The 72,089-nt window shown below is 43.3% G+C and overlaps 1 protein-coding gene across 1 annotated transcript; it reads right to left on the minus strand.

The window, feature by feature from the left end:
• Nucleotides 1–11,635: 11,635 nt before the first annotated feature.
• On the minus strand, nt 11,636–52,644 carry LOC126284730 (phospholipase A2-like). Its single transcript, XM_049983865.1, has 4 exons — nt 52,509–52,644; nt 28,925–29,084; nt 22,422–22,574; nt 11,636–11,753 (listed from the first exon to the last, which is right to left on the minus strand). Exons 1-4 carry the CDS (start codon nt 52,618–52,620, stop codon nt 11,669–11,671), a joined length of 510 nt encoding a protein of 169 aa, XP_049839822.1. The 5' UTR covers nt 52,621–52,644; the 3' UTR covers nt 11,636–11,668.
• Between the last annotated feature and the right edge of the window lie 19,445 nt (nt 52,645–72,089).

Raw genomic sequence — 72,089 nt, forward strand, 5'->3', positions numbered from 1 at the left:
CAAGTATTCCTACGACTACCAATGAAAGAATTGTTACTGTTTTACGCTTGAATTGTTTTGTTGTTAGAAGCACAGCTAGTAACTAGCATAATAGTGTCTTACCATAAGTTCATTTAGGAAAATAAACTTTCTTTATTCAGCGTACTGTAAACAAGAGTGTAATTTCTGCATTTTCTGGCATTAATGGGTTACTGAATGAGCTTGAAATTGATCATGAGCGTTGAAAACGTCATCTCCGCATTGATTCGTCGAAATATAGCCTTAAATCTATTTAACCTCACAATGTAAGCCAAAAACCGTACATTTCAGTTATTCACTCAGTTTCAGTCAAAGAGACCTATAATGGTGTGATGATTTGGTGACAGTTTTAAACGGAGTAAACTATGTCAAAAATGGCAAATACGTGCGAATTTGAAGCTTATAGCTATATTAGTTGGTCTGCACAGGGGTTACACAAAGTAGTTCGATTTGTTATGCTTATTGGACAGTATAGATACGGAGCAACATTTTTTAAGGGAGGCTTCCCCAAAGAGAATCAAGCCTGGCGAAAGCAATTTATCTCACACGCGCTTGGCTGATCCCAGGAACGTACTTACTTCCTCATCCCCTTCAGATAAACTATGACTGATTAAAAACTTTGTGAGTTACGGGCGATATATATGCAATACATGATATATGTGCCTGAACTTTTCCTCATACTCAGTGAAGCTAAATTGAAGAAGAAGTTTTCACTGGGACAGAAAAGTGATAAGTGACACGGAATTAAATGGGAGTTAGCCAGATGTAAAGAACATGTTGAATATAAAGCGACTGTGAAAGTAGTGAATGGCTCTCTTAGCCAACATACGGATAAAAATTACAAATGTCCTATTGAAACCCACAGGGTGCAGAATGTCCCTAAAACTACAATCCTTCCATATGTAACAGGGCTATTATTTCTGAGAAAACGTAGGTCACGTTACTGACGAACAAGGTGAAATGCTTTACCTACACAGTATAACAACTGAAACCGGATACCACCACCTGTAAGACTGAGCTATAAATGTAAATGTCGTGTGACCTGGGCCTCCCGTCGGGTAGACCATTCTTTCGATTTGACCCTACTTCTGCGACTTGCGCGTCGATGGGGATGAAATTATGATGATTAGGGCATCACAACACCCAGTCCCGCAGCGGAGTAAATATCCGACCCAGCAGGGAATCCAACCAGGGCCCTCAGGACTGACATTCTGTCGCGCTGACCATTCAGCTACCGGGGGCGGACAGACTGAGCTATGAAAGGGGATTACTGCTGCTTAGCACCATGTAAGAGAAAGAAATGAAGAACTGTTTTGCAACATAAAGGTATTTATAATTTTGTAATAGCTTTTTTTCAATGCTTTGGATTAATTAAGAATATTTACTACTTCGGTCTTTCTAAAAAAAAATTTTTTGCCGGGATGCTTCCTTTGAAAGGGCACCGCCGACTTCCTTCCCCGTCTTTCCCTAATCCGTTGAGACCGATGACCACGCTGTTTGATCTCTTCCCCCGAACAACCAACCTTAAAAATTTTGTTTTTTTTTCAGAATGTTTTCAGCAATTCTCAAAACACTCAAATTTACGCGAAACTGAAATCTGTACGTATTAAATAAGTTTATGGCTCATATTTATATTTAACAAGGCAAAAACGTAGGAAATAATTTGGTGTAGGTGTCAGAAAAATATTTTTTTCTGTAGACTAGTGTTAATACTGTCATTATGATTATATAATGGTCATCTAGAAATGTACCAATTGTAATACTGACTCAGTAATGATGCCTGGTCGGAAGTAAGAGGACCTGAAGGCTATAGTCTTGCCAGGTGAAATAAATGCATAAACATATAAATAAACAGATACTGATTCAAGTAAGGAATTGAATTTTGTCATTTTGAGTCAGCTGAAGGGCGAGCTGTTCAACTGTTAAAAACCATTCAACAGCCAAGATCGCATAAAACATTATTCTTTTATTTAAGAACAACCTGTTACAACAGATTATGCTGTCAGCTTCAGGTCGTAAAATTTTTACTGTAAAACGCACAAGATATGAAGTTGATAAAAAAAGCACATTATGAAAGGTTTGCCATCACTAAACTAATTTAAAAAAACATAACGCACCTTGTGCAACTAGTTATGTTCATATACATATTGCTAACAGTTGCTTGTTGCATCATACAAACACGATACATAAAAGCACAACTGTTTGTAACAATGACAAACCTTTCATAATGTGCTATTTTTATCCCACTGACATAATGTGCATGAGGTCAGAGTAAAATGAACAAGTCTTACAACAGAAAGATTTTGAGACTTGACGATGACAGCATAGTCTGTTGACACCGGTGGTATTCAATTAAAAGAAAGATGTGATCTTGGCTGTTTAATGGTTTTTAAAAGGTTTGGAAGTACAGAAAATGCTCGACTGAAAATTTTACATATGTGTCAGCAAATTATATCAAACGAAAATGGAGAGATTACCGATATACTGGCAGGAGAGGAAACGACGGGGAGGAGGACTGTAATTTACCCTAATCTTACGACGGTAATGACTGTGTCTACATACGGCATTTGTAGAACTACAGGAACACCCACAGGCCATTACCAGCACCTACTATGCACTTGGATGTAGAGATATTGACGTTGATATTTATAACCGAATATGTCTGGCTGGTATGCGTGGCTGTTAGTTACGTTGTTATTTTTTGTGATTTCCTATGTATTCATAGGTCTTTTATAGATCTAACCTCAGATAACTGAACTTAGTCACTCCACTGTAAACATCTGACGATGGTGATAGTGTAAACACGCAGCAGAACAGCAGCAGTACTTGTGTGATAAACTGTAAATTGGTTCAAATGGCTCTGAGCACTATGGGACTTAACATCTATGGTCATCAGTCCCCTAGAACGTAGAACTACTTAAACCTAAGTAACCTAAGGACATCACACAACACCCAGCCATCACGAGGCAGAGAAAATCCCTGACGCCGCCGGGAATCGAACCGGGAACCCGGGCGTGGGAAGCGAGAACGCTACCACACGACCACGAGATGCGGGCAACTGTAAATCAATTTAGTCTTATTTTTCACGCGCTTCTGCAAAGAAGTACGTACGTATATGTTATACTGTGTGTACTAGTGGTTAGAAACTTAATCGTAGTTTTTGTTGTCCCATGAGTCTTGTGATTATCCTTGTGTAGGGAGCCTTCGTAGTGTATATTTTCCCGTCGCCAGAAACTCCGTCACGCCATTAAGTATTAATTTTGTGCTAGTAGGCAACACACAATTTATATCAGTGCATTCTAGTTTGAATATTTGTCTCGTGCAGTTAGTATTCGGCTACCAGGGTTTGTAATAACAGGTATCTCTAAAGTGGAGGAATCTATTTCTGTTTAATAGCTTGTGGTCTCAAGAGCAGTGAGAAGTCTGCATTAGCCGTGAGTGGCTCATGTTCCCGCCGTCATGTCTTTTACATCCTTTTTCTAGTGTACTTGTACCTCACTACGTTAATTTAAATTACTACTGTCACTGAGTTGCTGCTTTGTCTGACCGTGACCGGCGCTAGCAGCGCGTATCGATATATCCCCTCTCGTAGTATCTTTGCTGGGCTGCTATTACTCCCCGGTCGTTGTCTGTCGTAAGGGAGTTTGGGTGGCGAGTTCGGTTTGCCAGTAAGTTGGAACGCGTCTGGAGCGCAGTCCGGACCTGCCAGTCGGGGAGTTGCAATGCGGCACTGGTGCAATCGGGTTCGAGCATTGAGGTCTGCGTCGACATGGGTCGCCCAACCATTGCCGCCACGCTTCACTTGAGCCAGGCCACGGTCGTGGTCGATCGTCGGTCGGTCGTCGTACCGGACGACGCGTTTTGGCTCGCTGATCCTTCATGCGTTGGCTGTGTGTGTGTGCATCGACTCCCGGTTTGTCTTCATGTGTGCTTACAAGGAATCTCATCGCACCCCCCTTAGATTTAGTTATAAGTTGGCACATTGGATAAGCCTCGAAAAACTGAACACAGGTCAATCTAGAAAATAGGAAGAAGTTGTGTGAAACTATGAAAAAAATAAGTAAAATATACAAACTGAGTAGTCCGTGTGCAACATATGCAACATCAAGGACAGTGTGAACTCAGGAACGCTGTGGTCCCGTGGTTAGCGTGAGCATCTGCAGAACGAAAGGTCTTTGGTTCAAGTCTTCTCTCGAGTGAAAAGTTTAATTTCTTTTATTTTCAGACAATTATTATCTGTCCGTCCGATGCGAGGTAACTGCGCCGTAGTATGAGGACGCTACACCTAAACAAACATCGAAACACACGACGTCAGTCGACTACAGAGCACAGAAGAGAGATTATTCCTGCTAACGAGGCTCCCTGGCTGGCAGTTGACTGTTCGCTACTTTGGACGACAGTGAATTTAATACGTGAGATGTATTCCGTGGGCAATATGAATCCAGCTTGCGACTTCAATAACAAGGTCAGTGAATATTTTCCGAACTGGAAGTTTGCGGTGCGGTCGCAAAACACACACAGTAAACTTACTACAGTGAACAGAGACGTCAATGACCGAACGGACACGTAATAATTGTCTGAAAATAAAAAATCAAACTTTTAACTCTAGGGAAGACTTGAACCAAGGACCTCTCGTTTCGCAGGTGCTCACGCTACCCACGGGACCACGGCGCTCCTGCGCTGTAACTATCCTTAAGTTGCCTATCTTGCACATGGACTACTCAGTATGTATATTGTGCTTGTTTTTTTCATAGTTCTACACAACTTCTTCCTGTTTTCTCGGTTGATCTGTCTTCAGTTTTTCAAGGCCTACCCACTGTGCCAACTTATAACTAAATCTGAGGGAGGTGCGATGGGGAGGTGCCCTTGTTAGTTACTGTGGGGTATCGTTCAGGTCTTCGTGGAAGTGTTTGTCAGGTTCTGTGTGTAGTTTGCGTTATGTCCACTGACGACTATTTTAGATGTTGTCGGCATTGTACGGGTAGTGGGTCGGTTGCTTCGGACGAGGGAAGTTATCTCCACGCGGTGCAGTCGGCTGGGTCCGCTGGCGGTCCCTGCGCAGTGTCGGAGCTTGTGTGGAGCTGTCCGATCGTTACGAGCTCCGTCGTTCACCGACCCAGGACGTCAAAGTTGAGTAGTGGTTTCAAGTACCCAAGCCTCGTCCATTCATGTTGTGTCGTTCGTTTCAGTGGTTCGCTGTTGAGGAGGCTTTGCTGTGACCAACACCAAGTGTTTGTATTGCTGAAATTTAGTCGCCATGCGGTGGAATTAACTATACTGATTGACTACAATACAAGAGCACCAGCGGAATTTTCTGCCTTATAGCCATTAGTGTTCCGGCTACCTGCCCTGGCCACTAACGTGATTTATGGCAGTATCCTCTCCTCACCTGTTGTCACTGTCCAACACGGTGTGTAGTTTTGACAGCTCAATACATATACATATCTGATTGTGGATAAACACGCCCATAAATTTTGTGTTTGAATTCTCATGTACCGATTGGTGATAAGCGTTTGTCGATGGCTGTCCCTTGGTTGGGTTCCGACGAATCAAGCGTGGTTGGGCTGACCACCTGTCTCACCTAAGTGAACGAGGGCAGAGCGAACCCCTGGAGGCTTTTGAGGCTGTTTCCTTTACTATCTTTCTCATCTGACCGTTCCGTCCTCATTCCAGAGTGGTGGGTTCGCATGTCACTGGGCAGGAGGCGAAAGATGGAGCAGGCCGAGCGGGTGCCTCCCTACTTCATAGAAACAGGTACGAGGTGCTACCCACTGTTGATGATAACTTTGAGCCAGCACGGGATGCCTCTCCTGTTGGGGCGGCGGTCGATTTTCCTGCCGAGTCTGGACAAGTTCAGAGGATGTGTGTGCTAGTCATGGGGAGCTCCAACGTTACGCGGTTGATATAGAGCCTCAGGGAGATAGCAGGAAAGTCGAGAAAGAATTCCAGTGTGCGTTCGGTATGTCTGGAGGGACGTCTCATCCGTGATGTGGAGCTGGCCCTGCCGACGGCTGTCGAGCGCACTGGGTGCAACGGACTGCATGTAGTGGCGTATGTTCGGCACGAATGACGCCTGCCGCTTGGGTTCTGAGGCCATCGTCGGCGCCTTTCGGAGGCTGGCTGATTTGGTGAAGGCAACTAGTAACGCACGCCGGGTGCAGGCTACGCTATTTGTAGCATCGTACCCAGGGTTAATCGCGGTCATCTGATTCGGAGCAGACTGGAAGGTCTAAATCAGAGGCTCAGACGACTCTGCGACGGTATCATATGTGAATTTCTCGAACACCGCTTTCGGATGCAGAATTACAGTGTTCCCCTTAAGAGGGCAGGCGTGCACTACACGCAGGAAACGGCTACTAGGGTAGCGGAGTACGTGTGGCGTGCAAATGGGGCTTTTTTAGGTTAACGAACTCCTCCCTTTGGAGCAAAGACGATTTGCCTGTTAAATCAGCCATACTGACCTCAGAGAAACGTGGTTCTTGCAGATCAGAGATAGAAAAGATTAATATGATTTTCGTAAACTGCAGGAACATCCAGTTAAACGTCTCGGAATTAGTATCGCTTATGGAGGTTGTAATGCACAGATAGTATTGGAAACAGAAAGCTGGTTGATACCAAAAGTCAATGACAACGAAAGCCTAAGTTCAGATAGGGATGTTTATCGCAAGAATAGGTTAGACGCCATTGCAGTATAAAATTCAATTAAATATAGCTAGTTTACCACGGATTCCGAATGTGAACCAATTTGGGTGAGATTGAGTATCAAAGAACGGTCAAAAATGATGATCGGATGCTTTTATAGACCACCTGGGCCAGGATCTGTACTTGTAGAGCGTTTCTGATAGAACTTTCAGAATACCATTAGTAATTTTCCTGATCAGTCCGTTGTAATAGGGGTGACTTCAACTTACCAGGTATAGATTGGGAGTGTTATGCTATCAAAACTGGTGCCGCAGACGGGAAATCGTGTGGCATTGTTCTGGATGTCTTGTCCGAAAATTAAGTTGATCAGATAGTTACAGAGCCAACTCGAGAGGGTAACGTCTTAATCCTCCTGGCAACAAACAGACCTGAATTTATCGAAGCAGTTAACGTAGAGGAAAGTACCTATGATCATAAGGCTGTGACAGCATCTATGACGCCGGGTCCGACAAAGAATGTTAAGAAAGGTGCGAAGGTATATTTTCTCAGCAGGAGTGATAGGATACAAATTTCAGAATATCTCAGCTGTCAGCATCAAATATTCGATGTTGAGGACGAAGATGTGGAGAACAAATGGAAAAAAATTCAAAGGTATCGTTCAATATGCCCAATACCAGTGTGTTCCGTGCAAGGTTTTAAGGTATAGGAGAGCTCCACGATTGTTTAATAGCCATGTTAGAAAAGTGCTACGTAAACAAAGAGCGCTTCATCTCAAATTCAAGAGAAGTAAAAACATAGCTGACAAACAAAAGTTGAACGAAGCGAAAATGAACGTAAGTGAAGCGTAAAATGATTTTGAAAGTAAGACGATGTCAGCCTACCTGAATAGAAACCCTAAGAGATTTTGGTCGTGTGTAAAATCAATAAGTGGGTCAAACTCATTTATTCTCATCTAATCATTCTCTCAGCGACCACACCGGCATCGAAACGGAAGATAACAGAGAGCAGGCCGAAATACCGAATTCGGTCTTCCAAAGTTGTTTCAGCGCGGAAGATCGTAATACTGTCCCTCCTTTCAATTATCGTACGAACATCGAAATGGCAGATATTGAGATAACCGATCGCGGAACTGAAAATCAGCTACAGTCGCTTAGTAGTGGAAAGTCTTCAGGACCAGATGAGATACCTATGATACTATATAAAGGTTATGCGAAAGGACTTGCTCCCCTTCCAGCAGTAATTTATTGTAGATAGCTTGAGCAACGAAAAGTACCTAACTACTGGAAAAAAGTGCAGGTTACTCCCGTTTGTAAGAAAGGTCGCAAGACAGTTCCACACAATCACAGATCTATATCGTTAACGTCAATCTGTTGTAGAATTATGAAACATGTTTTATGCTAAAGAATTATGACGTTTTTGGAAATTGAACATCTCCTCTATTAAAATCAACACGGATTCCTCAGAGATCCTGCGAAACTCAGCTCGCTCTGTTCCTCCATGAGATCCACAGGACAGTAGACAAAGGCGCTCAGGTTGATGCCCTGTTCCTTGATTTCAGTAAGGCATTGGACAGCGACCTGCACTGCCGTTTAAGGAAAAAAAGTACGAGCTTACGGAGTATCAGAGCAGATCTGCGATTGGATTCAAGGCTTCCTCGCTGGTAGAACTCAATATTTCGCTCTTAACGGAACTAAATCGACAGATTTAAAGGTAATATCCGGAGTACCAAAGGGAAGTGTGATAGAGCCCTTGCTGTTTGCATTATATATAAATGATCTAGTAGAAAGCGTCGGATGCTCTTTAAGGCTATTCGAAATTATGCAGTTGTCTACACCAAGGCAACAACGCCAGATGATGGTAAAAATTTGCAGAACGACCTTCAAAAAATTGATGAATGGTGCAAGCTCTGGCAATTGACCCTCAACGTAAATAAATGAAACGTATTGCGCATTCATAGGAATGGATATCCGCTACTGTACAGCTACACTATCGATGACAAACAGCCGGAGACAGCGTCTGCCGTAAAATATCTTGGCGTAACTATCCAGAACGACCTTAAGTGGAATGACCATACAAAACAGATAAAGGGAAAAATAGACGTAAGACTCGAGATTCATCGGAAGAATCTTAAGGAAATGTAGCTCATCCACTAAGTAAGTGACTTATAAGGTGCTTATTCGCCCGATTCATGAGTATTGTTCATCCATCTGGGATCCCTATCAAATAGGACTGATAGAGGAGATAGAGAAGATCCAACGAGGAGCGGCGCGATTCGTCACGGGATCGTTTAGCTGGCGAGAGAGCGTTACTGAGATGCTAAATAAACTCCACTGGCAGACATTACAAGAGAGGCGTTGTGCATCGCGGAGAGATCAGCATATTACTTCCCTCCACATTCATCTCGTGTATTGACTATGAGGGGAAACTTCGAGAAATTAGAGTCAATACAGAGGCTTACCGACAATCACTCTTCCCATGCACTATTCCAGAGTGGAACAGGGTTGAAGGGATCAGTTAGTGGTACCGAAAGTACCCTCCACCACACAACATTAGGTGGCTATCGGAGTATGATGTAGATGTAAAGTGTCACCACATGATCGAGGACTGATGCACAGGATGTAAAAAGCGGTCCTAACAGACTTAATGGAGCAGTAGAAAGTGCCTTGAAGTACAAACTTACATTTTCTGTACAAGAGGATGCCCAACGATCGGCGACCTCCCCTTTAACATGTACGGCCCATAGCGTCACTAGATGACGTTTCTGGACATGGGGTCTTGTCCGCAGCTTGTTGTTCAAGACACTCTCTCTGTCGTCACGTAGTTCGTCTAACCTTTCATTAGAATCTGTATATCATGACAGAGCCTTACACGAAAAAATCAAACACCTGTAGCAGGAAAGTCTTATAGAACTTCTTCTAGCGTACAGGGTGGACAAAGTGAAACTGTCCAGCAAGTATTTAGAGTAACACGGACGCAATACTGGTCCTTCATAACGAACCCCACGGTATGTGCTGGAAGTGGCAACCGGTGGCGTCGACGCAGCATTGTGTTGGATTTATGAAACAGTTGAGACACACGTAGCAGCTCTGTCTGACGAATAGCAGCAGCAGCGTTTTCCATGTTGTGCTGTAGCCCTTTCAGTGTGTGAGATTTATTTGAGTACGCTGACCCTTCTATTTTTCCCACAGCTGAAAATTACAGAGGAGAGATCAGGAGATCGAGGTGGCCGGGAGAGTGTACTGCCCCTCCTCGTTGTTCTTTCCTTACAGAACACCCTATCGTTCACTCGTGACGAGTCTGTAACGTCGGTGAGTGCTGTTGCTCCGTCTTACTGAAAATATGTGTACAGCCGTTCAACTTTCATGAGTTGATCCATCTACGGATTAAACAGTTTCTGCACGTACGTCTTTCCACAGATGGTTGCGGGACTTCGGCTGCTCAGCACAGAAGTCACGTCAAACAGCCTTCAGCAGTCTGTTTCTAAATTGTTATTTTGTTGGGCTCCCAATTACGGAGATATATCACGCCATCTTGAGGACCCCTGTACGTACAGGACAATTCCCACCTAGGTCCACTCAAAATAGGGGCCAGTATTCAATGGCTGCTATCCGTATATTTTTGACACAGCGATCATTTCTGTGATAGCCGTCTCAAAAATCTACAGATAACAGTCATGAATAATAACGCCATATTTTCAATCAAAGTTAAACACCGGAAAATTGTTTTTCTTTCTGCTCGTGTATGATACATATGAACAGAACCAATAACCGATGGCATTTTTAAGCAGTTTTCATTTGAAATCAGAAATATGCCTAGCTTCTTTGCTTCTGTGCTTGCAGTGCAAACGGCAAGCACGACCTGGAAAATAAATTCGGTAACTGCTTATGTTACAATTTCGCACACATACTCTCTTGATTTCAAATCAATTGCAAAATGCCTTCACGAAACATGGTGGATAAGAGTTCAGCTCTGCAGAGGCGCTAAATAACGTACTACAGCCTCTTTATGTTTGTTCTGTCTCTTTCGTGGACAGGATATTTGAGCAGTTTGTTATACTGTAGACAAGTATGTAGTGAAGATGGAAAGATGCCGCCACTTAAACGATTCATAACGCATGATGAAAATCGCATGACAATCTCTAATGACTTCGATGTCAACGGGACGTTAGACCCTAATCCTCCCCTATTCATGTTAGTCCTAGAGTACATTAGAGTTTCTCAATCTGAGGCCAGAATTGTCTAAGGTGGATCATCAGTATCGCAGAGACTACGGTGGATCCACAGGCATATCCCACCGAGCAGGACGACCACATGTTTTTGACGTCACGCCGCCCCCGCAGAGACATACGGGACGATGAAGCGTCTGCTGTGAGCTACACACCTCCAGTTTGAATGTGGGGCCTTAGTAAGCCTTTCCTAACGGGACCTTATGGACATAAACATAGCGCACCCGCCACTAACTTCAGACCCAGCGCCTTCCAATGTCTTTTGGCTATTCGTGTACAACGGAACCACGGAGACATAATTACTTCTCTAACAACCACAGGAGACAAAAAGTTAGTCACCCACAGACAGGGGAAATCGTCGTAACATCCCTAATATCCATTCTGGAAACGTCCCCCAGGCTGTGGCTAAGCCATGTCTCCGCAATATCCTTTCTTTCAGGAGTGCTAGATCTGCAAGGTTCGCAGGAGAGCTTCTGTAAAGTTTGGAAGGTAGGTGACGAGGTACTGGCAGAAGTAAAGCTGTGAGTACCGGGCGTGAGTCGTGCTTCGGTAGCTCAGATAGTAGAGCACTTGCCCGCGAAAGGCAAAGGTCCCAAGTTCGAGTCTCGGTCGGGCACACAGTTTTAATCTGCCAGGAAGTTTCATCCCTAATATCGCCTCTATCTCTGATAACCGTTTCATTTCGGAGGAAGAGTGTCCACGAACATTATGTATATGTAGAAAACGTACAGGAAAAAGAAACTCAGTAAACAGATATTTTGGTACTGATTTTATTACCCATCTTCAGTACAAAGGTACGTCGAACCATTGATACTTAGGCATCGCAGACTCATCCAGCTGATATTCCAGACACCTGGAGCGGATTATTCTAGAAACAGAGAAACAGTTGTATTAGATTAAATTAAAATAATATCAACTCCTAACTTTTCAGATTACAAGAACAAAGACCATACCTAAAAACAGTTTTACACATTTAATATAAAATATTACAGTGTTACCTAATATTGCATTAAAAGGCATACAGAGAAATATCAGCGTACGGTTTTCATAGTCAATTTTGTCAAATTCTCAATAAAAAGAATTAGCGGTAAGATTTACGTCTCGAATCGGATACCTACGTTTATATAGATTCTTCTTTCAAATTTATAGGGGAAGATGAGTTAGAATGGAGTAGCTGAGAAGAAATCTAGATAACATTTACAATTTTCACTGTTGGGACTTCATATTTATTGCGGTGAAAGATAACCAAGGCAAGAAAAACATATATGAAATATGAGGACATATTTTTGATAGTTAAATTTATATTTAATATAACTTAGCACTGTGAAGTGTGCGGTTATTGGCTCTGAGCACTATGGGACTTAACAGCTGAGGTCATCAGTCCCCTAGAACTTAGAACTACTTAAACCTAACTAACTTAAGGACATCACACACGTCCATGCACGAGGCAGGATTCGAACCTGCGACCGTAGAGGTAGCGGTTCTAGACTGAAGCGCCTACAACCGCTCGGCCACTCCGACAGACTGTGCGGTTATTCCCCATACCTTGGGGCAAAAGCAGTTATTCTGATGGCTACAATCGGGCAATGCCATATTTCCCGTCTGATGAGTGCGACACACCGAACTCACGTGGGTCATCTTAAATCCACCCGTACAGTCCTCATGGTCCTACTTCTCACACTTTAAATACTTTAGACAATCATTCGATTTGCTTGTTAATCAGCAGGTCTCTTTACAAAGAAGACAAGGCGTTTCATTCTTTTCTTCGGAAGATCTGTTTGCCTGTCACGACTTCCGACTCTTCTGGCTCTTTTTCGTGTTCTACATCCGGAGTCCTTCAACAACTTTTTAAACTTCTGAGAAGATGCTTTTGTTGCAGTGAGTTCATTTTTGTAGCGAGACTCCGCGATCACAGCACATTTTCCTCTTCACCTGGCTGATGATGGCATCTCCTAATGAGGAACTGGCGTTAAACTCTGCTGTGATACAGTGAATGAAGACCGTCAGCACACCAGTCAATGGACCAGGATGTGGAAGGAAAGAAATAACTGACTCTGTTGTGTTATGGGAATGTGGAATCATTCTTTCTGTTGTAGCTGACGATCAGCAATTTTGCATTATTGCTGTTCTAGCACATGCAAGTCCGAACAGTTGAGATATTTGGTTCTGGTCGGCCACTTATCTCGGATAGCTGTTAAGCCACGTCTTAATTTGCTGGCCGTATCTACATCTACATCTACGTGATTACACTGCTATTCACAATAAAGGGCCTGGCAGAGGATTGAACGAACCACCTTCAAGCTGCCTCTCTACCGTTCCACTCTCGAACGACGCGTTGGAAAAACGAGCACTTATATTTTTCTGTGCTAGCCCTGATTTCTTTTATTTTATCGTGATGATCATTTCTCCCTATGTAGGTGGGTGCCAGAGGAATATTTTTGAAATCGACGGAAAAAACTGGTGATTGAAATTTCATGAGAAGATCCCGTCGTAACGAAAGACGCCTTTGTTTTAATGACTGCCACTCCAATTCACGTACCATCTCTGTCGCACTATCTCCCATATTTCGCGATAATACAAAAAGAGCTGCAAATCATTGTACTTTTTCGATGTCATCCGTCAGTCCCACTTGATGCGAGTCCCACACAGCACAACAGTACCCCCCAGAAAAGGGTGGACTAGCGTGGTGTAAGCACCCTCTTTAGTACACCTGCTGCACCTTCTACCAATGGATCGCGGTCTTTCGTTTGCCCTACCCACAACATTATATATGTAATAGTTACAATTTAGATTATTTGAAATTTTAATCTTGAAGAATTTAGGTGAATGTACATCCTTCAGATTTGTGTCACTTATCGCGTAATCGAAATTTGCCTGATTTCTTTTAGTATTCACATACCTTCACACTTTTCTTTATGCAGGATCAATTGCCACTATTCGCACCATACAGAAATCTTATCTAAATGATTTTACAAACCGGTTTGATCACCTGATGTCTTTTCAAGATGGTAAATGACAGCATCATCCGCAAATAATCTAAGAGAGCTACTCAAATTGTCTCCTATGTCGTTAATATGGATCAGGAACCATAGAGGGACTATAACGCTTCCTTGTGGAACGCCGGATGTTACTTCTGTTTTGCTCGATGACTTTCCCTCTATTACTGCGAACTGTGACCTTCATGGCAGGAAATCACAAATCCAGTGGTACGAGTGTGGCGAAATTCCATAGGCACGCAGTTTGGTTAGAAGACGCTTATGAGGAGCGGGGTCGAAAAGCTCCTGGAAATCTAAAAATATGGAATCAATTTGACGTCCCCTGTCGACAGCGTTCAATACTTCACGAGTATAAAGAGCAGTTGTGTTTCACAAGAACGATAGTTTTTGAATCCGTGCTGACTACGTGTCAATAAATCGTTTTCTTCGAGGTAATTCATGATGTTCGAACACAGCATATGTTCCAAAATCTTACTGCAAATCGCCGTTAATGATATGGGCCTGTAATTCAGCGTATTACTCCTATTTCCATCTCAGGGTCTCGATGTGACTTAAACAACTTCCAGTCCTTAGGTGCGGATCTTTCTGCGAGAGAGCGGTTGTATATAATTGCTAAATATGGATCTATTGTATCAGCATACTCTGAAGGGAACCTGACTGGTATACAGTCTGGACCGGAGGCCTTGCCTTTATAAAGTTTATATAATTTTAATATTGTACATGTGTTTGATTACAATTGCAGACCTACACTTTATCCTCACTCGTGCGGAACCATTTAGTTGCGCAATCCGCGCAGAGGTATTTTGGCTACCATTTAGTGCGGTATAGGTTCATCAATTTACAGGCCAAAAATCATTTAAATCGCGTCTTGGATATTTATTTTTGTTTGTTGATAAATATTTGAATGAAATAATAAAGTCTTGCAGGGAAAAATGGTGAAAATGAGGATAAAATAAGGCTCCGAGACAGAACCAACTCTTACCTTCTTTGACTAATCTTCCTTTAGATAGTAAAACGACTGAAAATCTCTCTGTAATATGAAAGCAGGCTAGAGTTATTTTTCTACGTAAAAAGCCATATATACATCAGTTATGATCGAAATTCCTCCATACCAAAGGAGTTATTGAGGTGTCCTATTTTCAAAGTACACTCCTGGAAAATGAAATAAGAACACCGTGAATTCATGGTCCCAGGAAGGGGAAACTTTATTGGCACATTCCTGGGGTCAGATACATCACATGATCACACTGACGGAACCACAGGCACATAGACACAGGCAACAGAGCATGCACAATGTCGGCACTAGTAGAATGTATATCCACCTTTCGCAGCAATGCAGGCTGCTATTCTCCCATGGAGACGATCGTAGAGATGCTGGATGTAGTCCTGTGGAACGGCTTGCCATGTCATTTCCACCTGGCGCCTCAGTTGGACCAGCGTCCGTGCTGGAAGTGCAGACCGCGTGAGACGACGCTTCATCCAGTCCCAAACATGCTCAATGGGGGACAGATCCGGAGATCTTGCTGGCCAGGGTAGTTGACTTACACCTTTTAGAGCACGTTGGGTGGCACGGGATACATGCGGACGTGCATTGTCCTGTTGGAACAGCAAGTTTCCTTGCCGGTCTAGGAATGGTAGAACGATGGGTTCGATGACGGTTTGGATGTACCGTGCACTATTCAGTGTCCCCTCGATGATCACCAGAGGTGTACGGCCAGTGTAGGAGATCGCTCCCCACACCATGATGCCGGGTGTTGGCCCTGTGTGCCTCGGTCGTATGCAGTCCTGATTGTGGCGCTCATCTGCACGGCGCCAAACATGCATACGACCATTATTGGCACCAAGGCACAAGCGACTCTCATCGCTGAAGACGACACGTCTCCATTCGTCCCTCCATTCACGCCTGTCGCGACACCACTGGAGGCGGGCTGCACGATGTTGGGGCGTGAGCGGAATACGGCCTAACGGTGTGCGGGACCGTATCCCAGCTTCATGGAGACGGTTGCGAATGGTCCTCGCCGATACCCCAGGAGCAACAGTGTCCCTAATTTGCTGGGAAGTGGCGGTGCGGTCCCCTACGGCACTGCGTAGGATCCTACGGTGTTGGCGTGCATCCGTGCGTCGCTGCGGTCCGGTCCCAGGTCGACGGGCACGTGCACCTTCCGCCGACCACTGGCGACAACATCGATGTACTGTGGAGACCTCACGCCCCACGTGTTGAGCAATTCGGCGGTACGTCCACCCGGCCTCCCGCATGCCCACTATACGCCCTCGCTCAAAGGCGGTCAACTACACATACGGTTCACGTCCACGCTGTCGCGGCATGCTACCAGTGTTAAAGACTGCGATGGAGCTCCGTATGTCACGGCAAACTGGCTGACACTGACGGCGGCGGTGCACAAATGCTGCGCAGCTAGCGCCATTCGACGGCCAACACCGCGGTTCCTGGTGTGTCCGCTGTGCCGTGCGTGTGATCATTGCTTGTACAGCCCTCTCGCAGTGTCCGGAACAAGTATGGTGGGTCTGACACACCAGTGTCAATGTGTTCTTTTTTCCATTTCCAGGAGTGTATTACTACTGTCAAATGTGTTCCAGAATCCACAGAATTGGACAGGATAGGAAAATGTGGAGAACACAAATGAGAACATAGGAATGTTACTAGATGCAGACACAGAAGACGAAAATTGTAGACGCTGCGTATTTCTCAGTAAACAGTTTACTTTCTGTCTTACACACATCATGGAGAGCAGTATCACAATTACTTTTACATATTTGTATTGTGGTTCTATATCCCATAATGGATTATGTATATGCTGTATCAAGTAGGAACGAAATATGTCGGAGATATAATAAACAGATCCTAGATGAGGTTTGCCCGTATTTTTCCTCATCAACATCGTCCAGTAACATGTTATTGGAAGAAATATGTACGTTGATTACCACTGATGGACCAATTACTCATCTCTTCAGTAGCTGAACAAAACACAGCAACTTATCCAACGAGATAAAAATCTGGACAAGGACACGGGTATTTGGTAAAACTTCCTTCACAGTCACAGAACAACTATATACTCATGTTATGTACTACTATCATACAAGGCACCTGAGAAACATCCTAGACGACTCGAGATTTCAGTGTCTCAAACAGAATGAGCAGAAGTAAAAGTCATTCAAGAAAAATGGTCTGAGGTATATAACTTTTGCACAGATGTAGTCAGGACATTCAAGACAGAAGCTATCTGAAATGCGCTATTTCTCACCGAAATACTGGGTACCGTCTACAACTTCCCCTTCCAGCGTAATCACTTGTCAACTCTGTGGAAGTGTGTGCCAGTCGAGAAATAGTTATATTTTGCGACATGCACTCACGCTAATTCCTAATTTTCTCTGTAGCCTGAGTGCAATATAACACAGATCCATCTCCAATACTTTTTAGAGATCGAACAACAGTTAAACAAACCAACTTTTATGTGTAACAGAGCATGTGTTTGTATGATGGTTTATTTCAGTATGATCAACACACTGTTTGCTAATATCCATTTAATCGTGATTAAAATGTATTTCGCTTATATGTAACACAGTGAGACATTTCACTCCTGTAGACTCTTCCAGTAGATATCAAAGATATCAAACAGCAGTGGACCGCTAATGTTGGCCCGGCACGAACGAAGAGCGTAATGAATACACGAATAATACCACACTATTATTCAGCATCACATAGTTAAAACCAGTATTGGTTTTGTCTATGATTAAGTTTGGATCATTGTGATCTTCATTCCCTTACTCTGAAAAAAATGTAAAGGGTATTGGCACTTGGTTTTTTTCATCAACGCTATTCTGTAGAAACTGTGGCACCGCACAACAAATAACAGAAATCACAGAACGTTCTTAAACGCCTGAAATTGCGTATGGGCTTCAATTTCAGCCCCTTGCTTTAAGTGAAATTGTAGCAGTGCATAAACTGCATTTTTAGACCTCAAAGGGTAAATACCTCCTACCGAAACCCTAGTAATATTGCAGCGTCCAGCCAAAAAGTTCAGAGACTGGTCTTATTAGTGGCGTGTATGCCACGTCAGCGCTATCACTACGGTGGCAGCATGAACGAACAACACTGTAAAAAAGAGACGGGCACTGAATCAATCAGTTTTGAGCAGGCGGTACTAAGTACTGGACGTGTGGCCGGCTCATGTCAACGCTGCTGTGTCGCGAATCGCAACAGAGCAACATCTCTGAATGTAGTGTTCAAGACATTCTCCAGAATGTTTTAAGAACAGAAAAAGTGTGTGAAAATTTGTGCCGCACAATGTTGACTCCTGGACAAAAGCGACGACGCATGGATGCCTTCCGCAATTTGAGTGAAATCCAGACTGCGGTCAAGTCTTCCAGAAAAAAAAAAAAAATCATCACGAAAGCTGAGACTTGGAGTTATAAAGAAGAACCTAACACAAAACGACGAAGTGCAGAAATTTCCCGTGGAAAGTCAACTCTTTGACGACATAACAGATATTCTAGACAATGCAACACATCAGTTGAAGAACAACCGAAATGACAGTTTTGTGTGGTTCTACGAACGCTCTTCTCTTTCTAGTCAAGTGTGGGAGACCAGGTGTAAAAAGTGAAGGATTTGATTGAAATCACTATATTAACTTTTATTTATTTTTTATTGAACCAGTCATGAAACATTTTGGACTGCCGGGATAGCTACATGTCTAGTAGTCGCTACTTGTAACAAAAATTTCTCATAGAGGAAGCTGGGGTAGAATCGGGCAAGGGGATGGAACAGGGAACCCTCATATCTCTCTTTACTGCTTGGTAACGCTGCCTTTTTGCCGTTAGACCATAAAGACAGCCGGAAACGTCAGTACAACTATGAGGCTTGGTAGCGTCAAAGGGCTGTTGTTGAGAAAAACAGTTTGTTAGATTTTTGTGGTTGTGAATCTTACTTTGTGATATTTTGTGTTCAGTAAGAAACTTACACAGTCGTATTACAAGCAGAAACTAGTAACACAATGAACAATACTTTTAACAAGCTTTGTGAACATGTGTTAAACGATTCTTTATCTTTGTCTTATACAGATGGAATTTTACAGATAGCATGCAGTTGGGGCTCAACCGGGTAGAACCAGTGGAGTACTACCTGATATTACTCCATGGTTTTATTAAAGTTACCTTACATGTGTGACTAAAGAAACATACACTTTTAATGGTACGATACTTACGTTTTAAGAACTGCTGTTTAATAATTACATGCAGAACTTACAGTTATTTTGCGCCAGTCTTCAGATTATACTTGTCACCAATGGTCTGATTAATTATCTCTTATTGAAGAGGTATATTGACATTGGAAATGGAACCATTAAACGCTTTGTCGAGCGAGAGATCATTTCGACGTCTGGCAGGTTGGGAAAGACTTTCCGAGGGGCAGATCGTACAGCCTACCTGGTTCGTTTGATGAACAGGTTTCGGGCGTTATCTGTGGCACACAAAGATACTAAGCCGGATGCAGTCTTCCACCATGTTCCAGAGGAAGCTTCTCGGCCCGCAAGGTCTAGGCGTCCACAGAGGGTGAGTTTGCTGGTAGTTCGGAGCTCCAACGTTAGGCGCGCAATGGGACCCATTAGGAACATGGATGCCAAGGAGGGGAAGGAAGCCAGTGTGCACTCCGTGTGCATACCGAGGGGTGTCATTCCGGATGCGGAAAAGGTACTTTTGGATCCCATGAAGATTAAGAGTATGCAGCCAACTGCCGGTGCTGGCTCATGCCGGCACCAATGCCGTGTGGCGCTTTGGATTGGAGGAGATTCTCTGTGGTTTCGGGCGGCTAGCGAAAATGGTAAAAACTATCAGTCCAGCTAGCGAGATTGAGGCAGAGCTCATCATCTGCAGCATCGTCGATAGAACCTATTATGGCTCCATTGATGCAGATCCGAGTAGAGGCTCAGGCGTGTGGCCGCGTTGACTGAGTTTCCTTGACTTGCGCCATCGGGTGGTGGGTTCCCGGATTCCGCTTAATAGGTAAGGCGTCCTCTACACACAGGAAGCGGCTACACGTGTAGCGGGGGCTGTGTGGAAGGGACTGGTGGGATTTTTAGGTTAGAGGCTCTCAGGGAACCATAGAAAGGGTGTCCGTTCAAAAGCGGGCAGGTAAAACACAGTAGGTAGTTGTAGAAACTATCGGTATTGTAGTTGTAAATTGTTGTAGCTGTGTTGGGAAGGAACCAGAGCTCCAAGCCCCTTAGAGAGCACTGAAGCTCAAATAGTTATACGTACAGAAAGCTGGCTAAAGCCGGAAATAAGTTCAGCCAAAATTTTTTCAAACGATCTAACAGTGTTCAGAAAGGGTAGATTAAATACAGTTGATGGTGGAGTACTTATTGCTGTCAGAAGTAGTTTACCTTGTAGTGAAATTAAAGAAGATAATTCCAGCGAAATAGTTTGGGTAGAGGTTATACTTGACAATCGGACTAAACTATTAATTGGATCGTTCTACCGACCCCCGATTCAGAAGATGTAGTTGCTAAGCAGTTGAAAGCAAACTTAAGTCTCATTTCAAATAGGTGCCCCACTCATAAAATTATAATCGATGGTAACTTCAATCTTCCGTCGACATACTGGAAAAATTATACGTTTAAAACCGGCGGCAGGCGTAAAACATCATCCGAAATTGTACTGAATGCTTTCTCAGAAAATTATTTTGAACAATTACTTCACGAGCCCACGTGACGAATACAGGGATTAGCGACCACAAGGCAGTTGCTGCTACCGCCAATGCCGTAACGCCTACAACCATAAAAAAGAAACGATATATTTTTAAAAAGACTGATAAAAGTGCTCTTAACGCCTTTAAGATTTCGATCGGAGTAGCGAACGCACCAAAACCGAGCACGGATAGAGTGGGCGTATGCACACTCCCATTCAGTCGTGATTTTCAGGCACAAAGAGTAATTTCCCGACAAAATTCCTTTTAACACAGAAACGATTGCAACAACTACAGAGGTATCCCTTTAACCAGCGTTTTCTCAGCTATTGTTGAAAGGAAAGTGCGAGTGTTAGTTGAGGAAAAACTGGATGTAAATCAGTGTGGGTTTAGGCCTCTTAGAGGTTGTCAGGATCAGATCTTTAGCTTACGGCAAATAATGGAGAAGTGTTACAAGTGGAACAGGGAATTGTATCTATGCTTTATAGATATAGAAAAGGCATATGACCGGGTTCCTAGGAGGAAGTTATTGTCTGTTATACGAGATTCTGGAATAGGAGGCAAACTTTTGCAAGCAATTAAAGGTCTTTACATAGATAGTCAGGCAGCAGTTAGAGTTGACGGTAAATTGAGTACATGGTTCATAGCAGTTTCAGGGGTAAGACAAGGCTGCAACCTGTCTCCAGTGTTGTTCATATTATTTATGGATCATATGTTGAAAACAATAGACTGGCTGGATGTGATTAAGATATGTGAAGACAAAATAAGCAGTCTCGCATATGCGGATGACATAGTTGTGATGGCAGATTCGATTGAAAGTTTGCAAAGTAATATTTCAGAGCTAGATCAGAAACATAAGGACTACGGTATGAAGATTAGCATCTCCAAAACAAAAGTAATGTCAGTGTGAAAGAGATATAAACGGATTGAGTGCCAAATAGGAGGAACAAAGTTAGAACTGGTGGACGGTTTCAAGTACTTAGGATGCATATTCTCACAGGATGGAAACATAGTGAAAAAGTGGAAGCGAGGTGTAGCAAAGCTAATGCAGTGAGCGCTCAGCTACGATCTACTCTCTTTAGCAAGAAGGAAGTCAGTACCAAGACTAAGTTATCTGTGTACCGTTGAATCTTTCGACCAACTTTGTCGCATGGGAGCGAAAGCTGAGTGGATTCAGGTTACCTTATCAACAAGGTTGAGGTTACGGGTATGAAAGTAGCTAGGATGATTGCAGGTACTAGTAGATGGGAACAATGGCAGGAGAGTGTTCACAATGAGGAAATCAAAGAAAAACTGGGAATGAACTCTATAGCTTAGATGGTGGGGTCATGTTACACGCTTGGGAGAAGCAAGGTTACCCAAGAGACTCATGGGTTCAGCAGTAGAGGGTAGGAGAACTCGGGATAAACCAAGGAGAAGGTACCTTGATTCGGTAAAGAATGATTTTGAAGTAATAGGCTCAACATCAGAAGAGGCACCAATGTTAACACTGAATAGGGGATCATGGAGGAATTTTGTAAGGGGGACTGTGCTCCAGACTGAACGCTGAAAGGCATAATCAGTCTTAAATGATGATGATGATATGTTCATAAGACCATAAACGGTCAAAATACGCAAAAAACGCATTTTGAAACGTCAAACTGGGAAACCCCCTTAACGAGGGAGCGCAAAGGAAACATGTACGTATGAAATCCACTGATGACTGACTTTGTTTCTAAAGATAACAAGGACTGCAGTGATAAATGCTGTCTCGAATTACCCAGTGACTGTCCGTGACGCTGAAAAAACCTGCCTAGCAGCTAAAGGCGATATTGCTTGTAGAAGAGCCAATGTGAACACTCACGTGGAATAGCGCCTGCACTCGACGATGGGGTAGTCCTTGCGGTAGCACTGCGTGTTGAGCAGGTTGAAGTAGGCCACGCCCACCTGGAAGCTGACGGGGGAGTCCACCGCCTTCAGGCAGTCGTAGAATTTCTCGTCGCAAGTGCACTCCAGCCTGCAAGAGAGCGAAGCTACTCGAAACTCTGGTCTACGAGAGGCTAGCGGGAGACTTGTCTAGGGGGGAATTCCGTCGGAGGACACTCGTCTCCTTGACGTTAAATCGAACGGTGGGCCTAAGACTCTCGATCGCTAAAGGCCTTTAGAACCAGAAAACTGACAATCGCAGACTGATTCGGATCGCTTGTGGTGATCTGCAAAGTGGTTGACAGTAAGATTTGTGAATGACCTAAGTACACTGCGCCACACAGCCTATGGTGAGACGCCAGTTTCAAGTGGGTTTTATGGTGCGTCTTATGTTTTTAAATACACTAACGCATGCGTAAGTTCTCGGTATTATTATTAAAAGTAAAGCAAGATTTCGATGCTACAGAGGAAAATTAGAAATATTTTACGTAACTTCAGACTGACTGAATAAATAATTGTGAATAGGAACGCTGTATGACAGCTGAAAATCTAAGTAAATGTAAAAGGTTTTATCAGAACTGTCACGATGGAATGAGTGAACGAAGATTAGGGTTGAAAACCCCATCGCGGACGACGGGGTGGTGAGGTGTACTGTGACGTTCTACAAGTTCTCTGGACCTGTTCATAGTAACTTCTGTTAGTTTGGTACGTTCGAGAAGTAAATCAGTACATCTTCATGGAAAAAGAATTTTCGAAAGGGACTTATTTTTCGGTCATTTGTTTTTATGCATTTATTTCACCTGATAACATTAAGGTCTTCAAGATCTCTCTTACCTCTAACCAAACATCATTAGTCAGTTAACACTGAAATACATGCACTAGGTTTCAGCATGTTGGTCGGCGGTAGACAGCAAATTACTACTATTCAATGAAATTACAAAACCTTCAAAGCTGCACAGAAGTTTGTTTCATTTACATGGTGATCGGTTTCGGAATTAAGTATATTATGAAGCTACCCACATTACTCTGTTTTAATGGGACAATTGTGAACGGCTTTATACTTGACTAAATTCCAAAACCGGTCGCCATTTCAATCAAAGAAACGTCTGTAAAACTATGACTGGTTTGTAATTTCGTTGAAATATAAGTAGTATGTGACAGAACGTAATGATAATAATAGTAATACTAATAATAACTTTCAAAATAATAATAATAATTAGGTTAACTACAATAAAATAATAGATATAGTGATGGATATATGTAAACTTTTTTGTTGTTCATGTTATAACCTCTTCTAAAGACACAACGCATTCCGTTCTGTTGCTCTTTCAAGACCAATGCCGGCTCTGACCAAATTAATGTGTCATCGGAATCCGCAGAGTTATCATATCTTCTCCCAAAACCTTTATTCGCTTCCCACATTTCCTTAACACAGCTTTAAAGTTCAGGATGAATAATAGGCTGGAAGACTGCCTCATTCCCATTTCAACTACTTCTTCCCTTTTATTAAATTCGATTTACGTAACTAAATTATATACCAAAGCACCAAAGAAACCGGCACGGGCATGGGTATTCAAGTACAGAGATATGTAAACAGGCAGAATATGGCGCTTCTGTCGGCAAGTGTCTGGCGCAGTTGTTAGATCGCCTACTGCTGCTACAACGCAGGTTATCAAGTTTTATGTGAGTTTAAATGTGGTGTTGTAGTCGGCGCTTGAGCGATGGGACACAGCATCTCCAAAGTAGATGTGATGTGGTGATTTTTCCGTACAACCATTTCACGAGAGTACGGTGATTATCGGAAATACGGTGAAACAACAAATCACCTGCATCGCAGCAACTGGCGAGAGATCCAGCAAAAACAGGACCAACGACGACTGAAGAGAATCGTTCAAAGTGACAGAGGTGCAATCCTTCCGCAAATTCGGAGCCGAAAGCCCACTCTTGTATCCTTGATGACTACACGACCCAAAGCTTTACGTCTCATCTGGGCCCATCTAGACCAAGACTGGACTATTGATGACTGGAAACATGTTGCCATTTCGGGCGAGTCTCGTTTCAAATTGTATCGAGTGGATGGACGTGTACGGGTATGGAGACAGTTTCATGAACCCATGGACCCTGCATGTCAGCGGGGGACTGTTCAAGCTAGTGGAGGCTCTGTAATGATGTGGGGCGTGTGCAGTTGAGTGATAGGGGAACTTTGATACGTCTATGCCCGACTCTGACAGGTGACACGTACGTATGCATCATGTCTGATCACATGCATCCATTCATGTCCATTGTGCGTTCCAACGCACTTGGGGAATTCCAGCAGGAAAATGCGCTCCCCCCCCCCCCCCCCCCCCCCCGCTAAGGACTGCTACACAAGGTAACCAGGTACACTCTTCCGAATTTAAACAATTCCGCTGGCCACCAAACTCCACAGACATGAACATTATTGAACATATCTGGGATAATCAAAATATCCACGGGTGTACTGCTGGTCTACAGTGTCCAACTGGCACAATACTTCGTTGCCATCATCAGGTGAACTGACGGACTGAGCTCCTGTAAAAGTGCCGGCACGGAGATCCGTACTCTATGGCTGCTCAGAGGGAACTGGGTTCGGTCGCGGCGGCGGACGATTTAAATACCCTCCGCCCACGGCGCGCTCCTTCCGCCGTCCGCCCCCAGATTGCGACGTCGTCTGAGATGGCTCTGGCCGCCGTGGTCGTCACAACTATACGTTTGCTCGATTTACTCTTGATTAACCCAATCGCTGGTTTCCAAGCCTTGGTGAGATTATAGCCACAGTCACGGTTTGCGAGGTCGCCATTGGTGCGAATTTCGATGGCCTCCCTAACAACGCTATCCCAGTATCTCGACGTCTGTACCAGAATCCTCATGCGGCACACCAGAGGCACACTCGATTGGGTAAATCCGAGCAAGTCGGCGGTCGCTGAACATTGTTTGTCGGAAAATCACGCTATGGAGTATGAACGCATGAGGATTCTGGTACAGACGTCGAGATACTGGGACAGCGTTGTTAGGGAGGCCATCGAAATTCGCACCAACGACGACCTCGTAAACCGTGACTGTGGCTATAATCTCAGCAAGGCTTGGGAACCAGCGATTGGGTTAATCAAGAGTAAATCGAGCAAACGTATAGTTGTGACGACCACGGCGGCCAGAGCCATCACACCGACGTCATCTCAGACGACGTCGCAATCTGTTGCACCGCGCGACCGTGGCGCGGGGCGCGGACGGCGGAGGGAGTGCGCCGCGGGCGAAGGATATTTAAATCGGCCGCCGCCACGACCGAACCCAGTTCCCCCTGAGCAGCCATAGCGTATGGATCTCCGTGCCGGCACGTTCACAGAACCTTAGTCCGTCAGTTCACCTGATGATGGCGACATGTATGATCTACGAAATATTGTGCCCAATGGACACTGTAGACCGGCAGTACACCCGTGGATATTTTGGTTATCAAATACGCCGTGAGAAACTAACGAATCACATATCTGAGATGCTTCGTACAGTGCTGTTCATAAGAGGTCTTCACCCCCTCGTGCTCTTAGGGATTTATGGACAGTCCTGCAGGATTCATGGTGTTAGTTTCCTCCACCAATACTTCAGACATTAGTCGAGTCCATGCCACATCGTGTTGCGGCACTTCCACTTGCTCGCTTAGACCTTACACGATATTAGACAGATATACCAGTTTCTTTGGCTCTTCAGTGTATAACTTGCGTATAAATTTCTGCACAAGATGTTGGTATTTGTCCCTGCAATCTTGAGAATTTTAAAAAGTAAGGTGCAGTGCCACTGCAAAAATCTTTCTCTAAACCTACTCTCCTCTAAGAGTCCAGTCTCGTGTTTTTCTACATCGAACGGTTGCCTCTACCAGATGTTCCATTCTTTCGTGAACAATTCATATCTGAGACTATAATATTCTTCTCACATATTTTGCATACCAGGTGGAACATTAGCGATCTAATTAGTTTTCTCAAGAATCTCAGTTATTCTGAGGGAATGTCGTATACTCCATGGACCTCTTTTCGATTTAGCTCTTTTAGTTCTGTGTCAGATGACTGTTGCAGTATCTTCTTCCTATCTGATTTTCGTTTACCTACTCTTCCGTTTCTGTAATTCTGCCTTTGAGTTAATCTTCCTTTTATAGCCTTTCTGTGTATTCCTTACACCTTTCAGCTTTCCTTTCTTTGTCTGATTCTTGCTTGTCATCTTAGGTCTTGAAAGTCATTCAACTGCTTCTCTTATCTCTGAAGATGTTGTTAAGTTTCCCATAAGTGTCATCTTTTCTTTCCTCCAGCCATGCGTGCTTCCATAGCCTTGCGTTTGTTCATTAGCCACATTGGCCTAGGCATTTTAAGCTTTCTGTCAATTCTGTATACTCTTTCTTTGCATCGTATGCTGCAGTTTTACATATTCTCCTTTCGGCCTGTAAAAATATAGGCTGCACAGTGGAAGTACACTGCCGGTTTTAGCAGCCCGCCTAGCCCCCTTAGAGCAAGAATTGAATGAAAAACGATGCTCGTTCACGCTTGGCGATAACCACTTTGCTAACAATGGTGACTGCATGTTAGTGGCAGAATACTAGGGGTCCGTTGGAACAGTCATTCGTCTTCGTCACATAACGGATTTGTCCGAAACATTTCATATCGACTTCCTTGTTTTTTAATTTTTTTCCGTTTATTCCCACGGCAGTGAAATAACACATGTATTGTCAAAATTGCTTGGCGAAGCTAAACGTACCCGTTACTGTTCATAGCTCCAAGCGCCGACTCGTCTGCATATCCCCTCATATGCCTCCGCCCACCGCAATGACCAATATTGTCATATAGATTTTTGTTCATCATTTTCAGCAACTGTTTTTGATGGCTGTCGATGTGAGCAAGTACCAAACTAGCAGCGTTAAAAATTGCTTTTTAACGCTAATGGTGTGCTTTTTTTCTTCACATCGGAGGTCGTTATCCCATTTATACCAGCACCCCCCTGTGCAATCTGACTTTTTCTTTTGTGCCACCTATACTTGCTTCAGATAGTCAAAGAGAAAGACTCGACATGAGTAAAGCTCAAAAAGTTGTAAGGCTTCTTCACACAGTGAAAATAAAACTATATTCTACTACAATTTAAAGAAAAAACTTCCAATACTTATCTTAAATTACGAAAAAATATAACAAAGAAATATTATATAAAATAAGAAATGTTGGAACACGTGAGGCAGTACTGACCTTACGACTTATCTTAGAAGTAAGATTCAGGAAAGGCAAACCTTAGAGAAAGCTTTTGACAATATTGACTGGAATACTCTCTTTCAAATTCTAAAGGTGGCAGGGGTAAAATACAGGGAGCGAAAGGCTGTTTACAATTTGTACAGAAACCAGATGGCAATTATAAGAGTTGAGGGACATGAAAGGGAAGCAGTGGTTGGGAAGGGAGTGAGACAGGGTTGCAGCCTCTCCCGGATGCTATTCAGTCTGTATATTGAGCAAGCAGTAAAGGAAACAAAAGAAAAGTTTGGAGTAGGCATTGAAATCCATGGAGAAGGAATAAAAACTTAGAGGTTCGCCGATGACATTTAATTTTGTCAGAGACAGCAAAGGACTGGAAAGAGTAGTTGAACGGAATGGACAGTGTCTTGAAAGGAGGGTATAAGATGAACATCAACAAAAGCAAAACGAGGATAATGGAATGTAGTCGAATCCAGTCGGGTGATGTTGAGGGAATTAGATTAGGAAGTGAGACACTTAAAGTAGTAAAGGAGTTTTGCTATTTGGGAAGCAAAATAACTGATGATGGTGGAAGTAGAGAGGATATAAAATGTAGACTTGCAAAGGCAAGGAAAGCGTTTCTGAAGAAGAGAAATATGTTAACATCGAGTATTGATTTAAGCGTCAGGAAGTCGTTTCTGAAAGTATTTGTATGGCGTGTAGCCATGTATGGAAGTGAAAAATGGACGATAAATAGTTTAGACAAGAAGAGAATAGAAGCTTTCGAAATGTGGTGCTACAGAAGAATGCTGTAGATTAGATGGGTAGATCACATAACTAATGAGGAGGTATTGAATAGAATTGGGGAGAAGAGGAGTTTGTGGCACAACTTGACTAGAAGAAGGAATCGGTTGGTAGGACATGTTCTGAGGCATTAAGGGATCACAAATTTATTACTGGAGGGCAGCGTGCAGGGTAAAAACCGTAGAGGGAGACCCAAGAGATGAATACACTAAGCAGATTCAGAAGGATGTAGGCTACAGTAGGTACTGGTAGATAAAGAAGCTTGCACAAGATAGAGTAACATGGAGAGCTGTGTCACACCAGTCTCAGGACTGAAGACCACAACATCAACAACATATCGCGGCAAGAACATCGCCGACGCGCATTGATATCTTCTGTGAAAATCATAGATGTATAGGTATTTTATGAACAGCGTAACACCCACCTCGTGTAGAAGGCCTTATTGGTGAGCCCGTGCGCCATCTGGCCCGCCTCGATGACGTCAGGGCAGGAGTCGTGAGCGCGGCAGCAGGCGTCCGTGTCGGCAAACTGACCCAGGTCGTCGTAGTCGGACGCCACGTTGCCAGATCCGCACCACTTTGTGCCTGCGGACACACGTAGGGCGCACACCTCCAGCAGAGAGATAAGACAGAGCGTGGGAAATATAGGGGTTGGGAAAAAATTTGGCAACCATGTGTGAAATGCATGTTTGAACATAAATGCAGGTGCCAGCCGAATCTGCAGGTTGCGCTGTTCTATGTGACCATGAACGGCTCCTATGCAATGTCCTCAGTACCCCTTAATTGTCTGTCTTGACCAGAACTTTATGCTGTGTTTGTATGCATAATGTCGGAGAAAACTGAATTCGAACGAGGGCAATATGTTGGTTCCCATATCTTTGGTGCTCCCGTAACCAAGGACATCCAAGTGTTTGGTGTTTCAAGGGGCACCGCATCAAAGATTTATACCGCATACTGGGAAAGTGAAGGAACATCACCCGGTGAGTCACAACGCGGTCGAAAGTGTGTCTTGAGTGATAGCGACAGGCGATCACTGAAGAATATTGTAATTTATTAGAACATTTCTTCTGGGGGAAAATAGTGGCTAGCAAAAATACTTAAATTGATTAAAAACTGTGTTGACCGCAACAAAATATTTATTTGCGAAAGTTACTGGTTTCGGTCTGAATCTCACCACCTTCAGATCATTTATACAGCGTGGTCTATTGATTATGACCGGGCCAAATATCTCACGAAATAAGCGTCAAACAAAAAAAACTGCAAGGAACGAAACTCGTATAGCTTGAAGGGGGAAAACAGATGGCGCTATGGTTCGCCCGCTAGATGGCGGTGCCATAGGCCAAACGGATATCAACTCCGTTTTTTTAAAAAATAGGAACCTTCATTTTTTATTACATATTCGTTTAGTATGTAAAGAAATATGAATGTTTTAGTTGGACCACTTTTTTCTCTTTGTGATAGATGGCGCTGTAATAGCCACAAACATATGGTTCACAATTTTAGACGAACAGTTGGTATCAGGTAGGTTTTTTAAATTAAGATACAGAACGTAGGTACGTTTGAACATGTTATTTCGGTTGTTCTGATGTGATACATGTACCTTTATGAACTTCTGAGAACGCATGCTATTACAGCGTGATAACCTGTAAATACCACATTAATGCAATAAATGCTCAAAATGATGCCCGTCAACCTCAATGCATTTGGCAGTACGTGTAACGACATTCCTCTCAACAGCTAGTAGTTCACCTTCCGGAATGTTCGCACATGCATTGACAATGTGCAGACGCATTTTGTCAGGCGTTGTCGGTGGATCACGATAGCAAATATCCTTCAACATTCACCACAGAAAGAAATCCGGGGACACCAGATCTGGTGAAACGTGCGGGCCATGGTATGGTGCTTCCACGACCAATCCACCTGTCATGAAATATGCTATTCAGTACCGCTTCAACCACATGCGAGCTATGTGCCGGACATCCATCATGTTGGAAGTACATCGCCAGTCTGCCAAGCAGTGAAACATCTTGTACTAACATCGGTAGAGCATTAAGTAGTAAATCAGCATAAATTGCACCATTTAGATTGCCATCGAGAAAATGGGGGCCAATTATCCTTTCTCCCATAATGCCGCATCATACATTAACCCGCCAAGGCCGCTGATGATCCACTTGTCGCAGGCCACGTCGATTTTTCGTTGCCCAATAGTGCATATTATGCAGGTTTACGATACCGCTGTTGGTGAATGACGCTTCGTCGCTAAATAGAACGCGTGCAAAGAAACTGTCATCGTCCCGTAATTACTCTTGTGCCCAGTGGCATATCTGAATACGGCGTTCAAAGGCGTCGCCATGCAATTCTTGCTGCATAGAAATATGGTACGGGTACAATCGATGTTGATGTAGCATTCTCAGCACCGAAGTTTTTGAGATTCCCGATTCTCGCGCAGTTTGCTTGCTACTAATGTTCGGATTAGCCACGCCAGCATCTAAAACACCTACTTGGGCATCATCATTTGTTGCAGGTCTTTGTTGACGTTTCACAGGTGGCTGAACACTTCCTGTTTCCTTAAATAACGTAACTATCGGGCGAACGGTTCGGACACTAGGATGATGTCCAGGATACCGAACAGCATACATAGCACACGCCCGTTGGTCGTTTTGATCACAATAGCCATATATCAACACGATATCGACCTTTTCCGAAATTGGTAAACGGTCCATTTTAACACAGGTAATGTATCAGGAAGCAAATACCGTCCGCACTGGCGGAATGTTACGTGATACCACGTACTTATACGTTTGTGACTATTACAACGCCGTCTATCACAAAGCGATAAAAGTGGTCCAACTAAAACATTCATATTTCTTTACGTACTACACAAATATGCAATAAAAATGGGGGTTCTTATTTTAAAAAACGCAGTTGATATCCGTTTGACCAATGTCAGCGCCATCTAGCGGGCCAGCCATAGCGCCATCTGGTTTCCCTCTTCAAGCTAGACGAATTTCGTTCTTTGTAGTTTTTTCGTTTGACGCTTATTTCGTGAGATATTTGGCCCGGTCCCGATTAATGGACCACCCTGCATAATGATGCTAAGTGGTTGTGGTGAACGGAGCCCTGCCACCGTCTACCACCATTATATAAATGAAATGAAGAAGTAACCTTCCCACCTAAACCGTTAACCATCGCTAATAAATATTCCGTTGTGCTCATGACAGTTTTTAACCCATCTCTGAAGAGGATAGTTACGAAAAATAAGGGGACGAGAGCTGCCAAAGCCACTGCAGAACTGAATGTCGCACTCGCAAACCCAGTCAGCACCAAAACAACAAGAAGAGAGCTCCATAGGCAGGGAATTGCTGGATGATCTTGAATCCCAAAACCACACATCAGTGACGCAAAAGTCTGTGACAGCAAAACGTAAGTAATATAAATCTTGTTTTACCGATTTCCAATCTCTGGCCCAGTTTGCGCACGAACAGTGAAACATGGCTGAGGTGCGGTGATGATTTGGGCAGACATGTTGTTGTATTCCTTGCGCCACATGGGTACTCGGCAGTCTTCTATTACTGCTAACGTTTATGTGAGCATTTTGGTTCATCAGGTCCTTCCCATGGTACAATGATTCTTACTCAAATGGTGATGCTGTGATCCAAGACTACAGGGACCATATTCACACCGCTCGTATTGCCCACAACTGGTTTTGTGAGCACGGGGATGAACTAACACATCTACCCTGGCCATCACTGTCACCAAATATCAGTGTTATTGAGCCTTTGTCGTCTACTTTGGAGAGAATGGTCCGTGTTCGCTATCCACTTCCATCATCGGAACGTGAACTTGCCAGTGTTTTGCAGGAATAATGGTATACGATTACCTTGGAAAACATACGTGCCCACTATTTATCCATTCCGAGACAAATGGAAGCTGTTTCGAATGCCAACGTTCCTCCTAAACCGTATTACGTATGATAATGAGTTACGTTTTGGTGTTTACCTATTTTTTTCCCATCCCCTGTACATGCAGCACGGCCACTACCACACCTCAGTGACTGACAGTGGTGACACAGGATATCAGCATTGTCAACTCTAAAGTTCCAACATTTCGGCGACAGTTGCAAGACGCCTTCCTCAGGGTGTATTGCTAGCGACATGAGCGGGTATACAATGTAAAAGGCATATTATTATATACATAACTAGGTCTAGATTGAGTCTTAGCACATATTCCAAAATGCCAGGTCTTATAAGCGATGACATCTCGGTCGGCAAATCATTCCAATCCAGGTACGAGGCATTCTCACATCGGACGATAGCGAGGGTAAACCATCCACTTCCAATACTCCCTGTGGCAACGTCAAGACTGAAATTAACTCGACATCCACGGAAAAAAAAATCGGTCCATTCAATACGACACTTTGTGCAGTTCCATTTGTGCCAAGTTTATTCTCCAAGCTTATTATGTGTTTGTAGACTGGCATGCGATGGCGACGTTGACGATACACACGTCAACGAGGTATAGTGCTTCAAAGCTGTTGCACATATAGCTCACAATGGAATGATGTCGCTGGTTTGCGTTGGCCGCTTTTATACTGAGCGCCTGACCTTGATTGCATAACAGCGCTGATAACAGACTTAACCGGTGAGAGGGGAGGCGCGGAACGTAATCACGGACGCGCGCTGAAGTTGTTCTAGTAGCGGGTTGCATCATGCAGCCTCGCAGGCGCTCACTGGCCAACGCGGCACTATGTTATCGATTTTTTTTTTATTGTTGCATCCTTCATCAGATGTACGTCTAACGATTGGCTGCTGGCTGCTGACGCTACAGATCAGACTTTATTAATAATTAAAATACAGGGTTACATCACCAGTTACAGTTACATTCCCAGCAAGTACACAAAGTCCTTTCATCCATAAATGTATTTTTTCATTATTACTAACTTTACGGCAGGAGCGGGTATAAAACGTAAAAGGCATATTACTACATACATAACTAGGTCTAGATTGAGTCTTTTAGCATCTGTACTACAATGTCAGGTCTTATAAGCAATACACCCTGAGGAAGGAGCCTTGCAACAGTCGCCGAAACGTCGGGACTTTATAGTTGAAAATGCGGCCTCAAACCCAGAAAAATGTTATTGATTGTGATGACGTCCACGGAAGCCTCACTTTACAGTAGTTCCAACTGTTTAGACATATGGCTACGAGATCTGGCGAGCGGTCTAAGGCGCTGCAGTCGTGGACTGTGCGGCTGGTCACGGTGGAGGTTCGAGTCCTCCCTTGGGCATGGTTTGTGTGTTTGTCCTTAGGATAATTTAGATTAAATAGTGTGTAATCTTAGGGACTGATGACCTTAGCAGTTACGTCCCATAAGATTTCACACACATTTTTTGAGAGACCTGGTCAGTAGCTCAGAAAGACAGCATCTGTTTACAAGCCACTGAAATTAAATTTACGAGACACAGGAACGTCTGACATCAGGGGAGTTGGCTACGACAGAGTGTTTCAGCGCTGCCAATGGAGTGCGGGCGCTGCTGGGCGACCTTTTGCGGAGCCAGTATAGGCTATCCTCTTCGTATGAAAGCGTGCGTTTGACCGGTTTTGTGGTCCACCATCCTTAGTGGCCATGCATCAGGTGTTTGCCCACATTTGCATACCTCTTTCTGTGGGCGCCCGGCTTTCCGTTGATAAGAGATGAACACATCACACGTAAGTTAGGATTTCATTAGATTTTTCTCAAAATAGTGTGATTTTATTCAGTATTCCAATACACCATGAAACTCCCCACTCTTTTGGCCACAAAAGCTCTATTTTTCAACATAATTTCCGTTCAATGCGACGGTCATACACCAATTTACTGGGAGGGCTCTAACATTCTGCGTGGTTTCTGTTTGTTCTATATCGTGTCTCCCTACCACTTTCGCGCAACGACACTCTGAGCGTGTTTTTTAGGGAATTGACTTGTTTGAACCTGGGGCCTGTTGCTGGTAAGGAGACGTCAGACCACACATGACATGTAGAGTTCAGAAGAGTTCAGTGAGACTAGCGATGATATAACCAAATACTTAATGATTTCAGCGTCAGCTCCACTGCACTCCCTGTAAAAGAATCTTAATACTAACTAAATTTAGTGGAAGGGGTTCAAGGCTTTCCCATTTTTTAGTTAGCTGGTAAAATAACGTTGAAAAAGCAGTTAAGCTTACCATTGGAAATTTTATTCTACTCACAAAACATTGCTTATAAATTGCACTATTGATAAAAGGAAATGTTTTAATACGGGTTGGTAAAAACCAACTGCGTTCAACAAAAATGTGAACGAATATTCCCTGAATGGGTTTCCAAGTTCTACAATGGATCGAAGGATGACCTATGCCATATCACATCTATAATCTAGGTTTAAATTAAGTTTCACAAAAGAGAAAACTATCAAAATGGTCTACAGGACACTCAATTATCTTTAATTACTTATCTAACTTGTCGTATATGATAGTGGCTGATGTGGCTTCTCAATAACTATATAACAAAAATCATCGCGTTTCAAATTTTTACTTCAAGTGGCAAACGTGAATACCATTAGCTTTAATTGACGATCGACGCTAGTATTACCCAAAAAGGGGTGTAACAGATGAGACTTCTGCATTTCTGAGTGAAGCTTTATGCGCTGTTATGCGGCATCGCATGCGTTCATTACCTTGTCGGTTCTCGTCAGGTGGCGGCGGGCAGCACGGCTCCGCTCACCTCGCCGTCTCGAAAGCAACTCTCCTCCTAACTTTTCCTTACGACAACTTACCGAAGTTGGTTTAAAAAAAAAACTATCTGGCTGTGTTTTCATCTGACCAATCAGTGTCTCAATGTTAATCTTAAGCTCCGCCTACAAAAATCCTGTCCATCCAGTGAGAAACGTTATACTTTTCGTGGTGGGGCAATGTTTTTAAAGTTTGCAACGCAACAGAGACGCGAAAAAGTCTCACGCTAAAACTTGGAGCTGGTGTGATCCTTTTAGTATTATCGTAAGATCTATACTGTTCTTCTGGAAGGCTCTATCTTTTAACATGGGCTGTGGGGTGGTCCTAGCGGTTAGCTGGCGACGTGGGTTTCCGTCCTTTATCGTAGGGCCTTCCAGTTTAACACGGTTCTGCTCTCGGCTTCTGTTCTCGTTTCTCCCCTCCGAACTGCGTCTGTCTCACGGTGGGAAGGTATATCATGCATTTAGGCATTCTTGTGCTAGTCTGTGGTATTCCATTTGCTCACTCGTTACTCGTATTACTTGTTTAATTTAATGTCACGATTTATTCGGCGCTATGTGACGTACTACTGGATTTGCTTATCATGTCAGGGTTTTTATGGAAGATGTTGGATTTGCCTGACACCTTACAGGGCCTGTGTGCCTGCATGGTTGCATTCATCTGGTCGAATTCGAATCCTACGTCTTTTTGCATGAATAACCTCCCCACCATCCACATACTGCTTTCCGCGGAGTGTATACTCTATTGCGCTAAACTTGTTGCTTTTGATGTTAGGTGCCAAAGAGCCAAGCGGGCAGACACACCTTTGTGTACCCCATCTGCTGGACGAGCGTGTCACCACTACCCACAGAGACGTCCAGTCGAGCAGCGAGGCGTCTGCTTGTGATCTGTTGATCACCTCGAATGAGAGTATCTGTAAGTTCCAACACTGCAGGAGTCAGAGCTGTGTGTGGCCAGTCGGCACTCCAGGCAGGTAGCAGAAATGACTGAGGCATGTTGTCAGCACGCTGGTGAGTGTATTGCCGAATCAGGCACAGGCAGGAACACAACACACAGAAATGACATCCAGTAAGTCAGTCACACTGTATGTTGCAGATCTGCGTCTCAGTGGAAGACACACCTGAGTTCAGAGATATGAGCCGTGGACTTCAGCCTAGGATGCAGCCACAGTGGCCCTCACACGCAAACATGCAGCAGTACAGGGTGCGTGCACAAGGCAGGTCGAGGCTCAGCAGTGAATCACGGCCAGGTGTGGACCCTAGTAGCCCAAGTAAGCGCAGTGAATTCTCACACATCAGGTAACATATGGCCCCCTAGCTGGAAGGCACCATTTCAGCTTCCAGCAGCATCGTGACTAGGCACAGCCCATGGTCCCTAGCTGGTAGATGTGGCGTCCAGTAGCAGTAAATTGGGTCGCCCACATCAGGACTATGACTGGCGCAGAGTACCCCTCTGAGCTGCAGTTGGTAAGACAATGCCTAATGACAGCACATGTAGAGGTGAAGGGTCAGATTTTTTTCTAGGATTAATCCTGGTCACCACTGAAACAATCTGTCTCCTGCATTTTTATGTGTGGACAATATTCCAGTTCTGGCATAACTGATAACCAGCCTTGCTCTAGAGCCAGGAGGAAGCCTTCAGTCACATTAGCTTGGATTGTCTATAGTTCCTTGCAACAGACAGCACTGACCATTCTATCACGCACTGATACCATCTCACATACACTACACAGTCGGTAACAGAATGGCAATGCCGATAGTGGTCATACAGGATCTGTCGGACCCAATGAAGCACGCTCGCGGAGCCACGTCTTCAGTATCTCTATACTTAAAACACTGCTGCTGCTGCAGTATAGGATGGCTGGAGACAGCCACGCACCCCACTCATATTTGGAGCCTCATCTCATCGACACCATTAACAGCGCGTGGCACAGCGAGTTTCATTCTTGTTGACAGTGTGATAGCGGCACTCTGTTTTCTTGCTGCTTTATTTGTAATGAGTCTACGTACGACTAGCGAAACAAAAGTAAATCTTTTGCTCACCGTGTTAACTTGTACACCGATCTTTCCTGCTTCTGTACAGCTTTCCTATGGCGACAGTTGCCGTAGTACTCTGTAGCCCACCTCTTCGTACCGTCGTGTACAAAGTGCATGATAACTGTCATTTCTTCAGATTCGGACGAGTGCATATTACACGCATTAGTACCTTGATCAAACTAAAACCTACATCCCATCCCAGTAGCGATGGCCAATAGTTCAGACTGATGCCTCCATGTTGGGAGTTGCTGCAGTTCTGTTGCAAGAAGAAGCTGGGAAGACACCAAATCGCTTATGCCTCACGTTTTCTTTCTCCGTTAGAAGCATAGTATTCGGTATACGAACTTGACGCCTTATCAGTCCTGTGCGCTCTCGAAAAATTTAAATTATGTCTCGAACACCAACCATTTCTGTTGGAAACGGACAATCAAGCGCTTAGTTGGGTGTTTGCAATACTGAGGCGAACAGGCAGAATAGCGAGGTGGACGATACGAATTCAAGTTCAGGGTGAAGCATATAAGGGGCTCGGAGAATGTTGTGGCTGACAGCTTAAGCCGAAAGCTCCAGCCGGAGTTCGAGGAGCAGCAGGGCGAAGAGGGAGGTTTCGGAGAGGCCAGCGGTCGGGATAACTGAAACTGTGTGGTTCTGGGTTAAATGAGTTCAATGAGCACAGTTGTGCCATTTTGAGCGGGTTGCCATTACTGTTCAAATATGTTACTCTGCAGCAGGAAGAAAACCCCATACTGCACAAGTTTAAACAGAGAATACAGCGCAGCGAGTTTGTTAGGCCCTATTGCCGAAAGGGGAACGTTGTGTGACGCGTGGGAAGGGTGACCCCAAGGCAATGCGGCCTAAAAATATGACCCCTATGGTCTTCAAATACTATCATGAAACACCAGTAAGTGGACACTTGGGGATCTCTAACACTCGCATGAACATTAAGGAGCATTTTACTTGGAAAGGCATAGAGAGGCATATTAAGCAAATGGTATCATAGTGTAAAACGTGTGGGTTTAGCAAGCCAGTGATGAACGCCAAGCAGGGGTTCTTAGCTTCGGAAGAGGCGAGGAAGCCCATGGAGAGGTGGTATATTGCTTATGTAGGATCCCTTCCGCATTCAAAAGATGGAAACCATTATATCTTTGTTTGCTTGCATGCGTTCACGCGTTTTTGCTGGCTGATGCCTACCTGCAATGTAGCCTCGCAAGCATCCATACTGTGCTTACATAGTATCTTTGGACCTTGTCGTGTATTGGTTTCTAACAATGCACTATCTTTTAATTCCGCTACTTTGCGTAACTTTTGTTTCAAAGTGGGAGTAGCCCATACACTACCACCACACCATATTATCCGGACCCTCTACGGCAGAACGGATGAACAGGAATTTGAGGGCAGTGCTGATCGCATTCCACCATAATGATCAGGCTCACTAGTATAGTTCCTTGTCAAGGTTAGGGTATGCCTTCACTACTGCTACCCATGAGACCTGTAAGGCCACCCCCGCCAGGTGATGTCTACTTTTAAACCTAATCACCCCTGGCGAGTTTGTGGTCACTTAGTGATTTGTTGCCAGAAAGGGTGGACGGTGCACAAATTCGTGCCAACTGGGAGATGGTGAGGAAGAATTTGCAGAAGAGTCACCACGAGCAAATGAAAATGAGTTACAATGCTGGTAGACAGCCGATCACTCTGAAGGCGGGGGACAAGGTATGGGTAAGGAATTTTGGTGCAGTAAGTCGGGCGGTGGATGAAATTACGTGGAAGCTATTGCTCCGGTTCGTCGGTCATGTGCAAATCTTGCGCTTCGTTACCCCAGTCACCTTGCTGGTAATAAACCCGCAAAATAAAAGAATGTTTCCTGTCCACATATCGTAGGTTAAGCTGTACGCCAAGTCGGATACAACCAAATAATTTTGTTACTTTTCTGGGCTGGAAATTGTGGATACTTCAGTGACTTAACACATAATGTTAGTGGGGATACGCAATAATATGTGTTGTAGTGGACTCAGTCATCTATGCTTTCCTGCGCAAAGTGAATTTAAACATTGCTATTATTGAACCTCAAGCAAAGATACCTGCATAGATTCTCTATAAACCTTGTCTCCGATGTGAAAAGCTTCATGGTGTGTCATTTGGTGATCATGCATTTCGCCCCCTCAGACTACTTTACGAATATATGTTACTAACCAGGTTGGTGAGGCTAATGCATGGTCCAAGTTACAGAGGTGCCCAACTCCGGTGGACTTAGTACTGGCGGTGGAGCATGTGCCAATGGTGTAATCGCCACGTGTCAGACGCCTGTGAATGCCACGCACAACCTTTCCGCGCCGGTACCACAGCGCGGCGCGACCAGCGTCACTCAGTGTCGCCCTCTGCCGACTGTCATGAGGGACGGCCGGAGAACGGTTGCAACCAGGCCGCGAGACGGAAGAGCGGAGCCCCGGACTGCGTCAACCAGCTACACGACGTGTTCCCATCGGTAACACCGTGGTTAGTACCAACCATTAACCTTTTTTAGTTATAGTGTACTGTGGTGATTGGAACGGTCGTCGCACAAGGGTCTGAATACTGGGCGTGTTCTACGTGACTCAACTGCGGGAGGAGCCCGAAAAAACGCCATGTTGCTCAAATGTGCTGTATTCTGAAAGTTCTTTGCCTTTTCTAACTGTTTGCATTGAGCAAAGACAGACGAGTGAGGTAGTGCAGTAACTGTGATAGGATGAGCGCATGTGTTACATCCACTTCTCGTTGTAAAGTTTCTCTTGGCCAAGGTACCGCATTAAAGTAAAAGTTTCATTGTAGTTGTTTTTGACACATTGTTTTAAATCAGTTTTTCTGTGTTTTTAAGAGTTTGGATTTGAGTATCAGCAGATTTTACTGGATGGTTGTTTACAATAAAATTATGATTATGTCCTTCCACTTAAAGCTCTGTTATAAGCTCATCAAGGCAGTAGATCAATTTTCTTCTGCCTTTAATACAGAAAGCATTATTTAGTTTGTGTTCACGGAAGTGGTCAACGGAGGGCAGACAATCTAAACCTGCACTCTACAACTGCTGCAGTCCGGGTTATAAAGGGTGAATAATATTTTTTTACTATTCATTATTCTGTGTTACTTTCATCGTGCGTGTGCTATCCTAGAAATCATGCATCTGTTTGTATTTTCATTACAACACACTTTCATCAGTCCACAGCACATGCTTATTCCAAGTTGTAAGAAATGATGGTAAGATAGATGTTAATGTTAAAAGCTTTGCAAGAGATGTACTTAGAGTGTGAACGATCTCGTTCAGTCACGGATGTGGAAGCCCTATCCATCATGTGGGCATCCAAAAAAATTAGTTTTTTGAGTATGAGGAACATGCTAAGGCTTATTGTAACCCTGTGACCATCAGTCATCAAGGTTCCTACAAGTTCTCAACTACTTCATTCACAACCTGCACGTTGGTCACTGTTTTTGCAGGAATATGATTTTCAGTTTATTCGTGATAGTGGCAAGGACAATTCGAATGCTGATGTGTTATCTCGTTTGCCACAACGGTTGCCCAAATTCTCAGAGCTTGTTGGCCAAGGGTCGGATTTCAAAGTACTCTTAGCGAAAGACCCAATACATACAGTATTATTTAGAGATATGGCGCCAAATGGAAATGTTGCCCGATGCATAGCAGAAATACAAAATGGTGAAACGTCTCTTAGCAGCCACGTCACAAATTGTCATAGTACTATAACGTGCATGATAATGTCTTCTTTGGCACGTATACTGAAGATTCCAATTTGTGGTCTGTGGGCATTCCTTCTGCACATAAAGACAAACTCTTCTGATATACGCATGAAGCGTACAGTCATTTTGATGTATAGAAATGCAAGAGAAAATTTACACTTACTACCACTTCCCCAACATCCATCGACTGGTGCACAAATTGTTACATACGTGTTCTGTCTGCTAAATGCTAAATGCTGAGGCATTTTGGAATTCCTATGTGATGGTCTGGATAGATGTCTCCCTATTACACATTACGAGCCTCTTCAACTGTCGGCTGTCTCTGTCAGTCAACAGACAAGGTCAGCCTGTACGCTTTTGTGCTGTAAGCGTCCCTTCACGTTTCCACTTCAGTATCACATCGGAAACAGTGGACCTAGGGATGTTTAGGAATGTTGAAATCTCGTGTACAGACGTATTGCACAAGTGACACCCAGTCACCTGACAACGTTCGAAGTCTGTGAGTTCCAAGGAGGGCCCCATTCTGCTCTCACCATGTCTAATGACTACTGAGGTTGCTGATATGGGTACCTGGCAGCAGGTGGCAGGACAAGCACTTAATACAAAAACCTATGTTTTTTGGGGTGTCCGGATACTTTTGATCACATAGTGTGTTAAAAAGTACGTTCTTCGACAATAAGATATTGAATTCAAATTTACACTTTTCAAAATAATTTTTAATTAATAATTTTGTATGTTTAGGAAATGAGCTAACAACTCTAGATAAAAGTGTATAAAACATGTAAGTGATTAAAACAATGGAGAAGAAACACATTAAATGCCTTTTTGTGTGATAATATTTATAAAATGCGTACTTGTGTTGTACTTCTATAAGTCCTCCTTTTGTAGCTATTACATGAATTATGTTCCAAAATAATCGTTAACATCTGCACACTACTATTTTGTACACCAGTCGGTGCTTTGATACATTTAGTGTACCAGAGAATACTGAACGTTATATACTGGAATCAAGTGCACTCAGAAATGTATGTCAATGAGCGATGAGCATTTCTGGAGGAGTTTCCTATACTCATTGCATAACAGAACATTTTTAACGCACACAGTGGATTATACCGTGCGATCACGGAACAAAACAGTGATACATAAATGTCTCGTTTCCTTTGGGACCATTAATACTTGAGTGAACTTAAAGCATTCCATTTTGGTGTTAACAGAAAGTGCAATCCTTTTCTGTCTGTAATTGTACGTTTGATTAAGCTTCTCTGTTCACTTTTGTCCAAGACCAATGATTTGAAACGCACATAGTTACTAGTGACAACAAGTTTTCCTTTTGTGTTTTGGATAATTCAGTATCTTGTCACTGTGTTCAATAATAGGCCAAGAATTATCTAGTGTTTGATTAACAATATTCATATTAGACATCTTTTTATTGCGTCTTCTAGTGCTTTTCCTTTCGCGAATGTAGCGTGCACGTTCTGTTTCACTTTGGATCGTTCCAGTATTTTTGGTTCGTAGGTGAGATAATGATGTTTTCAATATCAATACATGTACCTTGTAAGTGTAAATTCAATGTGTTCATTACAAAATTCGAAACGGCCACGCCGAAAAATTACGAAAAGCTTTGTACAAGAGCAAATCTTGTAAAAGTTACGAATGACAGTCAAATAACTTGTTAACGAAAGTCTACGTTCCGTGGAGTAGAAAGATACAATGTTCGATCCTATGTTAATATAAATACTAGATAAATACGCACGTAACCATGAGTGCAAGGTGAATATTTCTGCGTATAAGTAAGTACGAAATATGTTAACTTAAATCTGTTAATCCAGTGCTCGTGTTTAAGCAACAGCATGGTGTAGGAAGCTCATACGAGTAATCTATGTGAATCGACACGGACGAAAAAGCTTTAAAAACACAAGAAGGGGCACAATGAAAGTACACTTACTACAGTCAAACTGGGAGTGTGGCGTTGTCGTGAAGTTGATCCATGGACAGCCTGTGCCTGGTGAAAATTCAGCACGATTTGTGGGACACTGACACAACACTGACGTTTCCGAACGCTTAAACGAGGACGTGGTTCCTGCTTATAATTCCAGCGACTGTTACGGCGGAACGAAACAACTATCACTGGAGTAAATTTAATTGTTGTATCGTGTAACTCTGTGCGCGTAATTGTCGAAGTTCTAAACATTTCAGCTAATCACTGTATCATAACTTTGTAAAAAGGTCCTGAAGAGACGCTTATTCAGAGCTGTGTAAATAGTCATAGCTGCGAACACGGTCATCGCCCGTAATTAGGCTTGCCAACTGAGACAAAAGTCCCCAATAAATCTTTAAAAAAAGACGTTATTCTTGCAACACTGACTATGTTAACTAAAACTTTGTTTCAGGTCAGCCTAAGAAAATTTTGTTATTGTGCAACTCTGATACTGCCCACTTAACGTTTCTTGTTTCCTCTTCTTGAGCTGCCTAACGAATCCTCGAGATCAGCAAACCCGACCTGAAGTTTCTGCCCATCGGGTGTCCCGCCGGCCTCAAAGTCCATGTTCCTGTCGGTTTGTCGATGATAATGGGTTGAAGACCGACGTCGTTTTCCAGCCCCGGTCCAATAGTACTCGCCGAACCTGAAGCCACGTACTTCAAGTCATCAAACAAAGCATTTCAATAATATTCTCTTTAAAAAGAACTGTTACCGAACTTACAAATTAAATTTTTTATCAGGTGCAAAGACATTACTACGTTCATTCTCTATCTGTAATGATGTAATATAATGGACACAGCATATGAATCAGAAGCGTCGAAAGGCTGTTTGTAATATAGAGCAATACACCTTTTAAAAATTTTGCAGTGAGTAAAGGATGGGGTTTGAAGGAATCGATACGATTTTTAAGAAAGATTTTGTGTCATCCATTGCCAGAATAGGGAGGCAAAATTCAAAATAAGTCTGTGTACGGTTAGTTCATTAAAAATCCCTTTATGCGCTAAAATACATAAATGCATTCCCAGAATAAGATGTAAATGAATGCTCGAAGTAAATACTGTTGATGCTAGTAACTTCTAGAATTCAAGGGGCCAATATGACGTTTCTTTTTAAATCACAAAATGTCAGACACGGAATGCTTTTTTCATGTGTGATGCAAAGATGCAAAAATCTTTGAATGACAACTCACATTTTTAAACTTAGATGCTTGAGATGCTGGATATACGCATGTTATTTTGTTTTATGAAAACTTATTTGTTTTGTCAGTTCTTTACGGGTTCATCTGTCTCTGTCGGATAGTCACAGAAGCAACATATAAGTTCCTTGTGCTTTCTGTTTACGGATTACAGACAGCTGCCACCACCCTTCACAGAGGAATAGTGTACTTAAAACTCTAAGTCTAGTACATAGGGCGCGCACTATCTCTGACGCAGAGAGTCTACCCCAGGAATTGGAGCATCTGAGAACAAGTGTTTCGAAACAATGGGTACTCAGAGTGGCAGATTCAACGTGCTCTCCGCCAAACCACTACAGCACAACCTGTGGAGATGGATGAAATCACGAGGAAGGAGGTAGGCACTGCGTTTATTCCATATGCAGGCGCACTCTCGGGGAAAATCGCCCGGATTTTGAAGAAACACCGGGTCGGAACTTTGTTTTGTCCTCCGAATAAAACTCGTGCACTGGTGGGGTGCGCCACAGATGACCTACGTTTGAGGAAGGCCGGCGTGTACCACATTCCGTGTCAATGTGGCAAGTTGTATATTGGTCAGACGATGGGTACCGTCGAGAATCGATACCATGAACACCAGAGGCACACTCGACTGATGTATCCGAGCAAGTCGCCGGTCGCTGAACATTGTTTGTCGGAAAACCACGCCATGGAGTATGAACGCACGAGGATTGTGGTACAGACGTCGATATACTGGGACAGCGTTGTTAGAGAGGCCATCGAAATTCACACCAATGACGACCTCATAAACCGTGACTGTTGCTATAATCTCAGCAAGGCTTGGGAACCAGCGATTGGGTAAATCAAGAGTAAATCGAGCAAACGTATAGTTGTGACGACCACGGCGGACAGAGCCATCACTCCGACGTCGTCTCAGACGCCGTCGAAATATGTTCCACAGCGCGACCGTGGCGCGGGGCGCGGACGGCGGAGGGAGCGCGCCGCGGGCGGAGGGTATTTAAATCGTCCGCCACCGCGACCGAACCCAGTTCCCTCTGAGCAGCCATAGCGTACGGATCTCCGTGCCGGCACGTTCACAGGAGCTCAGTCCGTCAGTTCACGTGATGATGGCGACATGTATGATCGCCGAAATATTGTGCCCGTTGGACACTGTAGACCGGCAGTACACCCGTGGACACTTTGATTAAAAAATTAGTTGTTTAATTGTGTTCATTTCTTAAGATCAGATATCTTATTTTAAATAATAATTTCTGGGTTAAATGTATTCTTAGGAGTTACATAGGTCGCTACATAGAAAAACATAGGCCGTTTTGAAAGGCTTGTAGCCATATTGTTCATTCGAGCTTTAGTTGTGCTCTTTCGTTAGTCACTCTCATAAGAGAGAAATAACTTATATTCGTCAATATCGAAGAGCGATCATTCCCGCATTTGTTTCGTGTGAGGATTTTACTGAAATTCCTCGGTTAAACGTCACTGAACACTGAGGACAGACAACAAAAACATGTTGGCCTGAAGCGAAGAACATTTTTTTATTCATGGCGACTGGAACTGTTTACGATATGTCTCATTTTTTTCAGATTCGGGCAAATGAATATTACAGGCACTGATGCTGTGTTCCAACTGCAAATAAATCCCATCTCTGTTGGAATGTTCCCTCTCGACGCGACAAAAGAACGCAAGTCAATCTTTTAATTATGCGCATTTCGTAATGCATCACTAGAGAATATTCCTTTGGGGTACTTTCCCTATGGAAAGGGCACACTTCATGCCTTGTATTATGTCCTCATCCACATCTGTAGAGCTTTCTTATGAAATTCGATTGGTTCTTTCACTTGACATTTTCCCGACGTTTGCTAAAGTTCTACCCAAATTTGCAGAACCGAAAACGTAAGCGTGACATATTCTGAAAGCAGTTTCAAACGTATGGAGATAATGAGCATTGTAAAAGACATTGCTGTTCTTTTCATTCGCAGCAATTTAAGCTTTGCTCTTAGGCTCCATCCTAAGCGCCATTGCTACTTTTATGGAAGGAACAGTACGCCACACACCACTCTACGAAGTCTCAGTGAAAATCAGTTGCATTGCCCTGAAAGATTTGATCATAAACGTCTGAACGTCAGATAAATCGCCCCGTTTACGCGTTATGGCAACGATTTCCGATTTCACTGTTTACCACAGTCCACGCCCCTCCCCCTCCCTCCCTCCCTCCCTCCCGACACTCTCGGTGTTTCTAAAGAAATAATACCCTAATATTCCGAACTATCCGAACAATCAGTTTAATAAGTCACAGCTGCAAAATACTAACGTGAATTCTTTACAGACAAATGTGAAAACTGGTAGAAGCGGACCTCGTGGGAGATCAGTTTGGATTCCGTAGAAACATAGTAATACGTGAGGCAATACTGACCTTACGACTCATTTTAGAAGAAAGATTAAGGAAAGGCAAACCTGCATTCCTAGCATTTGTAGACTTAGAGAAAGCTTTTGTCAATGATGACTGGAATACTGTCTTTCAAATTCTAAAAGTGGCAGGGGTAAAATACAGGGAGCGAAAGGCTATTTACAATTTGTACAGAAACCATAAGGCAGTTATAAGAGTCGAGGGGCATGAAAGGCAAGAATTGGTTGGGAAGGGAGACAGGGTTGTAGCCTCTCCCCGATGTTATTCAATCTGTATATTGAGCAAGCAGTAAAGGAAACATAAGAAAAATTCGAAGTAGGTATTAAAATCCATGGAGAAAAATAAAAACTTTGAGGTTCGCCTATTACATTGTAATTCTGTCAGAGACAGCAAAGGACTTGGAAGAGCAGTTGAACGAAGTGGACAGTATCTTGAAAGGAGGATGTAAGATGGACATGAACAAAAGATAAACGAGGATAATGGAATGTAGTCGAATTAAGTCTGATGATGCTGAGGGAATTAGATTAGGAAATGAGACACTTAAAATAGTAAAGGAGTTTTGCTATTTGGGGAGCAAAATAACTGATGATGGTCGAAGTAGAGAGGATATAAAAAGGTAGACTCCCAATGGCAAGGAAAGCGTTTCTGGAGAAGAGGAATTTGTTAACATCGAATCTAGATTGAAGTGTCAGGAAGTCGTTTCTGAAAGTATTTGTATGGAGTGTAGCCAAGTATGGAAGTGAAACATGGACGATAAATAGTTTAGACAAGAGGAGAGCTTTCGAAATGTGGTGCTACAGAAGAATGCTGAATATTAGATGGCTAGATTACATAACTAATGACGAGGTACTGAATAGGATTGGGGAGAAGTGGAGTTTGTGGCCCAACTTGACTAGAAGAAAGGATCGGTTGGTAGGACATGTTCTGAGGCATCAAGGGATCACCAATTTAATACTGGAAGGCAGCGGGGAGGGTAAAAATCGTAGAGGGCTACCAAGAGATGAATACACTAAGCACATTCAGAAGGATGTAGGTTGCAGTAGGTACTGGGAGATGAAGAAGCTTGCACAGGATAGAGTAGCATGGAGAGTTGCATCAAACCAGTCTCAGGACTGAAGACCACAACAACAACAACAACAGTGCTATTTGGTCTTAAATATTGAAAATTTTTCATTGGAAAGAGCCAATGGAGCTATGTGCGCTACAAAAATTGAGTGCTAAGTGGAGAAATCGGAACATTTCGGAAATATTCTGTTGGAGTTCAATTTAGGGGTCACGCCAGCAGAGGTAGCCATAAACGTTTTCCGCGTCTGTGGGGACAGTGCCACTGGACAGAGTACGGTAGAAATGGTTTGCTTGCTTTAAGGATGATCTGTAGTAACTCTCCATGTTGAGGACAACCTGTATGGTACTCCAGAAATGGCAAATGTGTCGAACTGCAATCATTCCATCGTCGTGCAACATTTGCATGAAATGGGGAGGGTTCAAAAATCGGGTGTGTGGGTACCACATGCTCTAATTCAAAATCACCAGAATCAATGGGTGGCCATATCTTCATCTCTTCTTGCTCGTCGTCAATTCGCTGTTGAACGACATCGACCATTCCTGTCCTGAATCGTTACTGGCGACGAGGAATGGTGTCTTTATGCTAACATAAAGCAACAAGGTAACGGTTGGGCCCAAAAAGAAACAACTACTCCGCGTACCGAGACCTGAGCGCATCCACAAAATATAACGTCATGCAACTGGTGGAATAGTAACGGTGTGCTGAACTACGAATTGTTTCCCCGATGTGTGACCATCGCTAATGACATTTATTGTCTACAACTGAAACGTCTTTCAGGCAGTCCAAGAACAACGACCAGAAAGTTTGCTTCTCCACAATAACGACCGCCCACATGTGGACAGACTGACAAAGCACTATAAACCGGAGTTGGGTTGGCTAACCTTTCCGCACTCATCTTACTCACCTGATACTGTGCCCTGAGATTTCTGCCTTTTCGATTTCTATGGAAAAACCTTCAAGGAACTTTCTTTACAGATGAAAATATACTTCGAACATGGCTCGAGGAGTTCTTCGCCTCAAGACCACGTGTTTTCTGCATTCGCAGAGTCCACAAGTTACGCAAACGTTGGCAGACTTTTGTAAACAGTGAAGGAGAATATATTGAACACTATCATTTCTGTTTGTGTATTAGCTATTTTTATTAAACTCATAGAAAAACGCTACGAACTTATGCACCAACCCCTCATTAGACTGGGCGGAGGAAAGCAACTGTTGCGATAGTATCTCTTACTGATATTCTTCGAGCTACACTCCCTACCAAAGGGATTAAAGCATCCAGAAGGCGAAGAGTAGACGAAATGAAATTTATTGGACAGAATACTTACTATAAAGTCGACTCAAATTTATAATGCACGTGGCACTATAAACACAGGTATCAATATGACGCGCTGATTCGGTTGGGAAGAGTCTCATATCTACATCTACATACATATCCACAATCCACCGCACTGTGCATGGCGGAGGGTAGTTTGCATCATTAGTAGTAATTTCCACTCCTGCTGCAATCGCAAATAGAGTGAGGAGAAAACGATTGTCCAATTTATCTTATCTTTGGGCCTTACGCGAGATGTACGTTGGGTGCAGTAGAATCGTTCTGCCGTCGGCCTCAAATGCCGTTCCTCTAAATTTGTTAAATAGTGCCTTCCGGAAAGAGAATCGGCTTCCCTCCAGGGATTCCAATTTAAGTTCATGAAACATCTCCGTAACACTTGCATGCTGATCGAACCTAACGGTAACAAATCTAGAAGTCCGCCTCTGAACTGCATCGATATTACGTGTCATTCGACCTGGTTGGAATTCCAGGTATTCGAACAGTCTCAAGAATGGGTCACACCAGCGTTCTGTATGCAGTCTCTCTTCCATATGTATTTTCCTGACTTTCTCGCAATAGACGTAAGACAAGGTATTTAAATAAGGTGACTGTAAAGCTGCACCCTACTAATGCTGTATTCGAGAGTTCCTGGGCTGTTTGCCTTGCTCGTCTGTATTAGCTTACATTTTTATACATTTAGAGCAAGCTGCCACTCACAACACCAACGAGAAATTTTGTCTGATGCATCTCGTATATTCCTACAGTCACTCAACGATGACACCTTTCGTACACCACAGCGTCATAAGCAAATAGCCGTAAATTGCTGCTCACCCTGTCCGTTAGGTTATGTATGTATACAGAGAATAAAAGCGGTACTACCACACTTTCCAGGGTCACCCCTGACATTACCCCTATCTCAGAGAGCCATTATGTCTTCTCCTTAGATATGCTGGCTCACAGCTGCTGTGACCTGTCCGTGCTATCCTAGATACTGTCTCTAGGACAGAATTTACATCCTAGCAAGCCCACACAAAGCTTTATTGGGGACAGGTCTGGCAAGAGAGTAGCTCAACATCACGCGGACATCTCTTAGAGACGCGTGCGATGTGTGGATGTGCTTTGTACTGTTGATAAATGGTACGACTGTCACATTACAGGTGACACACGTAGCGTAGGATGTACGTCACGTACCGTTTCGCTCCCACAGCTCCCTAAATCACTGAAAGCGAAGTCATATCCGATGGTTTTCCACACCATGACGCCAACAGTAGCACCGCTGCCCCTCTGCCTGACAATGAAAGGTGGGAAGTCACACCAGTCACAAATCATAGCGACGACGTGAACATCCAGGATAGTGCATAACCGATTATCATCAACGAATATAAAGTGACGCAATTTATCAGCAGTCCATCCTTTTCGGTTACGGTACCACTCCAAATGCAGCCGTTTGTACCTTTGTAATGCTAACGGCTGCCTGCGCATGGGATGGTTATTCCCCATTCCGGCTGTAGCTTGCGTCCCACCGATGGTGAGCAATGAAACAGAATGTTGCTGGGAGTCCATCACTTGTTCTCGGATGGCAGGCGCAAGGTGTTAAGTGGTTACGATCTGCTCGGTGCACAATACGGCGATTTCGCCGTCTGGTGGTCGGATATGGAAGACCTGATCCTTCACGACGGCTATGCGTGGCCTCACCTACCTCATACTCCAGTATCGGGCTTCTGTCACATCTCAGTGCCCCAAAAATCTGGTATTGCATGATCCGACCAGGCGGCCAGATGAAGACCCACAATGCGGCTCTTTAAAAACTGTCAGGTGATGGTATCACTGCCTCACATGAGCGGGCGGCTTCTCACGGCTTAATATCTGGCGCTGCATTCCCGCTTATATACCCTACATGCCTGGTAACAACAGTAAACATGAGCAACAATAAAGCATTCTAGTGGCCGTTCTACCTACCATAGAGAACTGCTACTCTAATAACTCTAATTATTTACCTAACCACCGACGACGTTTAAGTGTACGAAGTTACATTGACGTCCGGCTCTAACGTTTGAGTGCTTCGCCCTTTATGTGAAGCGGTATAGTTTAGATTCGTAGTGTCTCTTCCGGGAACTCTATGGACTAAACGTGGTTATCTTCTTCTTCTTCTTCTTCTTCACTCCATGGATTAGGCAGTGTTGTCGGTACCGCTCCAAAAAAGCATCTCACTATCGTTTCGTTGCTCTTCCCGGATATCTACTTCCCTTTGGTCTACTGTACGAGTAGAACACTATTTTTGGGATAAATTCCTTCGGAATTCTATAACGTGCTGTCTACAATAATTTCTGTAGTTTACATTTCTTTGTTCCATAAATTCGGAATATTAGGGTATTATTTCTTTAGAAACACGAGAGTGTCGGGAGGGAGGGAGGGAGGGAGGGAGGAGGAGGGGCGTGGACTGTGGTAAACAGTGAAATCGGAAATCGTTGCCATAACGCGTAAACGGGGCGATTTATCTGACGTTCAGAGGTTTATGATCAAATCTTTCAGGGCAATGCAACTGATTTTCACTGAGACTTCGTAGAGTGGTGTGTGGCGTACTGTTCCTTCCATAAAAGTAGCAATGGCGCATAGGATGGAGCCTAAGAGCAAAGCTTAAATTGCTGCGAATGAAAAGAACAGCAATGTCTTTTACAATGCTCATTATCTCCATACGTTTGAAACTGCTTTCAGAATATGTCACGCTTACGTTTTCGGTTCTGCAAATTTGGGTAGAACTTTAGCAAACGTCGGGAAAATGTCAAGTGAAAGAACCAATCGAATTTCATAAGAAAGCTCTACAGATGTGGATGAGGACATAATACAAGGCATGAAGTGTGCCCTTTCCATAGGGAAAGTACCCCAAAGGAATATTCTCTAGTGATGCATTAAGAAATGCGCATAATTTTCACACCTGTCAACATCTGCTTTCTTTGGGATTGGAATTATTATATTCTTCATGAAGCCTGACGGCATTTCGCTGGCCTCATACATCTTGCTCACCAGATAGTAGAGTTTTGTCAGCACTGGTTCTCCCAAGGCTGACAGTAGTTGTAGTGGAATGTTGTCTATTCCTAGGGTCTTGTTCCGTCTCAGGTCTTTCAGTGCTTTGTCAAACTCTTCACGCAGTTTCATATCTCCCATTTCATCTTCATCTACATTTTCTTCCATTTCCATAATATTATGCTCAAGTATATCGCCCTTGTATAGACCCTCTGTATACTCCTTCCACCTTTCTGCTTTCCCTTCTTTGCTTAGGACTGGGTTTCCATCTGAGCCCTTGATATTCATACAAGTGGTTCCCTGTAGCAGTAGTGAACTAGAAATATAAAAAGACACAGCAACTGCAAAACATGCTAAACAAAAGTGCGAAAGACATCAGCATAGATCTATTGCGAAAGTGTAGCTAAAGCGATAGGACTCTAATTAAGTGATTGGTATGTGCACGAAACTTGCAGAGGCTGAGGAGGGGTACAGAACCAGCGTCCAGGTAGTGGTAGCTTGGAGAGTCCCAGGTGGAGCATCGGTCACGTACCGGGGAAGATGATGCCGAGGCGGCCGTGCGAGTCGCCCTCCTCGACGCTGGCGTCGGTCACGTTGTACAGGTGGACGCTCCAGGCGTCGCAGCCCGCCAACAGCGCCGCCATCGCGACCAGCCACCGCCACCCGGCGCCGCCCATGTCTCACGGTGCCGCCGCCGCCCAGGGAGCTGCCCCTTATACCGGAGGGCGGCAGATAGCTGCGGTATCGCCGTGTCTTGTCTCTTCACGTGCCGTACGTGAGCCGGGGAATCGGTGTCGCAGAAGGGCGCTCCCCGCAGCAGAATGAGGCGTGCCTCTGCCGCCTACTTACCATCTGCTGCTCGGCTGCCGCCCGTGTCTAGTCAGCCGTACTCTGGACGCATAGTAATATCGCCAAACCGGGACAGCGGGCCAGACAGTTCCTTAACGCTGCTTGTCGCTGGCACGGACGTCGCGATAGCCGTTTCCATTACTCTACTTGCACGAGCAACACTCAGAGACATTCCTTCTTTCCATGTGCATAAACAAAAATGTAAATGTTCGTTCGTTCATAACCGTGTAAAGAGCGCATCATTTACGATGGCGGCCGACTTCAGGTTCGTTCTGCGCATCTGACGTCACAAAATAGTCAGCCAATGAACAGGGAATGACGTTGCCAGAGCTCGACTGCAGTGTAGGGCACGGACGAGTGTCTTCAGTTTTAGAAACTTTCAGTCATAAATAAAGTAAATGTACAAGAACAATGTCTTGATAGCCGACTTTCTTTTATAGAAAGTTTGGAAAAAGCGTTCTTCACACCAACCGCTTCATATTCTATTAATTAATTAAACCAAACAAGCAATAAGCCTCCTAATTCAGGCGATAGCAAGGAAAGGTGTTTGTATCATTCTCACTAACCGCTTTTTCGCAATAAAGAACTGCGGTAATTGTTTATTTCCTACTGTACTTCGACGAAACGTAATTCATAGTCATACCAACTGTGTTTTGTCGGTATTTTGCGTGATATTTTCAAGTCCTCCGCTGGGAGAGGTATTGAATTACGAGTTGCGCTAGCGTAATGGTTAAAGTCTACGTCAGCCGGCACAGTAGCTCAGCGTGTTCGAACAGAGGGTTAGCTGCCCTCTGCAATAAAAAAAAACTGAGTTAATAGATCAACAACGAACTTAAAAGGGAGCATTGTGACTTCCACCCCGAGCAGATACAATGAACAAACACGAACAAAAGGAGATTTATAAAGAAAGAAAAAAAATGTCTGCTAAATGAAAGGTTATGAGTTCAAACCTTGTTCGGTGTTTAATATTTTCTATATTTAAAAACAATATCGAAGTGTCTTACTTCATGAATTTTATTCGTTTGAATGCAATTTTTTGAAATTTCTAGTGGCAACTAAAATCGACTATATGGAAAGTATATGCTATGGACTTTCACATCTGCAAACTTTTCAAAATTTCGTGCAATGGTGTACTACATCTAATGCTGCGCAATAACTGCGTTGAACATCGGAACAAAATTAGGTCATTTATGGGGAGGAAGGTATCAGTAAAGAAGGTGTGTAAAAATCTAATTTTTGGGCCAAATAGTTTTTGTGAAATCGAATGATACGTGTGTCAAAGCAGTCGGAACACCATGTGTCTGCACAGGCGAGCAGTGCAGTGATGACAAAATCGCGCACAGCGCAGAATGCGGGGAGCACGTCCCTGTAGCAGCGAAAGGGTTAATGCGGCCGTGGTGGCTTTACTTCATAAACTGCGCGCTCTCGCCTAAATGTAAGTTTTGGAACTATACTATACTGAGGCGCTGCTTCTTTTGGCGCGTACAACTGGCAACGCAGCTATCTCTCGCATCTGGGCGGGCATGCGCGAACTGCCAAGATAAAGGAATTGAACTATATCTCCGAAATCGAAACTACTAGACCGATTGCTTTCTAATACATGACTGTTCTTATCTTCCTATTTCTTTTGAGACTTTTGCAACACTGTTTCACTACAGTTAAATTTATAAAAAAACTGTATATTACATATATTGCAGAAATTAAGCATATAAAAAGATATACGTATTTCAATGCAATGATCTATCAAATTATAATTTTAATTATATTGTGTTTATACTCGTTGCTGGTGAGGAGGTAAGTTAGTAATTAGTATTTTATTAATGATCTCATTCATAAGCAGCCATATTACCGTCAGCACAGTCACTCAAGAGAGTTATAATTAAGCTTTACTTGTTTAATCAGAATCGGACGATTACTCTCCTTGTCTGCAGCCCCGATGACTCAAAGCAATCTGCAATCCTGCGTAAATAAAAGTCTTCGTTTTCTTGCGTTGCGTAGTTAGTCGGGAAACCTCAGATCAAGCGGAAAGTTTCCTTAGATAGAGTTCAATATTCCGATGAAATAATAGAGCTCTTGGGGCTAATAATTGCTGATTCGTTTCCAATTCATCGGAAGTTCCTTTCTGATTACCAACCAAACGACACCTCCGTGCCAATTTACTATTAGAGAATACATACATAATGAAATTCCTTCAGTATATATTTTCTTGAATACTATATACCCGTGGTCTAAGAGTAGCGTCTTTAATACATAAAGAAAAAGTTTTCAGTCCCGGGTTCAATCGCCACCACTGCCTAAATTTTGATAAATAATCAGCATTGTCGGCCGTAGACTTCCGGCATAAGAAGTCAGCCTCATTCTGCCAACGGCCTTGTCAAAGCGGGCGAAGAAGCGGATAGAGGTTCAGGGCACTCTCTTGTCCTAGGCTTGCGATATTGCCCCTAAAGGCGGAAGAATCAGCAATGATCAACGACATGAGGATGCTCAAGGCAATGGAAACTACTGCAATAAAGACACGTAACGTGTATCCACTGGACATGTGGCCTGTAGTTGAACAAGTGTCATGATGATCTCTCCATTGACAAAAGATTCCGGAAAAGTCCCCCATTCGGATCTCCGGGAGGGCACTACCAAGGGGGAGGTTACCATGAGAAAACGATTGAATAATGAACGAAAGAATAATGTTCTACGAGTCGGGACGTGGAATGTCAGAAGCTTGAACGTGGTAGGGAAACTAGAAAACCTGAAAAGGGAAATTCAAAGGCTCAATCTAGATATAGTAAGGGTCAATGAAGTGAAGTGGAAGGAAGACAAGGATTTCTGGTCAGATGAGTATTGGGTAATATCATGAGCAGCTGAAAATAGTATAACAGGTGTAGGATTCGTTATGAATAGGAAGGTAGGGCAGAGGGTGTGTTACTGTGTACAGTTCTGTGACCGGGTTGAGTTAATCAGAATCGACAACAGACCAACACCGACAATGATAGTTCAGGTATACTTGCCGACGTCACAAGCTGAAGATGAACAGATAAAGAAAGTGTATGAGGATATTGAAAGTGTAATGCAGTATGTAAAGGGGGACGAAAATCTAATAGTCATGTGCGACTGGAATGCAGTTGTAGGGGAAGGAGTACAAGAAAAGGTTACAGGAGAATATGGGCTTGGGACAAGGAATGAAAGAGGAGAAAGACTGAGTTCTGTGAGAGGTTTCAACTAGTAATAGCGAATACCCTGTTCAAGAATCACAAGAGGAGGAAGTATACTTGGAAAAGGCCGGGAGATACGGGAAGATTTCAATTAGATTACATCATGGTCAGACAGAGATTCCGAAATCAGATACTGGATTGTAAGGCGTACCCAGGAGCAGATATAGAATCAGATCACAATATAGTAGTGATGAAGAGCAGGCTGAAGTTCAACACATTAGTCAGGAAGAATAAATACGCTAAGAAGTTGGATACGGAAGTTCTAAGGAATGACGAGAACCGTTTGAAGTTGTCTAACGCCATAGATACAGCAATAAGGAATAGTGCTGTAGGCAACACAGTTGAAGAGGAATGGAAGTCTCTAAAAAGGGCCATCACAGAAATTGGAAAGGAAAACATAGGTACAAAGAAGGTAGCTGCGAAGAAACCATGGGTAACATAAGAAATACTTCAGTTGATTGATGAAAGGAGGAAGTACAAACATGTTCCGGGAAATTCAGGAATACAGAAATACAAGTCGCTGAGGAATGAAATAAATAGGAAGTGCAGGGAAGCTAAGACGAAATGGCTGCAGGAAAAATGTGAAGACATCGAAAAAGATATGATTGTCGGAATGACAGACTCAGCATACAGGAAAGTCAAAACAACCTTTGGTGACATTAAAAGCAACGGTGGTAACATTAAGAGTGCAACGGGAATTCCACTGTTAAATGCAGAGGAGAGAGCAGATAGGTGGAAAGAATACATTGAAAGCCTCTATGAGGGTGAAGATTTGTCTGATGTGATAGAAGAAGAAACAGGAGTTGATTTAGAAGAGATAGGGGATCCAGTATTAGAATCGTAATTTAAAAGAGCTTTGGAGGACTTACGGTTAAATAAGGCAGAAGGGATAGATAACATTCCATCAGAATTTCTAAAATCATTAGGGGAAGTGGCAACAAAACGACTATTGACGTTGGTGAGTAGAATATATGAGTCTGGCAACATACCATCTGACTTTCGGAAAAGCATCATCCACACAATTCCGAAGACGGCAAGAGCTGACAAGAGCGATAATGATCGCACAATCAGCTTAACAGCTCATGCATCGAAGCTGCTTACAAGAATAATATACAGAAGAATGGAAAAGAAAATTAATAATGCGCTAGGTTACGATCAGTTTGGCTTTAGGAAAACTAAAGGCACGAGATAGGCAGTTTGACGTTACGGCTAATAATGGAAGCTAGGCTAAAGAAAAATCAAAACACGTTCATAGGATTTGACGACGTGGAAAAAGCGTTCGACAATATAAAATGGTGCAAGCTGTTCAAGATTCTGAAAAAAGTTGGGGTAAGCTATAGGGAGAGGCGGGTCATATACAATATGTACAACAACCAAGAGGGAATAATAAGAGTGGACGATCAAGAACGAAGTGCCCGCATTAAGAAGGGAGTAAGACAAGGCTGTAGCCTTTCACCCCTACTCTTCAATCTGTACATCGAGGAAGCAATGATAGAAATAAAGGTAAGGTTCAGGAGTGGAATTAAAATACAAGGTTATAAGATATCAATGATACGATTCGCTGATGACATTGCTATGCTGAGTGAAAGTGAAGAAGATTTAAATTAGCTGCTGAACGGAATGAACAGTCTAATGAGTACACAGTAAGGTTTGAGAGTAAACCGGAGAAAGACGAAGGTAATGAGAAGTAGTAAAAATGAGAACAGCAAGAAACTTAACATCAGGTTTGATGGTCACGAAGTCAATGAAGTTAAGGAATTCTGCTACCTAGGCAGTAAAATAACCAATGACGGACGGAGCAAGGAGGACATCAAAAGCAGACTCGCTATGGCAAAAAAAGGCATTTCTGGCCAAGAGAAGTCTACTAATATCAAATACCGGCCATAATTTAAGGAAGAAATTTCTGAGGATGTACGTCTCGAGTACAGCATTGTATGGTAGTGAAACATGGACTGTGGGAAAACCGGAACACAAGAGAATCGAAGCATTTGAGATGTGGTGTTATAGACGAATGTGGAAAATTAGGTGGACTGATAAGGTAAGGAATGAGGAGGTTCTACACAGAATCGGAGAGGAAAGGAATATGTGGAAAACACTGATAAGGAGAAGGGACAGGATGATAGAACATCTCCTAAGACATGAGAGAATGACTTCCATGGTACTAGAGGGAGCTGTAGAGGGCAAAAACTGTAGAGGAATACAGAGATTGGAATACTTCAAGCAAATATTTGAGGACGTAGGTTGCAAGTGTTACTCTGAGATGAGGAGGTTAGCACAGGAAAGGAATTCGTGGCGGGCCGCATCAAACCAGTCAGTAGACTGATGACAAAAAAAAAAAAAAAATAATAATAATAATATATTTTCAATCTATTTCTTCCAGTAATCTCGATAGCAAAATTACAATAATTCAGTGCGGCTATTCGGCACGGAGAAGATCCTAGAAGTCCCCTCAACACACCAGAGAGAATATATTACAAAGAGTAATTATGCTTTCATGGAATAGTAATAGTACTGTAATACTTTGCGCATCGATTCTGCGAGTATATAGATGGTGAAGTAGGAAATGTAATTCACTCACAGAATTGTGCAGTGATAATTAGTAGAATATAAAGAGATATTACAAATCTTTCAAAGCATTCTGTCAAAAACTTTCGGAGATTTATGATTAGGAACGATTATAGTTTCTGTATAAGTACAAAAGCTTATGTTCGGTTCTTCAAAATCTCTAACATCCGAAAGTTCGTTAAGGGTTGTTTCGAAATTCTGATGCAACGTTGCATTCGAATGCTAACGTGTTTACATATTTGTACTGGAACGCCATCTGGTGCATATGTAACAAAAGGGGAGCTGTTAAAAAGTGTACATGTTGGTTTGTTCCAAATCGTTAATCTCTTAAAGTTCTTGACCAGTTGCTTTGAACTTTTGAAGCAGCATTGAATTCTAATATGGGCGTCTCTTTAGGTATCTAATTCTCTAATATTTGATATATAGTACATGTACGTGTATTTTTTGAGATTTTTTGTGATAACACTCCCCTGTCATTAAATATATGAATTTCGGTATTACACACCTTTAAAAAATAGATAAACAAATGCACGCGAGTATTCCAGCGGACGGTTGTGTCAAAATTTCAAAGCAATCGGTCAAAAAATTTCGGATATTTGCTGTTAGGAACTATATTTTCTATATAAGCACAAGCATAGATATTCGTTTCTTCAAAATCTCTGATACCCCAAAGTTCCTCAGGGTTTTCTTTGAAATTCTGGCACAACATTTCATTTGCATACTGAAGTGTTTTTATATATCTGCGGCAACACCATCTAATATATGTGTGAACTTATATGTAATAAATCACTAAATGTTGTAAAAATATAAATGTTGGTTCGTTAAGAATCATTAATCTCAGAAAGTGTATGCCGAGTGCTTTGAAATTTTGCCACAACGTTCCACTGGCGCACGCTCTTGTTTTTAATTGTTGTTGTTGTTGTTGTGGTCTTCAGTCCTCAGACGGGTTTGATGCAGCTCTCCATGCTACTCTATCCTGTGCAAGCTTATTCATCTCCCAGTACTTACTGCAACCTACATCCTTCTGAATCTGTTTAGTGTATTCATCTCTTGGTCTCCCTCTACGATTTTTACCTTCCACGCTGCCCTCCAATGCTAAATTTGTGATCCCTTGATGCCACAAACTCCTCTTCTCCCCAATTCTATTCAATACCTCCTCATTAGTTATGTGATCTACCCATTTAATCTTCAGCATTCTTCTGTAGCACCACATTTCGAAAGCTTCTATTCTCTTCTTGTCCAACCTAGTTATCGTCCATGTTTCACTTCCATACATGGCTACACTCCATACAAATACGTTCAGAAACGACTTCCAGACACTTAAATCTATACTCGATGTTAAGAAATTTCTCTTCTTCAGAAGCGCTTTCCTTGCCATTGCCAGTCTACATTTTATATCCTCTCTACTTCTACCAACATCACTTATTTTGCTCCCCAAATAGCAAAACTCCTTTACTACTTTAAGGGTCTCATTTCCTAATCTAATTCCCTCAGCATCACCATACTTACTTCGACTACATTCCATTATCCTTGTTTTGCTTTTGTTGATGTTCATCTTATACCCTCCTTGCAAGTTACTACCCATTCCATTCAACTGCTCTTCCAGTGATTTGAAGAGAAATCACAAAATGAGCTCTAACATGGAAAGTAACCGTTTCCGGACACATGGCCACATAACATATTTCTTTCATAGTTTGTGAGGAATGTATTCCTGAAAGTTTGGCCGTACCTTTTTGTAACAACCTGTATATGTAGATGCGTACTGAGCAATTAGCACTGTTAATAAGAATTAAAGCCTAGGCGTTACAAGGCACCTCGCAGGCACTGCTACTGAGCTACGGAGTGGGCGGAAGGTGAACTCGGCACCGCCCTAACTGGATCCCCAGGCCCGCAGGCCACGTCGGGCGGCCTCGGTGCAGCAGCGATCATTAGTGCGGGGATGGCCTACACCTGCTCCAACAGGTGTCAGCTAAACACAGCCTCTCCAGCGCCGGCGCCCTCTAGCTCACCCTGCCGGCCGCGCCGGCCGCCCATGTCCTATGGAAAGTGGAAGGGTTAGGGAGGGGGTGAGGTTAGGGTCAGGGGGATGGGTTGGGGGAGGGTTCTGGCGAGCGGGCCAGCGTTGCGAGCCAGGCGCGCTGTTAGCCAGATTAACGCCGTATAAAGCGGCCCCACTTCGGTATGGAATGCCACTCTGAGGATCGAGTCGTGCTAGAAGTACACTTGCGGGGTGTTGAGGTAGGCAAAGTGTCTGAACGGAGTCGAACACCTCTGCCCCCGAACGTATTTGTCCACTTCTAAACTTCGTAAACCATCTTATGGTGAGTGGTGGAGGGCATTTCTGGAATCATAATCAGTTCCCTACTTCATGATTGCATTCGCAATAGGTCTTCTGACTCTTTTCATGGAATCACCCGTAACTACGTCTTCTGTGCCAAGCCCTTCATCTCGCAGTAGAGCTTACATCGAACGTCTCAATGTTTCTATATCAACCTCTGTACTGTGGAAGCCACTTTGCTGCGTGTGGTCGAGGGTACTAGGCGTACCACTGCCTCTTCCAGTGGCGAGTAATTCGTCGGCAGAACGATTGACAGTAAGCTTCCATGTGTGCTCGAACCTCGGTAATTTTATCTTCACGGACTTTTCGCGAGATATAGAGGAAAGGTGCCTAATATGATACACATTTTTGTAAACCCATTTGAAATACCGAAAAGTAAATGCAATTGTATTTTTTATGATGGTGATAACATCTTGCATTACTTAATTTTATCATACAATTATCGTATTGGCAATAATATAAAATCTTTCAGAGTACTTATTAAATCTTCACAAACAAGGCATTTCGTAGAAATAAGATAAAAGTTTCCTAATATGAGACAGTAATAATGTTTTGCTGTAACTATTTTATTACATAATAATGGCATATGAAAATAAAATTTTTACCTGTTCATTCATTTCTGTTATGCTTCACTCATTTCACACTGCTTATGTTTATGTGAATCTTCAAGTTTTCGCGGCGCAAAGACTGCTCCATTAAGTTTCGGGAATGCAGCCGCATGAATTCTGCTTCTTCTAATATTTCGGCTGTATACCTTTCAGCCATCTTCAGAGAGAGCCGTACGACTGACGCTCCAGCGCTCGTTCCATCCTTTTAAACTCGCGGACCGCGCCACTGCGCATGCGGCCACAGATAAACAAGGCGCCAGTGAAGTTAATCGGCGGCAAAGACGTACAACATATGCATGAGTTACGTCTGTGGCTGCGGATTCGATCCATGCTGGGAGGTCGACGTATTACTGGGAGCTGAACTGTAGCAAAGTCCTTGTAAGTTCAATGTTGAAAGTGCGGGATTCCATGATTTATCTAATGTGAAACCGCTGTCTCTATTAATTAAATCCTTCGTCAAGCGGATTTCAATGGCCTCTTTTACTACGGAGTCCCAGAAAGATGAAACAGAAAGAAAAAAACAGAAGTACGGAACATCGCAGGTACACTCGGCTTTTACAACCCAGTAAATCGGCTGTGGCAGAGCATTGTATTGATTCTGGTCACTCTATGGTGTATGAAAATGTCGAAATTCTGACTTCTGTTTCATCTTTCTGGGACTCCGTAGTAAAAGAGGCCATTGAAATCCGCTTGACGAAGAATGTAATTAATAGAGACAGCGGTTTCACATTAGATAAATCATGGAATCCGGCACTTTCAATATTGAACTTACAAAGACGTCGCTACAGTTCAGCTCCCAGGAATACATCGACCTCCCAGCATGGATCGAATGCGCAGCCACAGACGTAACTCATGCATATGTTGTACGTCTTTGACGCCGATTAACTTCACTGGCGCCTTGTTTATCTGTGGCCGCATGCGCAGTGGCGCGGTTCGCGAGTTTAAAAGGATGGAGCGAGCGCTGGAGCGTCAGTCGTACGGCACTCTCTGCAGATGGCTGAAAGGTATACAGCCGAAATATTAGAAGAAGAAGCAGAATTCATGCGGCTGCATTCCCGAAACTTAATGGAGCTGCTTATGTTTATATTTACGGCATCCGGGAGAAACAAAATTGTCTTCTGTGACATCGCAATCTTCGTGAGCCCAGCGATAACATTTCGTGCACTGTGCCCATTTCTCCCCGAGTTTGCCTTCAGAAAAGCGCCCAGTACAGAACAGACACTCTGCATCATCGTCATCACCGCTGTCTGAATCCCCACTGTCATCAAGATGAACATCGGACTTCGAGTCCCTAGACGATTCTTCTACTTTAGGTCTACGATTTGAAGATTTCCCACTCTTCCCCCCAAATAACTTTCTCGCAGCTTTCTTAGCTTCAGACTCTGATTTCTTCTGTTTAGGTTCTTGCAAACGCTTCACGTAAGGAGTTGAAGTTAGTAACGCAGCAGAGCACCAACGTGACGTTTGACCTATTTGTCTAACTTCAGGTGCTTTCGCAATGTGTGGGAGAGCTCTGACGTCTGCCGGGCTGACAGCTTGGCTGTCACTATCAGTAATTTCATTTTCGTATTTCGCATCTCTTTCTCGAAGACCGTTAGCATGACGATGAATTGAAAATTCATGTTCCCTAAAGATGTTTCTGTTGGATGGGATCAGACCTGTTCTTCTGAAGGCATTCACAGATGATTCCATTGTTGCTGTTCGGTTGTAAGCTGCCCCAAATAACTTGGCTATTAATAATGGGATGATAACACCAACTCGGTTACTTGCCAATCACGTTTCTATGTTTTGGGTATAGTTGGTTTTCAAAGGCCCCATAAATCCGACGTCAACGGGCTGCATTTTATGCGTTGAGTGAGGTGGAAAATATACAACATGACCATTATTTTCACGTGCTTCATCCAACACAGATTCTTTGTGTGGGAATAATGCCCATCGAGAATCAAAATGAAAGGGTCATATGAAGATGGTCTTACATGACTCACAAAATGATCAAACCACTGAGTAAAAACGTGAGTTTGTATCCAGCCAATTGGATGACAAGCTGATATTGATCTTGCAGGTGAACCATCCATCAAGTTTCAGAAAACATTCCAATTTCAGATCATACGACCAGTAAAAGCAATCCGGTTTATCATAATTTAATCGAATTAAAATAAACGCAGTTGCAAAACGTTTACTACAATAAATGATGAAATATTGTTATCTCATGATAATATTGCGTAAATTACAAATAAAAAATCGTGAGGGAACGAGTTCCCCCAATATGCAATAGGTATCGTAATATGCGACACTGTCGCGTATATGGATCCCCATACTATCGCATATTAGGAGTTTCGCCATCTTACACAAAGAATCACGTATTTGCTAACAAAGTTCGTTGGAAAATGAACCTAATTGTCAATAATTATAGGTAATACCATTATAAATAAAAACAATAAAATAGAGCAGTAATATCCACTCACCTCTAAGCTGAAATATTGTCTCAACACGGATGTCGCAAAAAGTCCAAACACAAGAAATTTTGTATCAACCTCTACGTACTGTGTCCGGCTCAACTACGGCTTCCTACTCGCTGTGTCGTCGTCTGGCACACTCTCTACCAGAGTGCAACCCCTAACATGAGCACAGGTGGGGTGTCTCATATTAGGAAACTATCGCATAATAGGCACCTTTCCTCTACGTAGATGGAAGCAATATATTTGTGGCCATTCCTGGGGACGTACGCTCACGGAACATTAACCACAAATCATACCGTGATGCAGAACGTATCTCTTGCAGCATCCACCACTAGAGACCCTTAACCATATCTGCGACGCTTTCCTGTTTATTAAATGAGCTCCTATCAAACCTGTCTGGCATAAACCTCACGCTGACGAGCAATATTCTAGTATCGTCCGTACGTGTGTTTTGTAAGCTACTTTCCTCCAGTCAATCTCTTTCTAGCATCTGAATTACTCGCCATTAATTTTATGAGATCATTCCACTTCAAATGGCTCCATATCTATACTCCTAGATATTTTCTGGAAGTTACTGCTTTTGATGATTGTTTTACAACCATGTAATCATACAATGTCTCTCTCTATATTTGCAGGACGTTACATTTGTTTGCATTGAGGGTCAATTGTTATTCCCTGCATCAAGTATTAGTCCTCAGCACGTCTTCCCGCGTTTCTCTACAGTCTTCTAATGTCGCGATTTCTCTGTACACAACAGCATCATCTGCGAAAAGCTTCATGGAGCTTTCGACGTTATCCAGAAGGCCATTTACACTGAAGTGCCAAAGAAACTGGCACAGGTATGTGTATTCAAATACAGAGATACGTAAGCAGGCAGAATACGGCGCCATGGTCGGCAGCGATTATATAAGACAACATGTGTCTGGCGCACTTGTTAGATAGATTACTGCTGCTACAATTGCAATCATTCAACGTGACAGAAGTGGTATCCTTCCGCAAATTGCTGCAGATTTCAATACTGGGCCATCAACAAGTGTCAGCCTGCGAACCGTTCAACGAAACATCATAGACATGAGCTTTCTTAGCCGAAGGCTCACTCGTGTACGCTTGACAACTGCACGACACAAAGCTTTACGACGCGCCTGGGCGTGTTAATACCGACATTGGACTATTGATGACTGGAAACAGGTTGCTATGTCTGTAACGGTGTCGTGAGTGTGCAGTTGGAGTGATATGGAACCTCTGATACTTCTAGACACGTTTCTGGAAGTTACACGTACGTAAGCAACCTGACTAATAACCTTCGTCCATTCGTGACCATTGTGGATGCCGACGCATTTGGGAAATTACAGCAGGACAATGCGACACCCCACACCTCCAGAATTGCTACATAATGGCTCCATTAACGCCCTTCTTAGGGTACTGGCCACCAAACTCCCTAGACATGAACATTATTCAGCACGTCTGGGATGCCTTGAAACGTCCTGTTCTGAAGAGATCTCCACCCTCTCGCACTCTTACAGATTTATGGACAGCCCTGCAGGTCTCACGGTGTCAATTCTATCCAGCGATACCTCAGACGTTAGTCAAGTCCATGCCATGTCGTGTTGCAGCACTTCTGCGTGCTCTCGGGGGTCCTACAGTTTCTTTGGCTCTCGAGTGTATATATATTGTAAAAAGTAATGGTCCTATGACACTCCGCTGAGACACGCCGGAAGTTGATTTTGTGCCTCAAGACTTCTCTCCTTCCACAATGTCATGCTGTGGTGTTCTTGATATAAAGTATTCACTTCATTCAAACAGTTGGTCTGATATTCCGTATTGTCGTACTTCGTTTATTAGGTGGCAGTGCGGAAGTGTTGAGCATTCCTTACAAAATCAAGCAACAGGGCACCTACCTGGGCTGCCTTCTGCGCCTCGTGGACAAACAGAGTGAGCTGAGTCTCAGCAGATCGTTCATAATACGTGAACATAAAACTTGTTTACAAATTCTGCAACTGACCGACGTCAGATATACAGGCTTATAGTTTTGTGCGTCTGCTCGACGACCCACCTTGAAAACGGGAATTAGTTGTGCTTTTTTTCCAATCGTCGGGATTCGCTGCTCCAAAGACCTGCGATACTCCGCACTGCAGCACCGTGTACTGTTGACATATCTATTACGCTTGGAGAGTCCATAGTGGAACAGTGTTTGCCAGTCCATTGTCTGACACTATAATTAGTCGTCGAGTTCAAGATTTGGCAGAAGCTCTTCACGAACAAATTATAGAAAAAATTCGAGGGTGGGATTCTGGCCTGCAATGGGATTAGGCCATTGGTAACAATAGAAGTGCTCATGTAATTTGCTATGTGCGATATGTTTATGAACAAAGTTACGAAATTATGGAAGATTTTCTTTTTTGCGAAGAAATACAAGCAGATACAACTGCCAGGGATTTGTTCGAAATAGTGGGCAACTTCATGACAGAAAATCAAATTATCTGGGCTCCCTGTTTTTGTACTTGTACTAAAGATGCGGAATCCATTTCGGTGCGGGTTGGAGATCTACAAGCCCTCATCCGTGACAAAGCTCCTCATATTATGTGGATTCACTGCATTATCCATCAAGAAGCAGTTGCTTCGTAATATTTCAGTGCTGATCTGCAACTAGTACAGCAAAGTGTCATATATGGGGTGAACTTTACAAAGACTAGAAACATGTGTCACTATGTGGGGACTGAATATAAATCTCTCTGACTTTATAGCATCACTTGTTGGATTTCAAGGGGACGCGTATTACCACACACGTTTGATCTTGGACAGGAATTATGTTCTTACCTGGAATAAGAAAATCATATTAGGGAGCTAAGTGCTTTGTAGACACTGACTTTCTATTAAAGGCGGCATACTTGTGTGATATATCTGAGAAGACGAACTCAGTGAATAAGTCTCTGAAGGGGCAAAACTCATTTCATTCTGCTTATTGACAAAGCCTCTGCCCTCAAAGTCAGTGTCATTCTTTTGAAGAGAAGAATGAACGACGCACGCGATATGGGGTACTTTTCACGTTTAGAGCATTTTATCAACGACAATGAGATTGGCCGCATTGCAGCTATATTTTCTATAGTTGAAGGACTGGTATCTGAATTTCATCTTCTTTTCTTCCAAAAGTACTTCCCTGAAAACTGTTATAGATTTCTGTGGATTCAAAATTTCTTGGGTAATGACCCTCGTTATGAATTCAGTGCTGGAGTATAGCAAGAGCTGAGAGAACTTTCATGAGATAGTTCACTGAAAGTGAAATTTTCGCCAGTAACATTGACAAAATTTAGTATTCCGTAAGGGAAGAGTTTCAAAGCTTGAGCAAGAAATGACTGAAAGTATTAGTTCTTTTTGCAAGCTGCTGGATTTCAGCAATGACTGTCATTAAAACCAAGTACAGATGAAGACTTTGTGCTGAGAAGAGTATGAGGGAAGCTCATTTGGTGCAAAGATTTGCAAGTTGTGTAACAACAACAACAAGAAGCAAGCTCTAGTGTTGCAGTAAGGTGTGTAGTATTTTATCGGTAAGTCTTCTCTATGGTTTTTTGAGAAGTTTTTGAAGGTGCTGAAACACAAACACACAGTACTTTTTGAAAAAATATACTTTCGTTTTACTGTATACATCAGTCTATTTGCTATTGTGCAATCTAGATTTTGGCTTTCACGCCATTGTCGAATACAATGACGTTAGACGATTAACGTATTTTGTTGTGCAGTGTGCAGGGTGAGGTTATTTCACATCATTATCGGGTGCAACATTCTTAGAACATTAACATCATTTTGCTGTGTACTGTGCAGGATGACAGATAGACAGCTCAACACATTTTTATGAAGTATTTCAGTTTTTACAGTTTTTACAAAATACCCTTCAGGGGAGCCGTAGAAATAACATAGTTGGCTCAAATGGCTCTGAGCACTATGGGACTTAACATCTGAGGTCATCAGTGCCCTCGACTTAAAACTACTTAAACCTAACTAACCTAAGGACATCAAACACATCCATGACCGAGGCAGGATTCGAACCTGCGACCGTAGCAGCAGCGCGGTTCTGGACTAAAGCGCCCAGAACCGCTCGGCCACAGAACATAGTTGTTTGGAGAGAGGGGGTGGGGCACCATGAACACTAGAAGGGGGAAAACCATGGTATTAGCCAATTGGGAGCCGGCAAATCCTCCACCTTTCTTATCTCGTAAATTTTTATACCAACTGGCGGTTTGCAAGCAATAGAAATCTCCCCAGATGACACACACAGGTACGAAATCTCTCGTTGCCTGTTTCAAATGAATTAACTGCCCCTTTCACAGTAAAGAGCGGATCCACAATTCATTTGCCGGTCTGTGGTTTGTCCTTTTGTGTGTAGGTGGTTGCCACTTAACTTTCGGTGGCGAGGGTGAGCAGGTTCCGTCCCTGCAGGGTGATTTCGGTGCCTCGACGGGGGAGGCCTGCACCCCCCGCCCCCCTGACCCCTTTGTGGCCGGTCTTGACATGGCCACACAAGCGGCAGTGGCGAGTTTTTCCTCCCGCGCAATGAACTGCAGTAGTTTCCGTCTAATATTAAAATGCATCTTCGTATTCCATCCTCCAGTAACCTACACCTTCCTTCGCTGCCAAAAAGCAAGCAATACAGTTCCACTCCTCTTGATTTTCTCCATTAGACGCGTGCCGTACGATCCGAAACAGCTCGGCGCGCGTTGCTTTAACGACGGCCGCGAACTGGCCAGTGAAAATACTCAGCGCTACCAAGACACTATTTGATAGGCCAGCTGCCCGCAATGTTAGAAGCATCAGTGCACTGCGAGCCGACAAATGCCAACAGAGCTGCCACTTTTAGTGTAGGTGACAGAATCAGTGCAGCTCACTGTCAAATATCGTTTAAATCTGGCAGTAATCTCTCCAATTTTCTGTGCTGGTACTTTTTCTGGTTCCATTTTGTGTTTCTACACAGCTCTCTGGGCAAATGCTACTCGCACTCCAGACTGAAATGGCGCAACTGTTTTCTCCGACTTTTGTCCAAGAGCGCTGCCAGCTTCTTTAGTTTTGCTGAGGCTGGTACTTCACTCGCCAAAGTTCGAAGAGCCTGGTGCAGCATTTGCAGTGTCTACCTCTAGATGTACATACACATAAATGCTCCGCAAGCCACTCTATAGTGTCTGGCGGAGGGTATCTTCTACCACTACTACTCATTATCGTTCGTCTTCCGCTCGTAAATGGAGCGTGGGAATATCTACTATCTATACGCCTCCCTACGAGCCCTAATTTCTCTTATCTCACCTTCACAGCCCTTACGTACGTGGCAAGCAACAGGATCGCATTGCAGTCAGCTTTACATGCCAGTTCCCAGAAATCTGTCAGTAACGTTTTGCGAACGCTGTCTTCCCTCCAGGGATTCCATTCGTGTTCACGAAGCATCTCAATAATACTAGTATTTTGACAGAACCTAGCAGTAATAGTTCTAACTGCTTCAGTGTCTTCCCATAATCTGACAAGGTGGATATCCCAAACACTCGAGCAGTATTCAAGAATGGGTCGCACTTGTGTTCTATATGCACCCTCTTTTATGCATGAACTTTCCTAGAATTCTCCACATGAAGTGACGTTGATTGTTCGACTTCCCTACAGCAGTTTTTACATGCTTGTTACCTTTCATATCGCTTTGCAAAGTTAAGCCTAGATATTTTATCAACATGATTGTGCCAAGCATCACACTACTAATGTTGTATGCAAACATTACAGAATTGTTTTCCTTACTCACCTGCATAAACGTATATTTTTCTACAGGTGAGCAATCTGCCGTTCACCACACCAAATGACAATTCCGTCAAAGTCATGTTGCATATCCATCCAGTCACTCGTCAATGTCACTTTTCCAAAATAGCATCACCAGTAAATAGTCGGAGATGGCTTTACACCCTGGCTGTCACATCATTTCTGTATATAGAGAAGAACAATGATTGTGATACTTCCCTCTGTGATTGGGTTCTCGGTTTTGCAGGTAGCACACAGAACAACCATGCTACAGAAAGGTCGGCAAAACTTAGACTGCCAAAGAGGTTGGCACAGAACTCTTACATCACCAATCTCCTTAGTGGTGCTCTGTAGTATGAGCCTTACTGAAAGTTTTTCTCTGCGGCCCCCGCCAGATGGAAATATCTTTCACCATTTTCTGGATACTACACGATTACAATGTAAAGTGCTAGCCCGAATTTAAGTGGAGTGTATGAGCTTTTAACCCCTGGCGGGATCCTTCCAAGGTCCACTGTGGTTGTCTAACAAGAATCCGGTGCTGGAAGTGCCACCAACTTTTTAGGTGAGGACACGAACACTGCGGTTTAGAGCCCCAGAGAATGAAGACTTTTCCTTAGAGATTCAGAGACAGAACTGGGTCCGAGTCTGTACTTCCAGCAGACCATTAGGTTCTAATGGTTCTAATGGCTCTGAGCACTATGGGACTAAACATCTAAGGTCAACAGACCCCTAGAACGTAGAGCTACTTACACCTAACTAAGGACATCACACACATCCATGCCCGAGGCAGGATTCGAAACTGCGACCGTAGCGGTCGCGCAGTTCCAGACTGAAGCGTCTGTAACCACTCGGCCACAACGGCCGGCGCACACCATTAGGCTTACGATCGTTTTGCGCCTCTGTCTCGGGGACTATTACAAGTTCTAGGGACGAACTTGTAACTTTCAGGTACGACTGCAGCTCTTCTCTGCAGTTTTTTCGAGTTATGGTGTCGCTTTTATGAATTAATTCACATTGTCAGCCAGCTGAATTCAACATTCGCTTAGGCAAGGGTACCAGAGTCTTTAGCACCAAATTTCTTTGTGACAGATGGTGATAGTTGACGGGGCAGTCATAACCATTCTGCATAGGTTTACACTGGGTATACACTGCGATCCAGGAAGGCATCCATTTTTCTATTAACTAATATGTCGAGGAAATGGAGCTGGCCCTCTTTCTCAAGTTCCATCATGAATTTTATATTATGACGAAGGTAGTTTAAATCAGAGGGCGGGTGGGCGAGGAGAGGAGACCACTGTCTCAGCGCTCAGCATCTCTGCACGCTTCTCCCAGCACCACAGCATGCAGTGTGAACCTGAGGAGTGGGAGGAGGGGAAACGGCAAATGCACCGCGTGTAAATGGCAATGATGTGGCACTGCATACAACTTTGTTTTATATCTCACATTTCATAACATCGTGGATAACATCATGCATCACCAAACCCATTTTAAGTATTCTTTAATTATTCCTGGTGCACTGAAGGCACAATATAATTCTTATCTGGTACAAACTGTAGGCACACGGACAAATGAAGACACTTTCAGTCTTTCTCACTCAGGTTGCCACATAATCCTGATTCATTTAGTTTAATAATAGAAAAAAGGTCTTGAACAGAAATACGTGGATAGAGATATTGACGCTCTTTTGCAAGATCGTTATGGAGACGTGGAAAACACTACTTGAGGAAAGCAACGTATATGTCTTGGACAGTTTTAACGTACAAAATTTCATTTCGTTCATCATGTTGGATTTTTCGGGAAAGCCTGCGATTTAAATAATGAAAACTGCACCAGTTAATATTTTTTGCTGCTTAGCACAAAGCGTTTCGAGAATTTTTTCACATCTTCAAATGAATTTGTACGTTTGTTTACATGAATATCTTCGGTTATATTTCCAGGTGTGATTTTTGCCTGTGGTGTGTCTTTTCAAAGCTATACTGAAATCGGGCAAAATGAATTTTTGAAGGATTTTAAATGTTTATATTAGAACTGATATTTTCCTGATAGCATTTAAAAAGCCTAAAAAATTCATTTTGTCTGATTTTTAAATTGTTGTCTAACTTCGAAGAGATGTAAGAGAGGCAGAAAATAACATATGCAACCATTTCCAAACGTATTCATATAAAATTAAATGCTTCCCAAGTGCCCTTGAAACATAGAATAAATTTCCGAAACGCGTTGTGCTAAGCAGCAGAACATGAGAATTGGCGCTGTTTTCATTATTTAAATCGTGAAAAACTTTGCCTTTAAAACAGGAAATTCATAGCAGCACTATCGGTTGCA

This window comes from Schistocerca gregaria, chromosome 8 (assembly GCF_023897955.1).
Source record: "Schistocerca gregaria isolate iqSchGreg1 chromosome 8, iqSchGreg1.2, whole genome shotgun sequence".
Classification (NCBI taxonomy): domain Eukaryota; kingdom Metazoa; phylum Arthropoda; class Insecta; order Orthoptera; family Acrididae; genus Schistocerca; species Schistocerca gregaria.

Coding starts and splice junctions, on each gene's coding strand:
- LOC126284730 (XM_049983865.1), bottom strand. CDS start 52,620: ATGGCGGCGCTGTTGGCGGGCTGCGACGCCTGGAGCGTCCACCTGTAC. Junction 29,085..52,508: donor CCTCGGCATCATCTTCCCCG/GTACGTGACCGA, acceptor GTGTGTCCGCAG/GCACAAAGTGGTGCGGATCT. Junction 22,575..28,924: donor AATAAGGCCTTCTACACGAG/GTGGGTGTTACG, acceptor GCTCTCTTGCAG/GCTGGAGTGCACTTGCGACG.